The 72,089-nt window shown below is 44.4% G+C and overlaps 1 protein-coding gene and 1 long non-coding RNA gene across 3 annotated transcripts; both read left to right on the top strand.

The window, feature by feature from the left end:
- Window positions 1-20,587: 20,587 nt before the first annotated feature.
- Window positions 20,588-32,434, top strand: LOC128327694 (uncharacterized). Its single transcript, XR_008308742.1, has 3 exons — window positions 20,588-20,712; window positions 30,572-30,727; window positions 32,046-32,434. It is a non-coding gene; the product is annotated as an uncharacterized LOC128327694 (long non-coding RNA).
- Window positions 32,435-45,200: 12,766 nt separating this feature from the next.
- DDIT4L (DNA damage inducible transcript 4 like) lies at window positions 45,201-50,767 on the top strand. Of its 2 annotated transcripts, none has more exons than XM_053258002.1 (3): window positions 45,201-45,376; window positions 45,972-46,115; window positions 47,376-50,767. In XM_053258002.1, exons 2-3 carry the CDS (start codon window positions 46,028-46,030, stop codon window positions 47,858-47,860), a joined length of 573 nt encoding a protein of 190 aa, XP_053113977.1. In that variant the 5' UTR covers window positions 45,201-45,376; window positions 45,972-46,027; the 3' UTR covers window positions 47,861-50,767. The 2 variants fall into 2 exon arrangements, with proteins under 2 accessions (XP_053113977.1, XP_053113975.1); XM_053258000.1 differs by lacking the exon at window positions 45,201-45,376 and adding an exon at window positions 45,465-45,654.
- Window positions 50,768-72,089: the final 21,322 nt, after the last annotated feature.

The following is a 72,089-nucleotide window of genomic DNA, read 5'->3' as shown; positions in this document are numbered from 1 at the left end:
GTGTCCAAATGCTATTGTGGCCAGGTATGATGGAGGAGAGGTCTATCAATGGCTACTAGCCAGAGGGCTATAGGCCACCTCCAGGCTCAAAGGCAGGATGCCTCTTAATACCAATTGCGGGGGAGTAACAGCAGGAGAGAGGGCATGCCCTCAACTCCTGCCTATAGGCTTCCAGTGGCATCTGGTGGACCACTGTGTGAAACAGGATGCTGGACTAGATGGGCCTCCTTGCCCAGATCACACAATGAGTCTACGGTGTTTAACATCTGGCCATGAGGCCAAAAGGCTCTCATTATTATTCAATGTGGCTGGATTGATTTTCAACCTGTAAAGAGATGGTGTAACAGTCAGCCTTCTGCTTCAGATTGTAGCCCACAACAAGAAACCTAGAACAATATAACATGTAGGTCTGCCTTCAGTCTGATCTATCTCATAGTGCTTCTGTGTAGATAAAATGGACATTGAGCTCCTTAGGAGAGGGTGGATACGGCTGAGATCAACAAGGTATCTTGGATTTTACATACAGATCAGTCTTGGTTATTCAGGATCAGGTCTTTGAAAACCATTTTTGCAAAAAATAAATATATTGTATAATCAAAACTTACAACCATAATAGTCCTAAAATCAAGGATATAGTCACTAATGTATATAGAATAAAGCATTTGAACTCATTTAAACTGCGCCTTCCCTCAGTGTTTTTTAAAAGCAATTAAAACACATTTTTCAAAGAGGCCTTTTAATGTTCTGTCTACTGCTTATATCTGGTAGGTTTTTCAGTTTTTTAGTTCTTAGTTTTTAGCATTCTATTAATAACTTTTAATCTGAAACTTTTAAATTTTGTCATTTTAGTCTGGTCTTTTAACTTGTTTAACTTTATTAATGCTTTCTTCTACATCGTATCCATTTTGTTGGTGTTGTGAATCGCCCCAAGCAGTAGTGTACTGGAGGGGCAGGGTATAAATATTTCTAAAATAAAATAAAATAATTTTCCTAGAGGGTGAGCATGTCTAAAACTCTTAATTTATACAGCATTCGGTTTTTCATTGTTATACTTCACTAAATTTTCTTTTTCATGCTGTTTGTTTTTCCCATTCTGAGGATGCAAAATTCATGTACTTCTCTTGAGGCAAGACCTCCAATGACATTTCTGTTTTCTCTCTCATTTGTGTTCATTTTTCACACTGTTAGAATGCCCATTACTGCAGGTCTGCTGGCCTTCTGCCTATTTCTAATAGCAAATGTCCCTAAAATCCAAAATGCAATAGTTGGAAAGCATTGAGATAAATGACCCATTACTCAGAGATTACTTGAAGTAATTAAGGGAGTTATTAAAGTGAGACATTCAGAACCAAAGCGGTACACATTCTACAAATGTTTCTGCCTTCAGCGCAGGCAAGAATAACCCTCTTCAAATATTGATTTCTGATTTCTACAGGAGGAAAATAATCAGTAGCGGACCAAGACCTTTGAGTGTTGGAAGTGGGGTATCAATTGCCACCCCACCCCCACTGCACCTGCTGTCCCCCTCACCCTCAATGTTCATGCCTCTTCCCTCCACAGTGACCCACTCTGACACCATCTTTTTTCTTTGGCATGTACACCATTGTTTTACTCTGTCTAGTAGTCTTTTATGTGGTGTTGATCTGTGAAAGAAAGTTCACAACTCGCTACTATGCAACGACAACCCTGGAAAGAGGCAATTCGTGAAACTCTATTTGCTTATCACACAGCTCCTCGTTCCACTACAGGAAAATCACCTTTTGAACTGCTGAGAGGACGCAAAGCTACCATCAAATTTACCTAATGGCATCAACCAATAGGACTTTCCATGCCATCTCACCCTGAGGATGCAGAAATTCATGACTGGGTAAGGGAGAAGCAATGAAAGTATATGTTGTATGTAGATCAGATATGGGGTACAAAACAGAAAACATTTTAGGTGGGGGGCTTTGTTTGAGTACAGCGGCCTTATAAAGTGAGAAAAGGATGTTCCTGATGTTCTGGACGAAAATGAATAATTGAAATCTGAGGGGATTCTGTCCTATTGAATGATGGAAAGAAATGGAACAGTTCTATACTTTCCAGAATGCATAGTATGAAACAAGAAGGAAGGGAGCCTGATATCAAGAGAGGAACCGAAGAGAAATTTGATATTGCCTCCAGTTTTGACCTTGCAAATGAGGCTGATGAAAGTGATGGGTGATCCTTGGTACCAAAGATCAAACAGCTCCTGTGCTCCTGTGCTCCTGTGCCTCCCAGGACTTAGGAGAAATGTGCATGACAGGAGACCACCTAAAAGACATCAACAGTTTGTCACTCGATTTTAAATCAATTCAATTTGGGGTTGTTATAAAGGGGAGGGATGTGTTGTATTCTATGTAGTAATCTTTTATGTTGTGTTGTTGAGAAGTTTGTCCATTGGGGATCCAGTGATCCAGGATCCAGTGGGGATCCTGTAGAGAGTTTGTGAGGAGGGGTGGAGTCAGAAAGGGAAAGGGAGGGAAATGAGAAGGAGAAAATGGAGTAGTTGCTGAATAAATCTTTAGTTAAATCTACTTAGGTTTTTTTAAACAGCTAAAAAACAACCATATTGAAAGAAATGGATAGAACCAAAGAGGAAGTGTGGAGAAGGGGACTGGTAGTGTAGCACACTGAAGAATGACAAAGTTAAAGTGGCTCACTATGTGGTGATGGGGGAGGGAGAGAGGGCAATGACATGGAGGAGGAGCAGGAGGAGGAGGAGGGAGCAGGAAGAGGAGAGGAGCAGCTTTTGACACTCCACCTCAAACACCCAATGGTCCTGGGCTGCTGCTGCTTATTGTCTTTCAAGAAGGTAACTAGACACTGATCTGGCTTAAGACATTTTGGTGTGTGGGACTGAAACGTCCAAATCACGTCCCCTCCTTAAGGTGATAGATGGATGGATAGATAGATAGATAGATAGATAGATAGATAGATAGATAGATAGATAGATAGATAGATAGATATAAACTTTGGACTGCAACACCTAGTGATCAATTAGATCAATTAAAACATAGTCCTCCCCATGACTGTTTCAATACAAGTTTTTATGAAAACTGCAAGTGGCAAATGTCATCCTAAAAGAAGAATTCTTTCCTGTGTGAGAGCAAGAATCAGGAATGCCTGTTCTAAAACTATGTCTGCTGCAATCAATGGGTGCATCATCTAATCCGAAAAGGGTCCCTTTCCCCCCTTAGAACTAAAACTTGCCTGGTCTACTGCTATGCCTTTGACAGAAACTTGAACTGCAGGAATCAGCAGGTGAAGCTATTCACAGCATGAAGATAAAGCTTCTCACCTGCTACTGGCTAACATTCCAAGGAAGTGCTCACACACTGGGAAGATGTGTCTGCACTGTAGAGAGCTTTCTTACCTGCACAGCATGGGGGGAATTTTCTCCTATATCTGCTTCATCCAGAAATGCACTGCACCACCCTAAAATATGTCCCTGATGGTGGCACAACTCCCAGGGACATATTTTGGATGGCATGGGGCATTTCTTGAGGAAGCAGAGATTGGAGAAGATCACTCTTCCCTCTCTCCACACTGCAATCCTTTGGAAGCCCTCCACAGCACAGATGCATCTTTCCAGCTTGTGGACACTACCTTAGGATGCCAGCTACTGACTACAAATCAAGCTGCTGTTAAATGCACAGCAACAGAGGTCAGATAAAACATTGGCAACTCTAGGCCTTCCTTACTTTCTGGTTGTTCCTCCAAGAAGGTTGTCCTTAGCTTTTTCTCCCAATATTTTCCTCACTTCCTGTCCTTGGTCTATGAACAGGATCAGAAGAGGTTTCTCAAAAATCATGGCAGAGAGTTGTTGTCAAAAGTTGTGATTCCCCTCGCCAGCTAGAAGTGATATGCTGTCAACCATGGATTCAGCCAACAGTCAGCCTGCTACTAGCAGAAAGGAGAAAAACCAGCCATGTCAGCCTTTCTCCCTGCTCCCTTCAGAGTACTGTTCTGCAGAAGCACCAGAAAGGCTGAAAAATCAAAGCGGACAGACCGAAAGACAAGTGTGACTTGTTAAATATTTTCCAAGGACAATGTTCTCAAAAGTGGGGAGCCATCACCCATTTATTTTCTTTTGCTCTGGCAGCTATTCTATTTTGGATTACATTGGGCAAGAGTGGAAAGGTTAAATGTCATGAGTTCAACACAGTTGATTAGAGCTCCACTATTTATTTATAGGAACTTGTATCCTAGGAGAGCAGATAGAAACACCTCACGCAATCACAGTGTATCATGTTGACCATGCAGCAGCAGCAAAAGGCATTCGTATCTGATAAGTGCTAGGCATCTACTTCTGAGCATTTGGTAGACTGAGTATGAAACTGATACAGACATTTCTTGTCTGATTGGTCAATAAATGGTACTGTTTCCATGCATCCCTTTGTTCTATGTACAATAACTGATGATGCTAAGAAGTGTTGTATCATTATTACTGCCCATAGTAGAGGTCCTTTTTTGTGCATGTGTCCTGACAGGGTCTACTGTCAAACCAATTTTTCAGATTTATTTATTTTTTTAATAGCACACCAAGTTGTGCCTTGGGAAATCTGAAACAAGCCCCCAGGAATGTAACCTCCACTGTTTTGCTGCACATTTTGATTGAACTGTTTTGGGCAACTGTTTTATAGTGCCTGTGATGAATAATACAGTTCCCATATTTCTGCAAGGCCTGGTTTGTAATGGTTTTGAATTACATTTTCATTAGTATGTGAAAGAAGGAATGCATATTTACATATGAAGTCATGTCAGGAAGGAAAGAAGGAAAGAAGGATCTATCTCAGGAGTGAAATTAACCAGACCACAAGGTCCCCATAATCTGGTCTTGACAATTCCATCACCCCATTTCCTTCTATGGGTAAACTCTTGAGCCCTATTTGAACATTACCAAAATAAGGTGCTGAACATGCTTACAGCACCAAAAGTGGATCAGAAGTCCTACCCCGGCACAACTAACTCTCTCTCACTCTCTCTCCGCATTCTGACATAAGGCGAAACTGGAGTTAATGGGGCAGAGTTTGGAATTCCATTATGTCTGAATTCATGCAACCATGGTTTTGAGGCAAAAGAGACCTGCTTTCGGTTTGCCTCAACAAATTCCAGTTTGAACCTTCAGTTTGCAGTTAGGTCTACCACTGAAACCTGAGGTTTGGCCACTGCAGTGTTATGTCTGAACGCAGACGGTGCCCTAATCACAGTCAGAAGCAGCGTTGGCATGGCATGTAAAGGGATTTAAATGCCCTTTCCATGCCGAAGCCAGGTAGACCGTTTCAAAAAGGCATGATCACACTCAGCACACCCCCTTTATGATTGTGGCCCATGGCAGCCACGCTAGTGATGTATTGATGCCTTGCCCACAGTCTGGCGATGCAAGTGCTACAGAGCTTGCTGGGATGCAGCCTTGGCAGACCAGGAAGAGGAAGGGTCTCCCCAGTACTTAAACGGGAGGTTGCCAGTCTACAGTTGGATGAACGTCTGTGATTCACAGTTTCAAACTGAAACCGCAGGTGGCAACCTCTGGTGCAAATGCGGCCTCCCCCCCCACTCTCTCTCTCTCACACACACACACACAGAGCTACTTATGGTAGCATTCATCTGAAGAGGGAAACACCGTAACCATGATGGTGGGCGCTTGCATGATTGACAGATGATGAACTACCATCATGGATATGGTGTTTCCCTCTTCAGACAAATGCCACCACAACTGTGAGCAGCAGGGCAGTGGGTGTGTGTGTGAAGGATATGCTGTGGTGAGCCTACTGAACCACTTCTGGAGCTATAACTGTGTTCAGCACCCCCCCCTTCCTTTTTTGCAATGTCTGAATAGGACTCTGGTGTTAGAAAATCTCAATACGTTGGGGATTCTGCCTTGCAGTTGCAATATATTCCTGCCCACCTGGTTATTCCCTTCCCCTGGTGGTCTGTTAAATGCCCTCTCAGAGTCCACAAACATTTCACCCCATTGAGTTACGTTGGGGAAGTCTGGGGTGGTTGCCCCCTAAGTGTGTTTTCCCTTCTTCAGATTTTTGTGAAACAAAAGTATCTGTAGGTTATCCCGAATCAGCTGGTCCCTCCAGTTGCTCTAGCTATGCATCCTTAATTATCCTAACATTTCCAGCTCTTTCCGAAATATATATCAGATTTGTGATCTAATAGCAACTTCAGAAAAGGGCAATTTGAATTGGGGCGGGGGGATGGCCCAGTGGAAAGGGGCAATATATCCCACTGCCATTTTATGGATCCAGCTCCCTCCTCACAACCAAAGCTGCTTTTAAAAGAAGGTGCAAGGATGTCCTATCATAAATCTCACATGTCACATCATGTAGTTTGGCCCTGCAAAGCAAACATTGTAGGGAGAGAGAACATAGCAAAGCAATGAGAGAGATTAGGTTAGATTTGTTCTCTACTCCATGTATTATTTATTTGGTTGAGATTAATTGTGCCCAGGCATAGAGCAGGGTCTTGTGCTGGCTGCCTGGAAATAATGTACGACCTCATATAAGATCAGCTTAAGAAGCTTGCAAAGGAAACGAGGATGGCTGAATAGCACAACCACCTCATGTCCCTGAAAGAAGCAACTTGGTCCATTTTTAATGCAGACCAATACCCTCAGGATTGCTCTGCCTATATAATAATAATAATGAAGTCAGGCTTCTGCCCTTATTTGGGACACTGACCCTTGTATTAAACTGTGATGGAACACGCAAAGTTGCCTCCAAATAGCAACTCATTCTTACTGAATTATTGAAGATTCTTAAAAGTAGACAACTCTGTCTCTGCATACAAGATCCTGGCTGGCCTGGTGAGCAAAATGCAAAGCAAGCATAGATTCCTGTGGAGGCAAAAGAAAAATGTTGAAAACTATTGTGCAAGAGGAACCCATGAAGAATTCCATAAGTTACTGTGAAGATGCTCTGGTGGCCGAGAGTGCCCTTGGGAATCTGGGATACCCCAGAAGAGCCTCAGAACAAGACGGGGAGGGAGATCCACTCACTCTTGTCTCCACCCTCAGTACACTTGTCAGTCATTACACCCAGCCTAGGGGACCTAGGCTCCACCTAGACCAGGCTCAACCTAGGCCCTCCCAGCTGTTTTTGGACTACAGCTCCCATAATCCCCAGCCACACTGGCCAATAGCCCGGGATTATGGGATTTGTAGGCCAACATCTGCAGGAAGGCCAAAGTTGAGCAGCCCTGATCTAGACTGTTCTCCTCATCATTGGCTGCTCCCGTCTTAAATACTGAGGAGCAACCCCCACATCTTGGTCTCCCCTTCCCCTTGAGCCTTTATTTGCCCTTGCTCCTTGATTCCCATCACCTGTGGCTTCCCCAGCCTCCAATCCAACCCATTGTCTCCTCCGGCTGCTCATCCCCAGGTAGGTGAGGTTGCTTCCTCCCAGCTGCCTGCACTGCTGTCTTAATCTTGGCTGCATTCCCAGCCCAACATTATGGGCCTGTGATGCCAGACTCTGCCCCAGAGCCACAGAGGCTTTGGCTGGCCAGCAGCTTTTCTATCCAATCTGGGCCTTGCCTGCAGCAGCCTGATGGGCCCAGTTTTGATTGCTGGGTCAGCCCCTGGACAGCCAGGAACATCTGACATCATCGCCCCAACTCCTGTGGCTGGCTTGGTAAGCAGGGTGGATGCAGCAATGCCTGGACAGTTACAATAATTTCTCACAACAGAATTTAAGTTATAAGTAAGAATCGGTTAAAGTGTTCTTGATGTTCTTGGTTGGTATAGAAGTTGCCACAGGGGCCATTTTGCAAGTTCCCTTATTGCAGGACTGCACAAATTTAGCCCTCCAACCGTTTCTGAACTACAGCTTCCATCATTCCCAAGCACAGTGGCCAATAGTCAGGGATTATGGGAGTTGTAGTTAAACATCTGCAGGAGGGCCAAAGTTGTGCAACCCAGCCTTACTTGTATCCAAGTATGATGAACTGCCTGCTTGCTCTAAACCATGACTGTCAAAAGCTTATTTCAAGCTGGAAGTGTTGGTAAGTATAAATTGGAGGCTTTCAATCAGGAAACAAGAGAGATTGACTTTCCCCTGATATCTCATCTCCAAACCTAGAAAGGATCGGGTATGCAAGCCAGCCAGTGGGACACAGGATCCTGAGACTCCATTTCTATTCCAATGTCATCAATCAGGGGGAGAAAATCCAAGTCACCCAAATTGGATCAAAATGCAAACCAATGCATTAAAAGAGCCCCTACCAACACCTAGGGAACCAAAAATTGCATTCACCACCCCCACAGCATGGCAGAACTGCTCATAAGCTTGGCATTGCTTCAAGCATTCTCATGAAGACAGCTCAGCTCTGTTTTTCTCTCAGAGCCTTTTCACATGACTGAGAAACGAATAATCTTAACTCTCTTTCCAAATACTGAGATACAGCAATGTGAGACATACATGTCTTGAACTGTTGCCTGTTATGCATCTGTTCAAGGTACAATGTTTCTATTTAGAAAAAGGTGCCAATCACTGTGTAATACGCACCTATTGGACTGGATAGATGGGGCTGCCTTTCAAATGCATTCACAACAACAAATATTTATATACCGTTTTTCAACAAAAGTTTCCAAAGCTTACATAGAGAAATAATTAATAAATAAGATGGCTCCCTGTCCCCAAAGGGCTCGCAATCTAAAAAATAAATAAATTATAAGACAGTCACTGGAGGTACTGTGCTGGGAGTGGATAGGGCCAGATACTCTCCCCTTGCTAAATAGAGAATCACCACGTTAAAAATGTGCCTCTTTGCCCAGTTAGCAGGGGTCAGACACTTGAATTGGTCCAATATGGTCTCTAGACTGCTAATTGAAATTTGCAGTGGTGAACGCATTTCATTGTGACTTAAAAGACCTTCACTGGCTTGCAGTGTATGTAAAAGATTTTCTTCTCCATTATGAATCTGCCCAGCAGCTGAGATAGTAATCTGAGACTCTTTGTTGTGTGTCCTCATCTTCAGTATGAAGGTGGGTGACTACTGGAGACAGAGCCTTCTGTGTGGTGGCACCTCTAATCAAGCAACTCCATCCCTGAGACAGTGTCAAAAGCCAGAAGGGATGCCAGTCACCCCCACCCCCACCCAAGTAGATGGTGGCAGGGGAGGGAAGCAGCTGGGGGAGTGACAAGGGGCACCCAGCAGCAGGATGGAGGGACTTCCTGTGATCCTGACCCAAACTTCCTATGCTGCTGACCCATAAGTTGATAAAGCTGTAGCCTTAGGCTCTCAGATTTTTAGGTCCTACTATAGGCTCTCCATTCTAGAAATTTAGACCCTCCATTCCAGCCCTTCTCTCCCATGAGCCTTAGGCTCCTCATAACCTTAATCTACTCCTACCAGTGTTCTTGTTTAAAAAAAAAAAAAATTAAAAGAGCAATATCCCCTCTTCTTCTGTGCAATTATGGATTGCCTCTGTGCAGCAAGAGTAGAATATGAGGTCTTTCATACAACCTCACTGAGGTTGGGAGGGTGGCCTGCAGGGAAGGCAGAAGTTTGCCTGCCTTCCCCAGCAGACAAGCAGCCGCTGTCCATGCACCCACACGAGCAGTGGTGCGGCGAAAGGAGAGACTGCGAGTGGGAGGATTTACCCCCCTCCCATATCCCAGGGTGCCCCGGAGCAAGAGCATGGTGGCAGCTCTCATTACAGCAGCCACCGCGCTCAGCACGGCCATTCCTCCCCCCATTTAACCCAGTGGCAATAGCCCAGACGATCACCGGACGGGATTCAGTGAACCACAGTTTTGCTTCACCTCGGCTAAACACTGGGTTTAAAAGTGGGGCTTGCCCACTTGCCCTAGCCAGGTTTAGGGTGTGTATGTTTATACCTTTTATATCTAAGATGAAACGGAGCATGTGTGGGAACATTATTTTAGTAAGATGGCCTTGAGGCATATGCATTGATTGATCACCTGCAAAGACACTAAAACCATTCCTTTTGCATGTAATTTTCATGCCAGCAATATTGGCTTTGCTGTGTTTGGGGACTGTAGTTCTGAACTTGCCAAAATTAATGACTTCCATGGAGAAAACAAACATAAAATAAATATCTTCATTATACCATTGCTCTCTAGTTGCATGCAACGTTGCCCAGGCAACAGGTTAATCCTGACTCAACTGAGCAATGGAAACTACTCCCCACCCCCACCCCGAGTCTCTCTTTCAAATGTGTCAAGTTTGATGGCATGGCTCCACATCTCTGTTGCCTGAAAAGGTTTCATTTTTGATTGCAAAAACAAAACCCTCAAGTGGGTCCTTAAAATGGCTTGAAGTGTATATGTACCAAGGAAGCATAGATTCCCCCAGTTCCTCTCTGTTAATCTTCTGCTGTTCCATCATACCTTTTTGTGATGTCTGAATGTGCGGTTCACACTGGCCTTCTATAGTTTTGAAGTGGGTTTCTGATTCTGGTTCAGATAGAATACACTCCCATGGTTTGCCAGTTTATTTTTATTTTTCACATTTATGTCCTGCTCTCCCTTTGAGGAACCCAGAGCATTGTACGTGGTTGTGTTTATCATCACAACAACCATGAGGTGGGTTAGGCTGAAAGATAAGTGACTGGCCCAGAGTCACCCAGTGAGTTTCATGGGTTTGAACTTGGATCTCCCTAGTCCTAGTCCAACACAAACCATTACAATACACTTTCTCAAATTTGAACTTCATGGGTGGGTTCAGATATCCTGTGGACCACGGGCCACAGCCAAACTAAATTACTCCTGAGCAGTCCTACTGAAATTAAGTAGTCCTATAGATCAGGGATTCTCAACGTTGGGTCCCCAGATGTTATTGGACTTCAACTCCCATAACCCCCAGCCACAGTGGCCTTTGGTTGGGCATTATGGGAATTGAAGTCCAATAACATCCAATAACATCTGGGGACCCAACATTGAGAATCCCTGCTATAGAGTAACTCCTGAGTGCTACTATTGAGTAAATTCGTATGCTACTCATGGTTTCTTTTAATTAAAATATTTTTAACAAACCTGGATTGGTGCCACAGACAAAACAAATATTGGTTTATTTTACCATATCATGGTTTGTTTGGTTCTCATCGCTTCTTCTTAACTACCATGATTTAGGCTTGACTCTCTCTAGAGCCCTGCAATGGTGGAACTAGTGAAACAGAGATTAAACCACAATTGTGTGTTGAGACAGCACACAAGACCATTATTAGTTCTTCCTTCCAACTTCAAACCATAGGTTCAGTTTGTGGTTTGAGTGCCAGAAATAAACCATCGTATTTGACTTGCACAGATTCACATAGTGGGCTAGTTCAGACATCACATGAAATTTTGGTTAGAGCCGGTCTCTGGACAACGTCCCTGAGATTCTGAAGCACGTGTTAACCCCTCCCATCCCCATGCACACATCTACTTCCTATCTTGGTTGAAATAAACTGAGATGAGTCATGATGTCCAAACCAACCAATCTTGGCTTATACTACTACCACCACTACGAATATTTTATAACACTTTTCAACAAAGTGTGCAACGCTGTTTACATAGAAAAACAAACAAGATGCTTTCCTGTCCCAAAAGGGCTCACAATCTAAAAACCAAAGAACTGTACCCAAGGTTTGAAATGAATTACAGAACCTAGGTTATCGGAAACAAATAGGGTACTATAAGCCAAGATTGGTCAATTCAGACATCATGACCAGTCTTGGCTTATTTTAACCTAAAGTAGATGTTTATGTGGGAATGGGAAGGCTCAGGAGCGTCATGCAGAGCCCGGCTCTAACTGAGGTTCCACATGAGGTTGCCTGCACAGCTCATCTTCTAGTCTGTCCGTCGCTGTCTCTGCTGCCTCAGACTGCTGTGCCTGCTCTGAAACATCCGCCGGACCTTCCTCAGCCGTCTCTTGGGAACTGACAGCCGGGCTCTGCCCCTCAGGCACCCCTGCATCGGCTGAAAGGCTGTCAGCTTCCCCTTCCTCCTCACTATCTGAGATCGAGAGCGTGACAGGTGACTCCTCCCCTGATCAGCGGCTCTCCAAGGTTTCAGGCAGGGGTCTTTCCCAGCCCTACATGGAGAGGCCAGGGACTGAACCTGAGACCTTCTGCATGCAGGCATACAAATGATCATCCACTGAGCTCTGACTGCATTCACTAGAAGGATTATCTTACATGACTCACATGTAGAGGCTGTTCACATGCACAGCCTAGTCCAGGCTAGGGCAGCCCAGCCTGGGCTAGGTTGTGCGTGTGAAGCACAGGGATCAAGCCCAATCCTGGCACAGCCACCACCCCAAGACTGAGTTTTTAACCGGGTGTTTTGCTGAGGTTAAGCAAATCTATGGTTCACTTAACCTCGGCCAGCAATCATCTGGGCAATCACCACCGGGTAAAATGGCTCCCGGCAGCCTGCCGCCGTTTCCAGCAGCAAATCAGGGGGAAGGAGCACCACTGGGATGTGGGTGTGCAGCTCAGCGGAGTGGAGGGCAGCCACTGCTCTCTGGGTGCTCTCTGGGTGTTCTGGGAGGGCAGCCACTGCTCTCTGCTCTCTAAAATTCCTGCCTTCCCCACAGTGCACCCAGCAGCAGCCGTGAGGTAGGGATGTGCAAACAGGTTTGAATTCAAACTGGTTCGGTCCAAAGGTTCAAATTCGAACCAAACAGGGCATTCAATTGGCAATGCCGGTGCAAGTTAGAACCAAACAGAGCCTGGTTCTATTTGAACTGGTTCTAACTGCTTTGAGCCTCCAAAACTGGGTTGGGTGGTAGGCACCCATGGGTGCCAACGACCACCCAAACCCCAAAGCAATCGGACACTTTTTCTCATAGGGTATAATGGGGACTCAAACCAGCCCATTATTCCCTATGTGGAGTACCTAGGGGCACAAAACTGGGGTGTGTGGTAGGCACCCAGGGGTGCCTACCATCCACCGAACACCAAAGCAATTGGACACTCCTGTGATTATCAATGATTTTCTGAAGATTTTTTCAATCTTTGCATTTCTCCCATCTGGAATAATGGGGATTTGAGGATGCCCCATTCCCCACCTTTGGGGGGGGGGGTTGCCAGGGCACCCTAAAGTGGGTCTGGTGGCACAGCAGGTGTAACCTCAACTCCACACAGGCAGCCCCAAGTTTGTAGGTGCCTACACCTACCCCAGTTTTGTGCCCCTAGGTACTCCACATAGGGAATAATGGGCTGGTTCAAGTCCCCATTATACCCTATTTAGAACCTTTTAGAGCCAGTTCGAATTCAAACCTGTTTGAGCCAGTTTGAAGATTCTAGAGGCCATTTTAGGTCCTATCCATTTTCTGTCACTTGTTTTGCTTGATTTTCCTTTGCTAAGCTCATGCTTTCCTGATTGGCCAGATGAGTCTGGCTCTCTGGTAGGCTCTGGAGTGATGCCAGTCCTTGAGAACTGGCACCCTATTGACCAGGGAGGAGGGCAAAGGTGGGGGCTCCAAAAGGAGGGAGTTTCAAATCCTCTTTAAAGCCAAGCCTCTGACCTAGCAAAATCACTGTGGTTGCAGTCTTCCTTGGCTTCCTTCTTGCCTGGTGGTTGTGGTGAGAGTGCTTGGCAGACCTGGTTGTATTTTTGCAAAATGCATGCCCAAAGAGAAGAGCAGAAGAAAAGGATTGTGTGTGTTACTTTAAGTTTTCCTCCTTCACCGTGGTGTGTTTTTGCCTTGCCCCTCTTTCTTTGAAGTCTGCGTGATGCCGGGTTGGTTTTACTGCCTTATGCTGCCTTCTTGATTGGTCTCTTGTTGGTTTGTGTGGCTATTGTGTAGTCTGTGCTGTTTGATTTTGTTCCCGGCTTTGCAGTTGTGCAGGCACAGAAGCAGGTCAGTTTCTGTGGTGGTTTTTTGGTTCTTAACTGAGTGTCTTTTTAGTTGTACCACTGTGTGTTGGTAGTGTGGCCTGCTAAGGGGGCAAACCTGGGGTGGGTAGTAGGCACCCATGGGTGCCCACCACCCACCAAACCCCCAAGCAATGGGCACTCCTGTGATTGTATGTGATTTTTTAAAATGGCATTTTCCCCATTTCTCCCATAGGGAACAATAGGGGATTGAGGTGGCCCATCCGGCCTATTTCCCCACTTTCAGGAATGCCTAAACACCTCAAAGTGGGTCTGGTGGCACAGCAGGTTATGCCAGAACTCCCCCCAGGCAGCCCTTCTGAAAAGCTTTTCATAATATTATATACAAACCATAGAATCCACTCTGAGATTGACTGTTAAGAGAGGCTAGAACTATGGGAGAAATGCAAAAACTGGAAAAAAAATCTTCAAAAATTCATTAACAATCACAGCAGTGTCCGATTGCTTTGGTGTTTGGTGGGTAGTAGGCACCACTGGATGCCAACCACTCACCCCAGTTTTGTACCCCTAGGTGCTCCACATAGGGAATAATGGGTTGGTTCAAGTTCCCATTATACCCTATGTGGAACCTTTTAGAACTGGTTTGTATTTGAACTGAATCGGGGGTGGTGAGCAAAACCAATCCTACCCACCATGGTTCAAAGCTGGTTCAAATTTGAACCAAACAGGCCAAGCCAGTTTTGTGCATATCCCTACCATGAGGTTGTGTGAAAGACACTGTAATCACCTATCGAAATGCAAACCAAGATGGACCTGCTTAACCAAGGGGACAAGCCATGCTCACTGCTACATGATCAGCTCTCATCCCTTCTACAAACCAGAGAAAAGCAAACAAGATTCTAACTCTAGTGAGAAACCAGAGAGTTTACTCTCACCTAAAGTATTTCAGGGGCTTTCACCGTCTGACTATTCCTCCTTTCTCTCCTGTTAATTGTACTGCTGTGTGTTTTGTTTTAAGTTGCTTCAGGGAGCCAGTTAATCAAGTTGTTCTCCCATTGCCATCTTGCTCCTCCCTCTCCCTGCCCACTGCCCCTGCCCCCAAACAGAATAAAACTACAAGGATGAATCCTCATTGCAGCAGCATTCAAAGAAAATGAAGCAGACAGTTCCTGTTGGAGACGCAAAAGATGCAAGCAAGAAAAGCTTTCCCAGATCACACTGCTTTGCCCCTATGCAGCATAAGACCAGGCTGAATGTACTGATTTAATTGATAATAAGAATACCTGAAGTCAAGATAAAAAGCTATACTCCAGGAAATCAACAACCACAAATCTAATAATAATAATAGACTACAAAAAAAGAATGTTCCAATCACAAAATGCAGTGCTGTCAGAGCAAGAGCATGGCTGACATAACTTGACAGGGAAAAATAAAGAAAAACTCTTGTTTATGAAGGTGAAATCCTTGACACAACTGGAGCACTGAAAGAATTTCTGATGTCAGTGTAAGGACACCTAGCAATATACAGTTTCTTGTTTCCCTGTAATCTCATTTTGTGGCTGTCCTCATAAAACAAGACTTGCTTACAGCTTATCCACCCAGGCAGGGACTTGAACAATTTCAGAGGTAGCAACAGCAGCAAAGACACCTTAGAATGGCTCTTTCTGTCAGTAGCACAGTGATCTTACCCGGGCAGGGAGAAGAAAGAAGAATTGTTCTGCTTCAATGTTATAAATCTAGATGCTTTTCAAGCTGGATTTATTTATTACCCATTTATATTGGTTCTTAAATGGAGCTCCCAAGGGTCTTCCATCCAAAAGACTGCCCAGGGTCACACCTGCTTAGCTTCAGTAATGTTAATCATCCACTATGACTGAAATGGGATTTATTTTTAGACTACTTTTGCATCCAGCGGGATAGGAGTGTGCGAGGTGGCTCAGCCGGTCTGAGGTCGAACCAGACTGGGCCCCCACAGGGAAAGCAGCCAATCGGGGTTCAAACCGGACCGGCCTCGGTTCTAAGCAGTGGCGGATTTAAGCAGAGGCAGAGTAGGCACTTTCCTATGGCGTCAAACTTGAGGAGCAGCAAATTTCGCCACTCCTCTCTGGGGACAAGGGGAAAGGCACGTCCTTTTCTCCTTAAAAACCACCGCTGTGCGTGGTCGGATAAGGTCAGAGAAGGCTGTACAGCGGCGGCTGCAGGGGGGAAGGGGAAAGTCCCCCCACCTTTACCTTTAAAATGCCGCACAGGCAACAGGGCTGCAGCCAGGAGGGTGGTAGTGGGCCAAGGGGGAAGGTTCCCCCAATGCCACTGCATGGGTGGTGAGGGCAGCGAGGGCAAGCTCCTTCCATCTCCCCTCCTCCCTCCCAAATGACTGCACACCCCATCTGCAGTCGGTTATGGGCCTTTCTCCTCATGTGGAGTCAATTGTTGCAGTCAAGTGGGAGGGAAGAGGGGAGATGGAAGGAGCTCTTGCTGCCACTTCTGCCATCCCCAGAATGACAGGTGACTGGGGCCTTCACTGACTTTGTCCCGCCGCACACAGTGGCGGTTTTTAAGGAGAAAAAGGGGGGCTTTCTCCCTCCACCCCTACCCTCGCTGCAGTGGCAGGGGCAGCAAATCCTTGGCCGCCTACAGGCAACAAAAGGCTTAATTCACTCCTGGTTCTAAGAACCAATTTGCAGGCTGGTTCAGGGATACTTATAAAGGGGAATCCTTGTGGATTCCATTATACAAGTAAAAGGAGCATTTCCTAATCCCAAAGGGGGGGGCTAGTGAAAGGGCACTTATTTACCTTCTATTTTCAGGCGGGGGGGTATTCCTCCAAGCCCCCCGCCAGCCTCCTGAATTGCGGCCCGGTCCAGCTGTGTTGGGGCCTCTGCACATGCATGGAGGCCATTTGCATCACCATGTTACTTGTGTGGTAGAGCATCTGCTCAGTGGTAGAGCACCTGCTTTGCATGCAGAAGGTCCCAGGTTCAGTCCCTAGCATCTCCAAGTAGGCCTTAGAGACTTGGAATAGGGTATATTGTCAGACTTGGAATAAGGCAGCTTCAGGGAGAAACCATAGCTCAGTAGGGCAGCATCTGCCTGAATGCAAAAGGTTCCAGGTTCAATCCCTGGCCTCTCCAGGTAGGGCAGGGAAAGACTTCTGCCTGAAACCTTGGAAAGTTGCTGCCAGTCTGTGTTGACAATACTGAGCTAGATGGACCAATGGCCTGACTCGGTATAAGGCATGGAAGAGGAGTTGCTGGATGGGCTACTTTGCCACCTGGAGAACTGGCCCACATTCTGACGCCTGAAGGGGCTGCCACTCTTCTCCATGGCACAGGCAGTCCAGATTGCAAGTGGGATGAATAGGTTCTCTTCCCTTCCTGGAAATATAAGACCAGGGATTTCAAACTAGTGCCTTTTATATGGCTCTTGGCACTGCAGTGCTGCTGAACTCAGTCACCTATCATTTCAGACATCTCTGCCAAGGATAAAGGGGAACTGTTCAAGATCAACCCCATGACTGCCAAGTCTGCAGACACAGTGCAGACACCTTATGACCAACAGTATCAAAAGCCTATTAGAAGATCTAATAGAATCATGGACATACAAATTGCAGCTAGTAAAATGGCATTTTCGGTACCCGGAGAAAGACCATGAGGCTATTCTCACAACCAGCCAAAACAGGGCTTGAAGTCTGAAGGCGGGGTTATCACTCCCGTGTGAAACCTCGACAAGCTTTCAAACAGGGTTCTGTCAAAAGAGAGTCACCCAGTTCCTAGCCCCTCCTCTAAAACCAGGTTTAGCAAGCAGGGGAGGTTGCCTCCCCCCTCCCAGGGCTCATGTGGAGCCATGGGATGCTGTGGGACGCTGTTTGAGACTCCCTCCCCTCCTCTTTACTGGGATACCATAGAGCTTGGATACCAGAGTGCCCTGCAAAGCAAGATGAATGTTTGAGAAAAGACTGCCCAGCTACAGCACTCAGCAGCACTCACTCCAACTTTCTTAAAGTGACAGGCACCTTGCAAATGAGCCCAAGGGAAAAGAGGAACATGCCATCCACCCCATGCCAGCATCATGAGAGAGCAGCAGCCCCATCACCTGTGCAGACTCTGAAGCTACCTTCCAGTGCCTTCCTCACACTGCTGCCCCAGAGGTGATACACCCCCAACCCCCAAGGCAAGGGGAACATCCCCCTCCCTAGGTTGAAACTGCACAAGTAATGGGGCTCTTGCTCCCCCCTGCCTGGCGCCAGTTGGGGGGTGGGGTGGGAGAGGAGGGAGGGAGTGCATGCTTGTCCACTATATGGTAAGAAGAAGCCCGCAACAGGGAGGCATCATTAAGGAAGAGAGCTGCTGCCATGGGGAGAAGGGCTTCCATTGGCCGGGACCCACCAGTGCTCGCTTCCCAGAGGCAGCAGGGACAGTGTACACAGCGAAGAGTGTTCCTTGCCAGCAGGTGACATCATGGCACAAAACAGCACAGGAGCTCAAGGCAGCAGCCTTGCAGATGCTTGGCCTCGGGCAGTGCTCCCTGCACACGCTCTGAAGCACTGCAATCCTAGTGAGCTTCCCACTTGAGGAAAGATGCTGGGGCCAACGCCTCGAAACACAGCCCCCCTTGTTTGTGCTAGCCTGCCCAATGGCCACCCTCACCTGAGAGGAGAGAGTAGGTGGGGTGTCCTGACAGTGAAGCCTGGGGGCCTTTGCTTGGCGGATAGGCATGCAGGGTGTCGCAGGACAGAATGGCAGGGTGAGCTTTGTGGGGAGATAAGAAGGCTGCCTCTCCTCAAGGGAGGAGGGCAGTCCCGGTGCGAGATCCCTGGGATGAAAGGGAATCCTCAGTCAGGCCCCTAAATAGATGGGCAGGGTGCAGAAGGATGGGTGGCAAGAGGCACCGTTGATAGGATGTCGTGAGTGTGGAAGAACTGCTCGCCCACTCGCTCACTTGCCCATCTGCTTGCTCGCTCCCTCCTCGCCACTTGCATGTTTCCTCGCCCCTCCCCGCCCACCTGTTCTCTTGCCATCTGCAGGAGGATGTAGAATGAGCTGAGCAGTGTTTGTGTGTCTGCGTGTGCGCGCACACACATGTCATTTTTCCTTTGTACAGCTGTCACAGGGGCAGGCGCCCAGCTTCACTTGGGTCCCTGGGCCCACTCCAACCTGCCTATATACCTCTGCAGGGCCAGCAACCTCCCTTTTCTGTTCGCAGGGGGTGGTGGGAGTGGCCAGGGAGTGCTGCTGGGGGCCAGTTCAAAAGGAATCGGGCTAGAGATGCGCTCAGCAAAGGCGCTGAAGGATCAGCCCAAGAATCAAGCCCCTGCCCCACTCAGAATCCAGGGAAAGGCGGGGCAGGGAGCAGCAGCAGTCTTGCCAGCGCTCTCCTCCTTCCCAAGCAGGCGGCGATGGCGGCTGCTCCGGGTGGGTCCGATAAGGTCTCCAACAGGCAGGAAGTGGGTGGGATGGCCGGCTGACCTTCCCGCAGGCAGGGGAACCACTTCCTGAAGTCCAAAGGGACCCGCCGCGCATCCCACCTCCAGAGGCTCCCAGCAGTTCAGCTAGCTTTCATGCTTGCTTCCAGGCCAGCAAAGTGCCCAGAGCCACTCCCAAGCAACAGACACGCTGGAGGGGCCAGTGGGTGCGGGGCTGCTACCAAAGAAGCCCCAGGGCTCTGCCTGGCTCACGGGGGGGGGGGGGGCAGCAAGCTGGGGCCCCTCTCCAAGGCTTGTAGACTGTGGCGGTGGTGACAAAACTGGCTGCTGCTGACCAGGGCCGCTTGGTGCCGCCCTCAGTGGAGGCCTTTGTACCCTGCAAGGGGATGTGGGGATGCATCCTCAAAAATGTGGGGCCCGTAGCATATGGCCAGTGGGTGGGGTGGGTGGGTGAGTGGGCAGATGTTCAGCATCACCCACCTGACCAGAGGTGCTCTTACCCCCGGACCATGGGGCCCTTGCCCATGGCCCCCAAGGTGTGGGGGAGGCGTTGAACGGCTGCTGTGGGGTTGCCTGCTGCCCCCGCGAGGCCAAATTGCTGATCGTTACAAGTATTCTAGCCACCATGTGTGCGGCCAGGGGTGGAGTTGGGGCAGGACCCCATGGTGGCGGCAGGTGGAGTGGGAGCGACTGCTGGACTGACTGTCCGTGCAAGCATCGCTGGTTCGGCCTCATGGCGGCAATGGCAGCTGCGGGGGGGGGGCTCTCGGTGGCAGCAGGGGCTCACAGGAGCGGGGGGGCCTCACGGCAGGGGTGGTCCAGGTGTCCAATTTGCCTGGGTGTGCCAATGAACCCACCCACCCTCTGTGCCATCATCAAGATGCAGAGGGTAGCAGTGCCAATGAGGGAGAGCAGGTGTGGGCGACACTTTGCCACTCACTCTCCCACCCTGCTGGCACTGCAACAGTGGCAAGTGGCAGCATCAGGGCAGGTGCCCCCAGATGCAGCATCAGGGCAGGTGCCCCCACATGCCCACCCTCCTATGTTCATGCTGGGTCTCTTTGTTTGGATCTCATCCTTTGTCCCTCCTGGATCTGGGGTGTTCGTTGGATGTGTGTGTGTGTGGCTCTTCCTTTGGGGCTGGCTGGCAGCTGCTCTCTTCTCTCTCCTTCTGTCCCTGCCTTGTTGTGGACTGGGAGATTTGGGCATTGGGATGGAGTTCAGTGCCTTTGACAGTGCTGCAGTTGCCAGGAAAGGGTTAACTGAGTCTACCAATCAGGAAGCAGCAAAGAGGGGCTGCAGCTTGTAGCCCTCTGAGTGGTCTCCTTGGGTCACATGATCGCCCTGTCCACTCAGGGAGCTGCTACCGCCAGGGGCGGAGTTGGAGGACCAGCAATGCTACTGTGTTTCCCCGAAAATAAGACAGTGTCTTATATTAATTTTAGGCCCAAAAAATGCACTAGGGCTTATTTTCGGGTAGGTCTTATTTTTATTGAAGTTCAAAAAAGTTCTAGTTTGAATAGTTGGCTGCTACCCTTCTACTCAGTGTCCTTTCAGTCCATCAACTGTTACTCAGACATGACACCTCAGTTTGCTGTGTTCTTGACCTTAATCAAAAGTTATTTGTGTTTCCCCGAAAATAAGACAGTGTCTTATATTAATTTTAGGCCCCAAAAATGCACTAGGTCTTATTTTCGGGTAGGTCTTATTTTCGGGGGAGGGCTTATATTAGCGGTACATCAGAAATTACTGCTAGGTCTTACTTTCAGGGTAGGTCTTACTTTTGGGGAAACACGGTAGCTGTGGCTGGGAAACCCTGAAATGTTAATCATATGTCGCTCATGCTCCCTGCCAAGTCTGCACAATATGCTAGTCTGTTTGCTATGAGATAAAAATAGGTTTCCAGCTGCATTCAGGAGGTCACCCTGTTTTCTGCTCGTGTAAATAGCTCCCATGTATAGGGAGGTTTAAGAACATAAGAATTTTCTAGATAGCCCAAGGCCTATCTAGTCCAGCATCCTGTTTCACACAGTGGCCAACCAGGTTTAAAAAACTAAAGTTGTTGTGCCGTTGAGTTGGTGTCGACTCCTGGCAATCACAGAGTCATGTGGTTGTCTTTGGTAGAATACAGGAGAGGTTTATCATTGCCATCTCCCACGCAGTATTAGATGATGCCTTCCAGCATCTTCCTGTATCACTGCTGCCCAATACAGGTGTTTGCCATAGTCTGGGAAACATACCAGCGGGGATTTGAACCAGCAACCTCTTGCTCCCTAGGCAAGTTACTTCCCCACTGCACTATTAGGTAGTAGCAAAAGCTACTTAGCACAAATATCGCTTCTCGGCCTTTGGCTAAGATCAGTACGCGGCCGTGTTTTATCGGGAAATCCTATTCACTGTTGCTTTTGTAAACCATATGCTAAACATTCTCAAATAAAAGTCAATCTGTTCTTAGCACAAATTTGTAATTTCTAACTAGTGCTTAATTTCAAAAATGAGAATTTTCCAGTACTCCAGTACATTTAACTCAAGGGCACAGAGGTTATTTGGCTTGGAGAATATATGCTTGCAACACAGATGTCCACTGGCATGTAAAGATGGGACTCTGTTTGAAATGCAAACAATCTTGAGTGCCCTGTTGGGTAAAGAGAAACCTGTATCTTCAGCTCCCTTGACCTCCAGTTATCAAAAGTTGGGTAAATCTGATTATGTAATCCTCGGAAAGGCTGACTAAAAACAAATAGTGGTTATGTAACAGTGAGTGTCAGGCAGAGGGCTAACTAAGGGATACGTGCAGAAGGGTTGATACCCACCATTGTCACAAGCCAGAATATGGCATACAAATTCCACTGTGGGATCTACAAGCTCTCTTGTATTTAGCAGGGGAGAGCAACTGGTCCTATTCAGCCCCAGCACAGTGGCCTTACAGTGACTGTTGCTGGTGCCTACCTTTTGTTCCTTTTTAGACTGTGAGTCCTTTGGGGGCAAGGAACCATCTTATTATTTTTTTCTGTGTAAACTGCTTTGAGAACTTCTTTGTTGAAAAGTGGTATATAAATAAAATACAGTAATAATATGTTGGGAGGGTAAGGCAAGCCAATGTATTTATTATTTTATTATTATTTCTTGTTTACACAGTCAGACAGGTGTTATTGACTGGTCTGTTTTATCCAGACATCGGGTCCTTCCCGCTGCTGCTGTTGCTGCTGCTGCTGCTGCTTTTGGTCCACTGTATTATTTTGAATGCTAAATTATGGAAATGTGTATTTAATAAATTGTTAGTAACAAAACATATATATAAATGCCAGTAATATTAACGGAATAATCAACTGAGGAGCCACATGCTGTGGTCAAGATGCAGAATAAAGAATGCATAAAAATGTGTGGGAGATGTGAGCTCTCCAGATATGAATAAATAGGACCAGCAAACATGCTCTGCAGATCAGGTTTTTGCATGTTCCAAAGTTCAAGCATCCTTACGTATAAAGTTACCAAGTACTTCTTGCCCAAAATCTTGACTCATATGCCCTTTGAAGTATTTCTCATATGTGACACCTGATCCTGAAAGAAAACTGACAGGCTTAACAAATTACCATAAATTACATACATAACTCTGGGAAAATCTGGAGTTATTTTATTTTACTAGTGAACGCAGTCAACTGTGGACTTGATCTATAGCTCTAGGGAAGGGGGCAGGATGCTCAAGAGGATGTGGGGTGCGGGGGGGGGGGATATAATAGAATTATAACTTCATGAGAGCCAACTTCATGAGAGCCAGTGACCAGCCTGGGTGGATTTTGACCAAGCAAAGGAAATACCTTTTCACACAGCACATAATTAATCTATGGAATTCTCTGCCACAGGATGTAGTGATGGCCATTAGCTTGGATGGCTTTAAAAGGGACTTATTCATGGAGGACAAGTCAATCAATGGCTACTAGTCTGGTGGCTATAGGCCTCCTACAGCCTCAGAGGCAAGATGCCTCCAAATACCAGTTGCAGGGGAGCAACAGCGAGGGCATGCTCTCGCCTCTTGTCTGTGGGCTTTTCGGAGGCAGCCAGTGGGCCATTGTGTGAAACAGGATGCTGAACTAGATAGGCCTTGGGCCTGATCCAGCAGGGATGTTAATACTGTTGTATTCTGTCTAGTAATCTTTTATGTTTTGCTGTTGAGAAGTTTGTCCCAGTGGGGATCCTGTAGAGAGTATGGGGAGTGGAATCAGAAAGAAAAAAGGGAGCAAAAGGAGAAGGAAAAATTGATTTGTTTCTGAATAAATCTTTAGTTGAATCTACATAAGATTTCTTGGTGTCTATGAAGGAAGCAGCTATAAAACAAATCCCTATGAAATTCTTTAATATCAAGGGCAGTAATCTTCAGTATTTTTCAAGTGGGGGCCACTTGGGGGGGGAATCTCCCATAAGAGCCATTTCCCACTGCACTGACCCATGTGCTTTAAGAGAAACAGAATTACTTATTAAGCCCGATCCTATCAAGGCACATACAGAGTACTGGGAAGTATAGTCCTTCTCAGCATTTTCCACATACAACTCAGAAGAGTGTAGTCCTTCTCAGTGCCTTCTCCACAGAGCTCTACAGGGAGAGGACGGGAAGAACCACAATTTCCAAAGTTCCAAGCATGCCTTCCAAGATGGTGCTGGGGCTTGACTGGGCTCTGTTTGTTAAAGGAGCCCCACCAGCACTGGGCAAAGTGCAGCAATGCACAATGTGGGAACAGTCTGTGCAGTGCCAATGGGGCTGTGTGGAGTATTTGATTTTAGCCAAAGCTTCACACAGGTCTAACAAACAGTTAGAGAGAGAGAAAATGATAGAATATCTTAGAAACCTACTGCTAATGCTAAACCGCTTTGAGAACTTTGGTTGATGAGCAGTATATAAATATTAGAGGAGGAGGAGGAGGAGGAGGAGGAGGAGGAGTTGGAGGAGGAGTGCACTAAATAGCTGCTGGGTCAAAAATGCAGGGTTTTTTGACAGGCTTTCCAAGGTCTCCCCCGCTCCGTTCCTATCCTTGAATGTTTCCCTTCTCCCATCCCCACCACTCATTTCTCAGTCACTGGCTTAAGGAGAGCTGGTCTTGTGGTAGCAATGAATTTTCCCCTTTGCTAAGCAGGGTCTGCCCTGGTTTGCATTTGAATGGGACAGCACATGTGAGCACTGTAAGATGTTCCTCTTAGGGGTTGGGGCCCCTCTGCAAAGAGCACCTGCATGCTTCCATGCAAGTTCCCTCCCTGGCATCTCCAGATACGGCTGGGAGAGACTCCTGCCTGTGATCTTGGAGAAGTCACTTCCAGTCTGTGTAGACAATACTGAGCTAGATGGACTCTTGGATTAGCTCTAGTAATCTTTCAAGTTTTGTTGTTGTTGGTTGGTCCCAGTGGGGATCCTGTAGAGAGTGTGTGGGGTGTGGGGGGGGCGGGGTGGAGTAAGAAAGAAAAAGGGAGGGAAAGGAGGAGAAAATTGAGTTCCTTCTGAATAAAGTGTTGTATTCTATTCAGTAATCTTTTGCAGTTTGTTGTTTGTTTGGACATTTGTCCCAAGGAGGATCCTGATAACTTCATGTTTACAAGGGAAGCCGTTATAAAACATGGATCAATGGCCTGACTCAGTATAAGTCAGCATCCTATATTCCTATGTCCCCACTGTTGGGGTTGTGATTAGAGTGCTGGACTAGGACCGGAGAGACCCGAGTTCAAATCCCCATTCAGCCATGAAACTAGCTGGGTTACTCTGGGGCAGTCACTTCGGTCTGAGCCTAACCTACTTCACAGGGTTGTTGTGAAAGAGAAACCCAAGTATGTAGTACACCGTTCTGGGCTCCTTGGAGGAAGAGCGGGATATAAATGTAATAATAATAATAATAATAATAATAATAATAATAATAATAATAATAATAATAATTATTATTATTATTATTATTATTATTATTTAGCAAAGCATCAAAAAAGTTATCCACTCCAGTTACAGGGTAGAGTGCAGAGTTTAGTTGTTGCAGTTCTTTAAAGAACATGCATGGAGATTGTTGTACAATCTAAACTAAATAGATTTATTGGTGAAGTACATTTGAGACAGGAAAGATCTATCCTATCTTGCAGCTACATAATGAATAGGTAGGAGGAGAGAGATGTTTCCATGTGCCCTCTGAGAGGAAAGGAAGACTATGACTCACTACAAGAAGTATCTGAGGAATCATAGTAGGAGTCATAGAGTAAAGGCAGGACAGAAAAGGAAACCCTCACTGAATACCTCTATTTCCATTGCCCCTAGGAGAGTCAATGCAAAAGGTCGATGCACTAGAACTGCATCTCCAACACCCCTTTTCATCGCCTGTTGCACCAGCTCACGACTCCCATCTTCTCATGAAGCATCTGGAATCTGTCTCTGGGCAGTGGCTTAGTCAATCCATCTGCCACCATCTCTTCTATTGGGCAGTACTCCAACTGGACTACGCCTTTTTCTTGCATGTCTCAAACACAGTGATATTTTATGGGAATGTGCTTAGTTCGGGACTTCATCTTCTCCATCTGGGAGTTCTGGATACAACTTTGGTTATCCTCAAACATGACTGTGGGCTTTAGTTCCTCAATCCCAAAATCCAGTAGTAGCTGGTGTATCTACACCACTTATTTGAATGCTTCAACTACGGAAATGTATTCTGCTTCTCTGGATGAAAGTGCAAGAAGTGACTGCTTGTGGCTAGCTCAACTTATGGCTCCATCGCCATATAAGAACAGGTGTCCACTTGTGGACTTGCAGTCTGTTCTGCCTTTGTTCCAGTCTGCATCTATGTATCCCACTAGTCTGGGATTGCTGCTGCATCTATGTATCCCACTAGTCTGGGATTGCTACTCGCTGGAATCTCCAATGTGCAGTGCCCTTTAGATATCTTCCCAGTCTTTTGACTGCAATCCAAACGCTGTTGGTTGGTGCACTTACTTTTCTGCTCAGGATTCCCACTGCTGAAGCAATATCTGGCCTTGTTACTGTGGCTGTATACAGAAGCTTTCCAATTGCCTTTCTGTATTGATTGTTGGCTGGTAAAGGCTCACTGTCTCCACTTACTTCCAGAAATGTGCATACATTGGCATACTGACTTCACTGGCATCTGTCAGTCCCAGGCATTCTAGAAGATCCTTTATCTACTGCTTCTGGTTGAGAAGGAATGTCCCATCCCCTTATCTTTCTATTTGGATGCCAAGGTAATAGGAGATGCTTCTGAGTTCCTCCACCTCTATTTCCTTGTTCAAGTGCTGTACAATCTCATGGCTGTCTTGTTTTTCTTCATATGCAAAGATCAAGTCATCTACATATGTCAGGATGCAAGTCCATTTATTGTCTCTGAATCTTGAAAATAGGCAGGGGTCCACTTTTTGAACCCCTCTTTGTAGCAGTTGATTCAGCTTCCCATTCCATGCTCTGACTTCATGTTTTAAGCCATAGATGCTCTTTTGTAGTTTGCACACAAGCTCCTTCTTTCCAGGTACCTCAAAGCCTGGTGGCTGATGCATGTAGATGTCTTCCTTGATTTCCCCATGAAGGACGCAGTCTTTACATCCAAGTGGCTAATCTGCATCTTTCTGGCTATTGCCACGCTGAACAGTGTCCTAATTGAAGTGTGTTTCACAACTGGTGCAAAGGTCTCATCATAGTCCTCACCATAGATTTGGGGGTATCCTTTGGCTACTAGTCTGGCTTTGTAGCACTGTACATCACCTTCTGCACCTTGCTTGACTTTGAAGACCCACTTGCACCCCACAGTCTTTCTTCCAGTGCGTAGTTCTACAAGTATCCAGGTCTCATTTTTGTGCAGGGGATCAATTTCTTCTAATCCTGCTTTTCTTCATTTCTCAGCTTCATCAGCTGGCATCTTTTCTACATCTCACCATGCGATGGGTTCTTGTATCTCTCCTCTTTTAGTCATGAGTGAGAGTCTTGGGTGGAACCCCTCTGTTGGACCTATGTGAGCATCTCAGTTCTGGCTCAGGCTGTGCAGCCCCTTCTGAATCTGTATCTCCTTCTGAACCTGCTTCTGGTTCTGGCACAGATTCTCTGGGTTCAGTGGGGTTCCAGTCACATGGTTCCTCTTTCACCTGGATCTCTGGCACAAGTCCTGGTACATCATCTCTAGTTGGCCCTTGTCTCCCATCAAAATATACCACATTGTGAATTCTGACCTCTCCATTTGTAGGATTGAGGATTCTGTATCCCTTTTGGCCAGGCACATATCCAACCAACACTCCCAGTTTGCTTCTGAAATTGAGTTTGTTTTGTTTGGCCTTTGGGACATATGAGGAACATTTAGCTAAAAGCATCAAGGGGGATAACAAAAACTTCTTTAAATACATCAGAAGCAGCAAACCTGCCAGGGAGGCAGTTGGACCATTAGACAATGAGGGAGTGAAAGGGATTATTAAGGAGAATATGGAGGTTGCAGAGAAGCTAAATGAGTTCTTTGTGTCCATCTTCACAGCAGAGGATACTGAGCATATACCTGTTCCTGAACCAGGCTTTTCGGGGATGGAGGCTATAGAACTGAGCCAGATAGAAGTGACGAGAGATGATGTTCTAAACTGTCTGGAAAAACTGAAAACTAACAAATCACCAGGGCCGGATGGCATCCATCCAAGAGTCCTCAAAGAACTCAAATGTTAAATTGTTGACCTCCTTGCTAAAATATATAACTTATCCCTGCTATCAGGTTCTGTACCAGAGGACTGGAGAGTAGCAAATGTAACATCGATTTTCAAGAAAGGATCCAGGGGTGAGCCGGGAAATTACAGGCTGGTTAGCTTAACATCCATTCCAGGCAAATTGATAGAAAGCATCCTCAAGGATAAAATTGTAAAGCACATAGAAGAACAGGCCCTGCTGGGAGTGAACCAGCATGGGTTCCGCAAAAGTAACTCTTGCCTGACCAACCTTTTGGAGTTCTTTGAGAGTGTCAACAAGTGTGTGGATCAAGGTGATCCAGTTGACATAGTATACCTGGATTTCCAAAAAGCTTTTGACAAAGTTCCTCATCAACGACTCCTGAGGAAATATAGCGATCATGGGATAAGGGGACAAGTACATGTGTGGATTGCTAACTGGTTAAAAGACAGGAAACAGAGGATAGGTATAAATGGAGAGTTTCGCAATGGAGGGAAGTAAGAAGTGTGGTCCCCCAGGGATCTGTACTGGGACCGGTGCTTTTTAATTTATTCATAAATGATCTAGAAGCAGGGGTAAGCAGCGAGGTGGCCAAATTTGCAGATGATACCAAACTCTTTCGGGTAGTGAAATCCATAACTGATTGTGAAGAGCTCCAAAAGGATCTCTCCAAACTGGATGAGTGGGCAACAAAGTGGCAAATGTGGTTCAGTATTGGCAAGTGTAAACTGATGCACATTGGGATGAAGAACCCCAACTTCAAGTATATGCTGATGGGATCTGAACTGTCGGTGACTGACCAGGAGAGGGATCTTGGGGTCGTCGTGGACAGCTCGTTGAAAGTGTCGACTCAATGTGCAGCAGCTGTAAAAAAGGCCAATTCCATGCTAGGGATCATTAGGAAGGGGATTGAAAACAAAACTGCTAATATTATAATGCCCTTATACAAAACTATGGTGTGGCCACACCTGGAGTACTGTGTACAATTCTGGTCACCACATCTAAAAAAGGACATTGTAGAACTGGAAACGGTTCAGAAGAGGGCAACCAAGATGATCAAGGGCCTAGAGCACCTTTCTTATGAGGCTAGGCTACAACACTTGGGGCTATTTAGTTGAGAAAAAAGACGACTGTGGGGAGACATGATAGAGGTCTATAAAATCATGCATATTGTGGAGAAAGTGGATAGAGAGAAATTCTTCTCCCCCTCCCATAACACTAGAACCAGAGGTCATTCCATGAAATTGATTGCCAGGAAATCTAGGACCAGCAAATGGAAGTACTTTTTCACACAATGCATAATCCACTTGTGGAATTCTCTGCCACGAGATGCGGTGACAGCCAACAACCTGGATGGCTTTAAGAGGGGTTTGGATAACTTCATGGAGAAGAGGTCTATTGATGGCTACTAGTCGGAGGGCTGTAGGCCACCTCCAGCCTCGGGAGCAGGGTGCCTCTGGGTACCAGTTGCAGAGGAGTAACAGCAGGAGAGAGGGCATGCCCTCAACTCCTGCCTGTGGCTTCCAGCAGCATCCGGTGGGCCACTGTGCGAAACGGGATGCTGGACTAGATGGGCATTGGGCCTGATCCAGCAGGGCAAGACCAGTTTCATGTGACCAGTTTCATGTGAAACTGGTCACATGAATGCAAGACCAGTTTCTGAAACTGGTCACATGAATGCAAGACCACATGAATGCAAGACCAGTTTCATGTGAAACTCCATTTTCCTTTAGGGATGTTTTCATGTCATTTGATATGTATTCCCCTCCATTATCTGACCTTAAATGCTGGGGCTTTCTTCCAAATTTACTATGGACAAGTGCAACATACTCTTTAAATTTCTCAAACGCTTGACTTTTATCTCTCAGTGGATATACATAAGTAAATATTATACGGTAAATATAAATAAGTAAACATTGAAAAATCATCAATAAATGTATGTAGTGATTGCCACCCATACTGTGTTCAAGTGGACCACAGACATCAGAATGTATTAGTTCCAAAATACTCTGTGATTCTCTTTGTGTCTTTCCAGCAAAGCTGGGTTTCACTCCTTTATTAATTAAGCAACATTGATATCTATTGGCAGTTTCTTTGCATAACTCCACTTTAAAATCCTTAATCGGTACATTTTTCTCAAGTTCATTTATCACATTTATTTGCCTATGCACTAGTCTTTTAATGCCATATGGTAGAACAGTTCTTGTGTTTGCATGAAGCTGCAATCCTTGCCTGTTCAGTTACACAGTCTAATTGGAAAAAGTCCATCTCCACGCATATGATCAGTCATTGTTAAATTATTAGTTTTGGTAATGTAATAAGTTTTGTCCTCAAAAGTCAGTTTGTAGCCTTTATTAACTACATGCCTTACTGAAATCAAATTAGTCTCCCTATCAGGAACAAAGAGAGCATCTTTAATTAAAATCTCTTGAGCCTGCCCATTAGGCATTCTGCAAATCACTTTTGCATCTCCTTTTCCTTGATAACAAACTGTGTCCCCATTAGCAGTAAAAACAGAAACTTTGTGATCCGTGTCTAAATCAACAAACAGTTCAGGAGAATTCAGGATACTGGTAGCACCTGAATCAAGAATAAAATCATTTCTTTCATTTGTGATCATTCCCACATTTTAGCTTTTGTTCTTTTGGCTGTCCTTTCATTTGTTCTCAGAGTGACTGCAATGTCTGCTGGCAAAGCTCGTTCCCCTCCCTATTGCATTCTTGAAGCCTTTTTCAACCAAGCGAGGAAGGGGCAGCAGGGAGGTATCCTGCCGCCCCAATTACTGATGGAAATACGTGCACAGGAGGGGGAAAAGCAGCCGAAGGGGTAAGTAAACCCTCTTCCCTCCCTTAAAGGAACCCCCACCCCAGTGCCGGACCTCAGCTCCGCGGGTCCGTGCACACCACTACCCTGTTGAGGTTTGTGATTATTTAGCAAAGCGCCAAAAGAAGCTACTGACTCCAGTTACAGAGTAGAGTGCAGAGTTTAGTTGTTGCAGTTCTTTAAAGAACACACATGGAGATTGTTGTACAATCTAAACTAAATAGATTTATTGATAAAGTACATTTTAGATAGGAAAGACCTATCCTATCTATCAGCTACGTAATGAAAAGGGAGGGAGGGAGAGATGTTTCCATCTGCTCTCTAAGAGGAAAGGAAGAGGACTGACTCACTACAGGAAGTATCTGAGGAGTCAAGGAAGGGGTCATAGAGTAGAGGCAAGCAGGAACAGGAAAGGAGACCCTCACTAAATACTTCTACTCCCAATGCCCCTAATGGTCATTAAGTTCGATGCACTAGTATTTAATACAGAATGAAAGTTTTTTCAGTAATTACATTACTTCTGTCAAGGCACCATACAAAGAACACCAAACCTTAGCTGAGCACTCCAAAGAGCACTCTGACAAGTCCATGATCTGGGAGAGGCAAGTTCAGCCATTGTCATTAACTGGAACATTCCCAGATGGGGCTTTTAGCTCGCTTCTCTGCCAGAATGGAGTGTGTGCATTTGCAGATTGGCTGGATTTGCACCAAAGTCTGTGTGAGATATGGGGGAGCACTTCACACACGATTCAGGTTTTCCATTGCACATTGGAGCAGAGCCCGATTTAGGTCTGGAGTAAAATTTAAAAAATCCACTTTTTGCATCAGATTTTTGGGCAAATTCAAACTCGCAGTAAAGCCTCACAGTAAACCCACGGTAAAACCTGCTGTTTGGGAAAGCTCCAGGTCAATGTGCAGCTTGCATAGAGAATGGAGTTAGAAGCAATCTAAGTGTCAAACTAGATGTTGCAAGAAGTGTCCACTTAGTGCTTTCACGTTTGCTTGTTGTTTTTACAGTAAATAGCTGGATTCCCCCTACCCCCACACAATGGATCAGGGCACCAGTGAAACATTTGGTTGTGGGTTTTTTGGGGGTTTTTTGTTTGTTTTTTAAGTTTGTTTGTTTTTTCTCTTGGCAAATAGCAGCCATGAGAAAAGCCCAATCTAGATGAGAACTATGATGGTAGGTAAAAACTTGGCTTGCAAACTTTTGAACCAGCCACTCTACTTCTGTCTATAACAACAAAGTGATGTGCAGATACTTGTAGGTGATAATGTTTCTTTCCATACTATGAAAAGATTCACTGGATTGCTTTTGCAGCTCAAGCAGAAGGACACAGGACCAAGCCAGGTGTTTTTCTTGATCAGTTGGCAACCCTAGTAAAAACCAATCCCTGTACCAAGGTCCAGATCTGTGGAGGGCCTGATCTGACTGCTATTTACGCTTTAAACACCCAGCATAGAAGTGCCAAGCAGCAATTAGAAAAGGTAGGATTTGGAAGCTGAAAAGCAGAGCAGAGAGACTTGGCATCAAATGAGGTCTGGAAGTATAGAGAGAAGCCAGTGCTGGTAACGTCAAGGAAAGGTGGAAAGAGGAGGTGAAGCAGTTAACACAGAACGAGAGCACTGTCTATGAAGCAACCTCTTAGCCAGTATATTCACCAATAACACATTGCGCAAGGACACACAACTGAGCACATGGGTGTAATAAAAAAGTATAATATTGGACCTAATACAGTAGTATGTGTGAACACTTTGTCAGTTGTTGGTAGTGAAAATGATTGATCTCTTATGGCTGCTTTGCACATAAGTCATCACTTGATACAGCTGCTGAATGCTCAGCATGCATATGTCAAGTCACCATTACTCAAGCTCTAACTGCATTTATAGCAGTTATGGGGCAGCAGGATCCAGTAACCAGGCAAATCCTGCAACTCTGGAGTTAGAACAGAGCCTCCACAAGCGAAGGCTGAGGTGGATGATTGTAACAGGGCACAAAGTGCTGGTTTAAGTTCAGGTTTTATATGGATTACAACTGACATCAACCCCAAAGCACCCATATTTCTGAAACGAATGGGACATATATGAAAGTAATGAACCAAACTGAATAATCTTCAGCTCAAAACGGTCAGAAAATCTCAGATAACAATTTTGGATGTTGTTTGAGATTGGATCTAATCTCAGATAACAATTTTGAATTTTAAAACCTGAAATTTTGGGAGGCTTTCTATATGTGTATCATAGCTATCAAATGAGCACACCTTGCAATTTCCAGATTTTTATTCAAAATTCACTGCACTAATGGTATTGCATTAAGAATCTGAAACAACTCCCATACTACATCTGTGTCTTGAGACAGTATTTTTAAAAGATTTTTCAAACAAGCTTCAAATGGGGAAAATCCCAAATTTGGCTTTATTTTCTTCTGCAAGTTGAGATATACAAGGTGGGTGGGTGGGGTAATCAAAAGATGCATCCCTGCCTATGCTGAAAGGCTGACACTTTCTATACAGAACGTTATTAAAATTCAGCATTCCATCCAGATTCAACCATTCCGTGCCTTGGCTGGGAACAGAAAAATAATGATATATTCTGCCCAGAATGTATTCGTAAGGACATCACTTTTGCAGACTCAGAAGCTTCCTTTCCTGAATCCAGCACTGTTTAAATTAAGTATTACACACCAAGCCATTTCTCATTCCCGGGTATTTGTCTTTTGCACTCAAGTGTGATTGTTGAAGAGCTCTGCTACAAGACATTGTGCTATTTTTGGTGCCTAGTGTGTAACTACAACTTGTCTACTCTGTTATTTTTTAATGTGTGTTATTTTTCTGGGAAGCAGAATCTGCCACATATGAATGTAAGAACAAATATTTTTGGTTTTAATTCCGAGCTGTTTGTCCTTTTGGGACAAGGAACCACCTTGGAATTATTCTTTTTCTACGTAAACCATTTTGAGAACTTTGTTGAAAAGCAGGATATAAATAGTAGTAGTAGTATGTTTAGGAGCCTGCATGACCACCCCATGTTTGTGGAAGCCAGGGAAACTTTTCCACCATCAGTAGAGGATTTCCTGAAAACTTGCCATGTCACCCAGAATGAACACAAAGTTAAAAAAAATAAGCCCGGAAGCTTTTCACAAGGGGCTTTTGAAGCCCTTCAAATCGCATCCCCTTCAGAATGGAGAGGGTGCATTCACATATCAGCTAGATTTACCCCGAAATCCCTGCGAGTTATCAGGGAGCTGTTCATAAACAATTTGGAGTTTTCACTATTAGAGTGTATTAATTATTATTATTTTATTTATTCGATTTCTATACCACTCTTCCAAAAGGCAGTATATAAATTTAACCATAAATAAATAATAAGTCCCACTTTATATCAAATATATATATCTCCCTCTCTCTCACACACACATATACAGAGAGAGAGAGAGAGCCAGTGTGGTGTAGTGGTTAGAGTGCTGGACTAGGACCGGGGAGACCCGACTTCAAATCCTCATTCAGCCATGATACTGCTGGGTGACTCTGGGCCAGTCACTTCTCTCTCAGCCTAACCTACTTCACAGGGTTGTTGTGAGGAGAAACTTAAGTATGTAGTACACCGCTCTGGGCTCCTTAGTGGAGGAGCGGGATATAAAATGTTAATTAATAATAATAATAATAATAATAATATCATCAATATGTGTGCCCGCACTCATACAGTTATGCATATTCTATATGAATCCTAAAAGGCAGACACATCTGGATGTGCCCAGAAAAATTAGAATTACCTTCTCACATTAAGCACATGGTTCTGGACTAGTCTCGGACAAATTATTATGTTTCAAAACTGTTCCCAAACTGTTCTGTTAAATCCATCATGACAGCCATTTTCACTTATACTTTTTCTGTTATTTTTGGTCACTTCCATATCTGCCTGTGTTCCCAAAGTTTGGAATTGTCAGTACATACTGTACATACATACAGCTGTTTGCCTGCAGACAATTGCCTCCGGTAAAGGCAGGGCTGCAAGCAGCTTCACAATGAGGCTTTGATGGGATGGAGGAACAATTTGAATGAACCAGCATGTCCACAAAGGTGTTGGGCATTTGACTGCTATGATTTGTATATTAACAAGCATAAACCAGATTAGATGGATAGCCTGAGAAAATGCAGATGCCTATAATAATTCCCCATAGAAGCCAACATTGTTATAACATGATGCTGAGTTCAGAAATTGTATTTCACAGGACAGGATCACTATGGCAACCATTTCCCAGCTCAGAACCAAAATGCAGGTGGGATTGTGATCAAAGGCCCACACAATCAGCGTACTAGGATCTGGAGCATCCAATGTGAATGACAGCAAGCAGATCCAGCAACCATAAACACAAAACCACACATGAGAAATGAAGAATAATATGAAAAACTGTACTTAGATCAATGACTCATATTAAAATAGTAATGATGAATATATATAGATATGTGTGTGTATACATATATATATATATATAGAGAGAGAGAGAGAGAGAGAGAGAGAGAGAGAGAGAGAGAGAGATATGTAAAATACAATAAATAATGTCTAACCTAGTAAAACACTATCTATCTACATAATTTTCTAAGGTGTACCCGTGGCTAATCCCGTGCATGGCAGCTCTTGCAAGAGTTCATGAGCAGAAGCACTGTGGTGATTGGGCAGTGGGGATTCCATATGCAGATAGGGAGCAGGAGCCTGTGAGAGCAGAAGCACCATGGTGATTGGGCAGTGGGGATTCCATATGCAGACAGAAAGGAGGAGCCTGAGTACTGTGGTGATTGGGCAGTGGGGATTCCATATGGAGATAGAGAGGAGGAATCTGTGATGGTTAAGGTCAATTGGAATGCAATTGTTACTGGTCAGAAGATGCTCTTGATTGTAGAGAGGAATCTATATATATAAATGGATAGTGGGTGCGAGTCTAAGAAGAGAGGGGTTGTGAAGGAGGAAAGAGCCCTTTCAGGAGAAGGAGGCTGCCATTGTGTGAATTAGATGAGGAAACATGATGAACAAGATTTGTTAACTCAGGAAGGGAGAGAGAGGGGAGGAAAGCGAGGGATGGAGAGAGGGAGGGAGGGGAAGAAAGACAGAGGGGAAGAGCAAGTGGAAGAGAGAGCAAGAGAGAAAAAGAAAGGAGGGGAAGAGAGAAAGAAGGAAGGGCGAGGTATGGGCTCGAGCCTGTCAGTGGCCTGAGGGGAACAAGCAGCCATGTTGGCAGTGGCAGCAAGGAAGGGCCCAGCCCACCACTGCTACTGATTGGGGATACCATTGGCGGAGGGAGGGAGGCAGGCAAGGGATGGGCCCAGGCCTGTCAGCAGCCTGAGGGGAATGAGTGGTGATGGCAGTGGTAGCAGCGAGGAAGGCCACGGTCAACCACTGCTGCTGCTCCTATGGGGAGGAGCAGGAGCGGGGCTCGGGTGAGGCTGGGGAGGTCTCTGGAGATAGGGGGCTGCAGCTTGGCCAACAGACACCAGCAATGCTGCAGCTGCGACCAAGAGGGGTGAGTTGGATGAAGTAAAGGGATGGAAGAGTGACCAAGAGGGGTGAAGGGGACGGAAGCAACAGGATGGAGAAGGAGCAGGAGTGCAGCTCAGGTGAGGGTGGAGAGATCTCTGAGGTGAGGGGTGCTGTGGCAGGGACTGAGGGGCATGATCAAGTACTAGCACACAGATGCTCTGAGCAGGTTAAGCTAGTATGATCTAATTCACAATATGTACATCATTATAACACACTCCACTGTAACATACACATAATATACACAACAGAAACTCGGTGAATATCTGTTTCGAGAACCTTTATCCAGTGTCCAAGTACAGATCCTAAACTATTTCTTATAAAAGCAAGTAGTATCTTCACAGTGAATAAAAACCATAGTGAAGAACTTTGGAAACATGGAATAAATCCTTTTCAAAGAGAACCTCCAAATCTTTTTTCTTCTGTAGGTAGTTGACATTTATTACACAGTCATTTAATTCACATACAGGGGCATAACTATAATAGGGCAAGGGGAGACAGTTGTCTGGGGGCCCACTGCCTTGGGGGGGGACCCCAGAGGCAAGTCACATGACTGACTCCCCCAGCTGCGCCCCCCAGGCTTCCTTCAGTTGTATTCATCCTCCGAAATTGATGTGAGTGTTAAGACCTGGAGCTACCAGAACAACGTGTCTTTCTCTAGTACCATTAAATGACTTGCATCATCCACAATTTACAAAACCTTTAAAAAAAATTTAGGATAGTGTTCTACGCTGAGCTTCAGTGTGGGGGGTGTGCATTTTAAAATCTTGTCTCTGGGCCCACTCCAACCTTGCTACGCACCTGTTCATATATTGCCAAACTCTTTTGCACAGATTTCCAAGTCTTTTATTCTACAAGCAGGTGACTTCTAATGCATAGTCATATAATTCATAATTACCTAAGAGACATGTCATAAATCAATATTCCAAAAGAGTTATAGAATTATTTAAGATAATCTTATCATTTGAACACACAACCAATCAATTTCATACCAGGAGCTAAAGCACTACTTTAGTGCTTTATCTACCAAGGTATTGGTCCGCTGTGAGTAACCACAAACTCCTTAAACAATAGTCAATGTCTACACACTCCTCAATAAATACATATCTCATAAATAAAGTCCATCTGAATAAATCTTCTCAAAAACATAAAATACTAAATCCCAAACTTATATAATCATTTCATCAACTATAAAGAAAATATCTCACCTAAACTCTTTTGCAAACTGACCAGATCTTAGTATGCTGATTGTGTGCAGCTTGTCAATATGGCAACTTGGAAGAATTTATTTGCCTATAATGATAATGATGCTGATAGATAGGATTGTGGGTAAAGGTAAAGTGTACCGTCAAGTCGGTGTCGACTCCTAGCAACCACAGAACCCTGTGGTTGTCTTTGGCAGAATACAGGAGGGGATTACCACTGCCATCTCCCGTGCAGTGTGAGATGATGCCTTTCAGCATCTTCCTGTATCGCAGCTGGTAACCTCTGGCTTGCTAGTCAACTCATTTCCCCACTGCGCCATTAGGTGGCATAAGATTGTGGGTACTAGATTATTTAATAATAATTCTTTAGACAATATTGTGGATTGGCAACAATGACATTTCTTAACAAGAAATCTATTAGATTATATCTACATGCAACAACTTTCTCGGAATATTGTAAGAATTCGATCATTCCTAGGGATCTGAGGATCAAGAAGAGTCCTGGTTTATTTGTCAAAGATTTGACATTCAAAAATCAATGGGCCTCCATTTTGAATAAATGTTCCATGGATTTTATGTTGTTGATTATAGATTTAATTCTGAAATTGAAACAGTGAAAACAGTATTGTTAAAATAGAAAAAAATATCATTTTGCAGTCTTTTCAGAAAACTGAAAGCATTAGGAGAGATTGGATAACTATTTTATGGATTTTAAAAAATACAAACATTTAAAAAATTAAACAAGATGAAATGGGTTACAATAATGAATCTATATATCCATGGTTGCATCAGACCTTTTGGTTGCAGGAAGATATCCTTTCAGACTTCTTCTAGTTATTCTTCTGACATGGACAATACAGATGAACAAACCGACTTAGCTGAGTCACTTGATAAAGTTTCTCAAAACAGTTATTCACAGTTATTCACAAGAGCCCCTGGTGGCGCAGTTATTCACAAGAGCCCCTGGTGGCGCAGTGGTAAAACAGTTATTCACAAGAGATGTTTTATTCACAATAAAACAGTTATTTTATTGTTTACTGTTTATTGTTTTATTGTTATTTTATTGTTTATTGTTTACTGTTTTATTCACAATAAAACAGTTATTCACAAGAGCCCCTGGTGGCGCAGTGGTAAAACTGCTGCCCTGTAACCAGAAGGTTACAAGTTCGATCCTGACCAGGGGCTCAAGGTTGACTCAGCCTTCCATTCTTCCGAGGTCGGTAAAATGAGTACCCAGAATGTTGGGGGCAATATGCTAAATCATTGTAAACCGCTTAGAGAGCTCCGGCTATAAAGCGGTATATAAATGTAAGTGCTATTGCTATTGCTATTTCTCTTGTGTATGTTACGTGTCTGTTACTGTGTTATAATGATGTACATATTATGAATTAGATCATACAGTATTTTACTAGGTTAGACGTTACTTATTGTATCTTACATATTTATTTATATTCTTATATTATTATTCATCATTACTATTTGTATCTTATTCATTTACCCAAGTACAGTTTTTCATATTATACTTCATTTCTCATGTGCTGTTGGATCTGTTTGCTGTGGTTCACATTGTGATCAAAGGTGCATGTTTCCTAGCAAGATTTGTTAACAGATGGCAATTCACCCAGTTTCCTGTCTTGACAATACATTGCAATGAAGAGAAAAGAAAGACACATCTTGAATACATGCTGATAGTCAATGCAACATCCAAGGAAATATCATCCAAGCAAAAACCTGGAGTGCTTGAGAAATGACTATAATAGAGAGCACAATCAGACTTACTTTTACAACATTTACAACCCATTGATTTCAGTGGTGGACATTTTTGTTAAGATTTCAATTCAATTTCCTATTAAAATGCATTAGTCCTTTAGAGTAACTCCTGCATAGTACTATTGAGATTGTAGTCAGGATGTCAGCCAGAGAAATAAGAGAGATTGATGATGCAAACCTATAAACTCTTACTTGGAAATAAGTCTCATTAACTCAATGGGATTTGTTTCTGAATAAACCTGCATAGCATTGTGCTGCACGTGCATTTAAATACCCAAAGTATTTAAGAGAATGGCTTATTCGTTATGAACCCCGCCGCCTATTAAGATTGTCAAGAGTGGTTCGTCTAAGGGTGCCACCAGCTCGTCTGGAGGCGACTCAAACGCGTGCTTCTCTGTGGTTGCCCCAGGACTGTGGAACGCACTTCCTGCTGAGATTAGAGCTGCTCCATCCCTGATGACTTTTAGGAAACAACTGAAGACACACCTCTTCAGCCAAGCTTTTTAGTTAGTTGGTGTTTTAATGGATATTTTAATCTGGTTTCATGTTTTAACTGTTAAATTCTTGGTTTGTTTTATTCCTGGTCTGTTTTATACTGTAAATCACCTAGAGTCTTCAATAGAGGGCAGTATACAGATTTATTAAATGTAATAGTGCCATCACTACAAACAAGCACTAAAGGTCTCCCTGGAATGTACTACTTCAGGCTGAAGTGTGCAATGGCATGTTTGACTACTTTCTAATTGTAAAGGGGCTGGGGGAAGTAAGCTTTTCTGCAGAGAGAAAAAATAGCATGTTGGTCCAAGACTTTTCCCTCCTGACATGCTGTTTTTCTGTTTGATGAGTGTGTCCCCTGCCCCCACATGGGAGAGCATTCAAACATAGTACAGTCCAGAAAAGGCTTTACCACCTCTTTCTGATGATTGTATGTAAGAAAAGCATTGCAGGGTTAGTCCAAAGGCCCCTCTTAAACAGCATCCTGCTTCATATAGTCACCAACCTGGTGCATCTGAGAATCCCACAAGAAGTGGGATTCATCAAAGAACATCATTTTGTTCTTTTAGATGCCAAGTAAAGGTCCTTTAAATTTTGATTTTTAGATTTGATTTTTAACTGATTTTTAAAGAGATTTTAAATTGCTTTGTATTGTATTTTGTATTTTCTCCCCCACCCTTTTGGTATGTTATGATTTAATGTGTTGTGTGTTTTATTTCATGTTTTAATGTTGTGTTGTGAACCGCCCAGAGAACAATTTGTTATGGGGCAGCTAACAAATAAAGTTCATATTATTATTATTGGAAAGGGGCAACTGCCTCTGCCCATTGGTGTTCCCTAGCACTTGGTGTTCAGGGGCATACCCTCCTCTGTTCCTGATGGAAATATACAGCTATCAAGGCTAGTAGCCATTGATAGCCCTATCCTCCATTAATTTAATCCAGGCCTGCTCAATTTATCCCCCCCCCCAGCCAGAGGTGCTCTTACCCCTGGACTTTGGGCCAAAGTCCAGGGCCTCCACAGCTCTTGGGAGCCCCCAAATCCTCTTTAGTATGTCCAGGATGGTGTGGTCAGCCGGTGGGGCATGATGATGCTTAATTTGCAAGGGAGGGGGTCCTCCAAAGGCCTTTAGGTCCAGGCTCCAAAATTTCCTCGGTGCTACTCTGCCCCCAGCTATCTCTGGTATACAACTCCCATAATTCACAGATGCAGTGGCCAATAGCCTGGGATGATGATGATGATGATTAATTCAATTTCTATACCACCCTTCCAAAAATGGCTCAGGGCGGTTTACACAGAGAAATAATAAATAAATAAGATGGCTCCCTGTCCCCAAAGGGCTCACAGTCTAAAAGAAACATAAGATAGACACTAGCAATAGTCACTGGAGGTACTGTGCTGGGGTCAGTTGTAGGCCAGTTGTAGGCCAACATCTGCAAGAGGGCCGAAGTTGAGCAGCCCTGATTTTAAAAATCTTCTAGACTGGTGGCCATCACCACATCTGACAGCAGCAAATTCCATAGTTTAACTACATACTGTGTAAAGAAGTACTCCTTTTAGTCGGTTCTGGATCTCCCAACATTTGGCTTCAACGGATGGCCTTCCTATATTATGAGAGAGGGAGAAAAACTTATCTTTGTCCACTTTATCCTCCATGTATGTTTTATGCCTCAGTCATGTCCCCTCTTACCCAGATTCTTTCTAAACTAAAAAGACCCAAACATTGTAGTCTTTCCTCATAGGAGAGTTGCTCCAACTCCCTGGTAATTTTGGTTGCCCTTTTCTGCACCTCTTCTAGCACGACATCTTTTTTAAGGTGCAGTGAGTATTGCATAAACTGGCCCTTCAAAGTGCTCAGCTTTGGCTGGATCAAAGTGAACGTGGGACAAATCAGTAATTGTCTGAATATCCTTCATCCAGAGAAAAGGGTCCAATAACATTGCTTTCTTGTAGCAGGCTTAATGTCAGGGGAATCTGTTCAGATTTATTTGTACCAGTTATTAATTTCTCATACGGAGCTTTGTTTCTCCTGAGTCTTGCAAGGGCTTTCATAAACAGGCTGAGTCTTTCCAATGAGGTTCCCTGCAAAACCCCATTGGGCTTAATGAAGGTGGCTTCACGACTTGACGAACGGCTTCCCTATTCTCCATATTGCAGAGTCTTCTGCACAGTGGCTGCTAGATGAACATGAAGGCAACTGCACCGGACTAATGAGCTAGAAACACATCATTCTCACTCTTCTGGAGCTGTTCCAGTCAGCAATCAAACTGGTGGAGAAGTTTTAATTAAGGAACCACTGAGCTGACCAATAAATATAACTACTGTGAATAGAGAAAAGGGCATAAAATACCAAGTTCTGCTTTGCCTCTTAACTGAGGGTGGTTTAAAAAAAAAATTACTTCCTCATTTCAACAACATAATCAGGGGTGGGTTAGAGATGTGAGCTACCAGACAATCTCCTGGTGAGCTCCGTGCTTGAGATCTGCCGGGTGCAGGCTTTAATTGGAGCTGCTTGGACATTTGCCTGATAATAATTGCACATTAACACATACCTCCTTCCTCTCCTAATAACCCTCTCTGGTCTCTCAACAAGCTCACCTGCGCCTGATGCATCCACCATTTGGCAGCAGGCACAGCCTCCTTGATTTATCAAGCCATTTTACTTTCTTCTTTCATGCCTTCTCAGAACAACTCAGAAAACACCAATTCATCAACACCCCCCCCCGCCCCGCCCCAGGAAGCAAGTCATAGTGCCGGCCAACTGAACTCTTACTTACCGACTTTTTATGGCCAATCCAAATGTTATTCACATGTTACTCACACACCCTGTGAAAAGGTGCTAGATCTAGATCCTCTGTGCTTTACCTGATGCAGGGGCGTATCTAGGGGTAGGGCAGGCAGGGCACATGCCCCGGGCGCCACTTGAAGGGGGCGCCATTTTGTAAAATTGATTTTAAAAAAAGGCTGCCAGAAACAAAATGGCCACCGTGCATGCTCAAATGGCCTCTGTGAGGCTCTAGGTCATGCCAGGCTTTGCAGAGGCCATTTGAGCATGCGCAGTGGCCATTTTGTTTTCAGTGGCCTTTTTTTAAAAAAAAAAAGATTATTTTTAAAAATGGCCACTGCACATGCTCAAATGGTCCCTGCAAGGCCCTAGAGGCCAGCGGGGTGAGGGGGAATCTTTGCAAACCCCCCCCCCGGCCTTTAGGAACCCCCCAAAGGGGCTACGGGTAAAAATAATAATAATAAAAATATAAAATAAGACACTGTACACATATTCAGATTGGCACTATGTACAGAGAATCAGGGCTTGTGAATACTGAGCTGACGCTTAAGAGATAGGATTGTATTCATTTGCTCTTACTTTGCTTCTTGTGATAAGTGAGTTAAATGTGATGTCTTGCTAATATGGCTATTAATGGTGAGTTTGTCTTTGAATCAGTGTGAAACCCTTAATATTAAGGCCAACTGGGAGTTTCTTACTCTCTTTCTCTCATTTTAACTGTCTTTCTGAAAGACTAGAATATATTCCAAGCAGTGACGCAGTTTACTCTGCATATCCTTTAATTATTTACAGAGTATCTGGGAAAAGTCAAATTCTCCATTGATTTTTAAAACTTATATAATGGTGATGCTACAATGCATAGTAGAGAATTAGACAGGCACTTCTGTTTAGTTTTCTAAGTACATCTCCACATAGTATTTGGGTATTTCATGAGCACCCACATACTGAAATTTGTAGTTTTCCAGCATTTTTTGGTCTGGCTAAGTCCACTGCTAAATAGTTTTTGAAATATTAAAAGATTAACGAGCTTGACTTGTATTTTTCAGCTGATATTATGGTAAAGTTATCTGAAAGATGGGTGTCAGATGCTTGGACAGGGGGTGCAATTTCAGTGTTTGCCCTAGGTGCTATTTTCCCTAGATACGCCTCTGACCTGATGCAACATTTCTGTTTGCACTGGGCCCAGGGGTGTAGCTATAACTGAGCGGATGGGTTCAAAGAGCCCGGGGGCCCCAGTTCCTGAAGGCCCCCCCCAGCTCCACCCCTACATATTTTCTTCATTATCTCCCTCACTCCAAGGGGCCACCAGTGAGGGCGTGAACACAGGCCCCCTCTCCCCTAGCCAAGCCCCTAACTGGGCCCTCTCTATGGGTCAGCCCATATTTCCACACCACCAGTGTGGAAAACAAACAAGCCAACTACAAACCTTGGTTTCAAAGCCTGTGTTGTTTGGCCCAATTGAACCTTGGGTGAATTTGAGAGGCACATTTGGATGGGAAAGCACAGTGCAGATTCTCAAATTCAACTGAGGATCCCCATTGTGTCTAAAACAGCCCCTGGCACTGGTGGTGTGGAAATATGGGTTGACCCCATACATAAGGCCCAACCAGGGGCGTAGCTAAGGGAGAGGGGACCTGTGTTCGCCCCCTCCCTGGTGGCCTCTGGGAGTGGGGGAGATACTGAAGAAAATGTGCGAATGGAGAAAAACTTCACCTGTCGAATTTTTACCCATCATGTAGCTCTTACCCTTCCAGGAGTGTAGCTGTTAGCCTGTTACAGAAACCCACCTCCCGCCACCACAGAGTCCTGGGTGCACAGCATTTTACAAAGTGTACATTCGTGTACATAGCATTTTACGAAGTTCAAGAAGATAAGTCCTTGCCCTGGCAAAAAGAGGTGGGTATTTTTTATCCCAGACACAAACTGGGCTAGGTTCCAATACAGAAGGGAAAACCCAAATTGTGTGTGAAGTGCTCTCTGCAATGTCACACGAACTTCGGAGTAAATCTGGCCACTAGGTGAATGAATGCACACCCACCCTCCTAAAGTAAAGTTGCCGTAAAGTCGCCATCTGAAAAAGCTCCTGGCATCTTTCCCTGGGACTTTTACACTCAGCCGGCTTTGCCACGAGTTTATTGGGAGGCTTTACTGTGAACTTGAAGCTGTCCCCCAAAACTGACACAAATAGTGGATTTTTTTTAACCCCAGATATAAATTGAGCTACACTCTAATGTGCTGTGAAAAACCAGAATTGTGTGTGAACTGCTCCCCGATAACCCGCAGGGTTATCATTTAAAGAATACATTGATCTTTATAAAATTGTTCCAGGATGGTGTGACCCGAAGAAAGGGGTGGTTTTTCTCTGGGGTGGGGGAGGAATGATTTCAGGATGAGCCTGTCCCCAGACAGAAATCAGCCCTGCTAAGGAGGGGGCGCAATAAACACTGGAGAGATCGGTGGAAGGAGAGGAAAACTTGCTGCTCTCAGGAAATCAGCAATTTAAACATACTCACGGATGACGCGCTGGACGGTGGGGGGGGGGGCAAGTATCTGACCGAAGTGGGGACAGAGCCAGCGCTCCTGCAAAGTTTGCAAAGCAGCTGCGCAAGGTGTGAAATTGAAGGTGGAGCAGCAGAGTGTGGGACACGGGTCACGTGGCAACGTTTCGCTGGCCCCGACGACCTCTTAGTGTTCTGACATTCGCGCGGACCAATCAACAATTAAGCACGCCTCCCTCCCCCGCCCCCCTCCAAAGTCTCTTCTTTCGCGGCGGGGACGGGGGGGGGATGAGAGAGGTTGACTCCTCTTCGTCTCACACGTAGCCCACCTTCAGAGCAGCCAATGGGAAGAGATTATCTGCAAAGTGTAAGGTTGCCCGAGGGGGCGGGGGGAAATGAGAGAGCATCGGGGTGGGGGAGAAGACCCAAGCGGGGCGTGTGTGCCTATATAAGCCAGCCGCTGTGCCATAGGAGAGGGTGGGGCTGGGAATCGGAAGGGAGGTGGGGAGGAATTACTGGTGTGGAAGTGGTGGTGTTTTATTTCTATTTAGGAGAGGTCCTCCCGCCCCTCTCGCTGTTTAAATGTGCTCCCTAATGAAGCAAAGGTCACTTTTCTAAAAGTTTGTGCACTTTACACTTTAGCAGGTAAGATGTCTTAGAGGTTGAATTCGTGGTGTTTGGGAGTTGAAAATGCGTGTGTGTTTTGCTTCTTAATTTGCATGTAAAGAATACTTACTTTTAAACTGAAGGGAGGTCTTTTAAGCAAGGTGGCTATTTTAGGTTAACTCTCTTTAAATTGAAAATCCATGTATTATTGAACCTTTAGCTCTTCTCTGGGCTGTAGGAAATGACTTTAAGTGTGATGCACTTTGTCAGGACTCTTTGCCCTCCCTCACCCTGCTCCTTTTTCTGTTTGTGTCTTCTGATGGCCTGCCAATAAACTGCACTTTGCTTTCTTGCAGTAAACCGAGAAAGGTGAACTGACCTATTTGGTCGTGAGAACTACAGTTCATTCAGAATGGTTGCAACCAGCAGCTTAAACAATAAAAACTCCGTGGGTCACGCTGAACAAATACAGCAAGGCTTTTGGCATACAACTTTAACTGGTGAGTGGATCTGTGAGCATCATGGCTCTTGCCACCTAACTAGTTGAAAATGACCATGATTGTACAAAGGGCAGCCCTGGTAATATGAAGGTCAGATTGTGTTGACTTAAATAAGAACTTTTTTAAAAAAAAATGTTTTTAGTAGTTGTGTTGGCTGATCAGTCTCTAGATGACCAATATCTGCATTTTAATGCAGATATTGGTCTATTGCATGCTACTAAGCCTCAGTATTGGAGATTTTTAATGGACATGACCTTAAACTGTAAAAGATCACTCACAAAGATGGACTTGTATTTTTGCTTTCATCCCTATTATAGTTAATACACTAGAAGCCAAATAAACAAGTGTGTCCTTAACTTGGAGTCTGCTGATGAAAAACTTTCCAATTAAAATTGACTCCTACTGATTTTGTTGAAGGATCTATTGGTTAAAGCTTGCAGTCTTAAATTTTAATATAAATACTAGTGGTATGTTACCAAAAATTTCTAGGAACCCTGAAGATTGCTTGTAGGTGGGAAGAAACTTAAAAGGTAGCAAGGCCTATGAAAAATGAGATCTAGTGGTTGTTTGTATTATACTGCAGCTCTGTCTGGTCTTGCTTGCAGTTCTCATCTGCGTATACAAGATGTGCAAACTGCTCATTTCCCCACATCACCTTAATCTTGTTGTAAACATATACCTAAGCCTTGGTTAACTTTAGCTAGACTTCTGTATGCTCTTAGCTGTGTTTAGTCCCATTGACCGTGCTTCTGGGTAAACATGCATAGGAATAGACTGTTGAAGTAAACAAATTGCTTCTCTTTGTGTATGTGAAGCAACTTGGCTCAGTATTTGACAACCTGCCAAATTTAATCTTGTAGGCACATGGTTTGGGTCACCTGTTGCTTAGGCGTCTACTCTGCCATCTTCATGTGTATTTCTGCTGACATCTGTGTTTTGTAACAATCAAATGTTACTTGTGGCCCAAAAGGCCCTATTCTAAATGGTTGTCATTAAGATTTCTCTTACAACCAGCTGTATCAAAGAAAAGGCCACTGAATAAACTATATTTCCACATAAATACAACTTGGACTGTTGGTTGGCAGCAGATAAAATACAGCTTGCAACTTCATATTTTTCTAATGCTCCACTCTGAACAGATGTTGCTGAACATTTGGTCTGGTATTTTATTATTTGATCCTCCAAAAAAAGCTAAAGGTAGCATTTTGGCTTCTTGCCTTTTACTGATAATCTGTTTTGTCTTTCTCATATCCCCTACAGACTTTGACTACTGGGATTATGTAGTGCCTGATCCCAACTTTAATGAGATGGTGTTTGAGGAACAGACCTGTCAGAGTCTAGTTAGAATGCTGGAGAGCTGCCTGTCTAAATCAAAGCAGACCAGACTGCACTGCTCAAAGGTTCTAGTCCCTGAGAAATTAACCAGGAGGATAGTCCAAGATGTCTTGCGTCTCTCTTCTACTGAGCCTTGTGGCTTAAGAGGCTGCATTATTCATGTCAACCTGGAAACAGGAAATGTATGTAAAAAGCTGGATAAGATTGTCTATGACCCTACTGTTGTTCCTACTTTTGAACTGACCCTGGTGTTCAAGCAGGACAGTTGTTCATGGCCAAGTTTCAGAGATTTCTTCCCTAGAGCTTGCTTTACATCAAGCAGTAAACGTACTCTGATCTTGAGTCCTGGATTTCGGCTAATCAAAAAGAAATTATACTCTCTGATTGGGACAATTGTTGAAGAATGCTAGAAATAGCTTTTTAAAAAGAAAATAAAACAAAAAACCCAACTGAGCTTACAGTCCTTTAGAAATATGAAGCTCAATGCCTTGATTTTTAAGATACCTTCATTATGACTTGCCTTTTTTTGCACAACATATATAAGTCTTTCTAGGCTGGCAAAATCTCCATACAGCTAGTCTTGTACTGGGTGGAAGGAGCAAATCTACTGATATACTTGAAGCATTCCTTGACTAGAATTGGCTTGGCAAGTCCATAAGCCAGCTTGGCAGCTACTGATTGCTAGCTATTGTAGTAAATGCTGCCTGTAGCCCTTACTGTTTGGTGTGCTTGCTGGTGGGTGGTGGTTCTCACATGCAGCCTAACCCAGGCTAGGGAAGCCCGGCCTGGATTAGGCTAAGCATGAGAACCGCCAGGATCAGGCTTGATCCCAGCAGGGCAGCGCCACCTTGTCCCATTTAAAAACCCAGCTCTTAGCAAGGGTTAAGGGCTCAAGCGAGCCCTTAGCCCGGGCTCTGGGATCTTGCGTTCGCTCGGGCTATGTTTCGCCCCAGTGGACACAGAGACAGGCACCTATAGCACCCATCTACTGGGGGAATCCCCCACTGAATCATATGTTGCGCAGTGCATTTTGGGATCCCCAGAGGCCAGAACGCATTGTCCCGGCCTTTGGAACTGCGTGCTGCAGGTATGCAGCGCTACACCTCTGGGAGTGTGGTCCAAGCTCCCAGAAACTAGTCATCGCTTGTCTGGGGAGAAGGTAAGCTTAACCAGCCTCCCCTGCCGCCCTGCCTGCCCAGTCATGTAAACAATCTCTAACTTTTTCTAAGTTCCTTGTAAGGTGTTTGGCTGTCTTTAAAAAGAACTACTACTGGACGATAACCTTAAACCTTTTGGGGGAAACTGTTGGCAGTATTCTTTAATGTGCATAAGACACTTTATATACCAAGCTACTGGGAGGATGCTTTCCAGATGTTGCTTCTGGCAGTGATGATGGCATCAAAGAATCACAACATCTTCTTCAAAGGAGATGCTGAACTAGTGTAAGGATTGGGAGCCACTGCTGTTTTTCTTCCCAGGCTGATCCTGTCTAGGCTAGACTAGATCCTGTCTGGTCTAGCAATAATTGACATCGCTTCTGTATGGACTGCAGGTGCCTGGCATGCTGCTGGGATGTCATTCACACAATGGGACTTGCAGTAGATTGGCTTGCCCAGAGTGCCTTGAACAATCTGTCTTTCTTTAAACTTCTGGAAACATCTTTTGTGTTAAATCCGTAGAATTCCTAACATGTCTTTGGGCACTAAATGTTGAGTTACTTTGTATTTTGTAGTGGGATATTGGTCACACTCATAGAAACACCTGACTACCTCAAGTCCAGCTCCATAAATGAGGGTCTACTCCGTTCCCTCCCACTTTGGTCTAAGGAACAATGCACACACGACGACTTGTCAGGCTTCTCTTCTTCCATGGTTGTGGTCTGCAAACTGATCAATGGTGAGCATTCAAACACTGCTAATCCAGTTGGCTTGTCACAGACCGGCAAATAGGTCAGAAATACAATGGGTTCACTGCCGAAGCACTTTTAGGAAGAATCCCAGACTGGCCCCTGAAAAAGTGAATGAATCCAATATTTTCTGTCTATTCCCTGAGCGGAGTGAAGATGGAAATCGGTGAGATCAAGAGGTTGGGGAATTCAGCGGAACATCCAACCCTTTACTGAGTTTCTTCCGCACCCATTTGCAGTGCATTCATGGTTCAGCTCAGATGAGAACCATCATGATCCAATACTATTGATAGTTCCTTTAGCAGATCTTACCCCTACTACTTTCTTAGGGTTACTTTCAAGTGTTCTTGCTTCAGCTCTGAAGTGAGAGAGTAGGGAAGCTTCTTTTGGATGCATCTCTAGAAAAGGTTTATTCTATATGAGGATTGGGAGGGGGCCCTTCTTGAGGTTGGGCACTCCAGTTCTCCAGGTGGCCCTCAATTTAGTTGCCTTTTGTTGGCTTGTGGAAAAAAACTGAACCACCAACTTGTTCTATGGACTTGCTGCTTTCTAAACCGCCAGCAAGTTGGCAAGGGTAGCCAGTGTCCCAGATGCTATGCTGAATGTTCCTAAGGGCATTCTACATTCTGTATTTCAGGTCTTGAAGTGCTGTAAGCTTTGCCTGGTTCATATATTAGTGCAGCTGAGAAATGTTCATAAACTCCTCTTCTGAAAGAACAGAAGTTAAAATAAATGTGCTCTCTCTAGAAGCACCTAATGGGGGACCAGAACCTAAATAATGTGAAATGGTGGGGACTTGGAGAAGAGACTGCTGTAGTAGAACGTAATGCTACAGGCATTGTTGCATGTGTATGTGCAATTCTTGCAAAAATAAAAATGGGGTCCTGAAGCTTCTGCCGGTGACAATTCTGAGTTCCTTCAAACGGTGAACACTGCTGATATTTCAACTCTGAACTCTGCTGCATGTGTTTTGGGTTACCCCAGTTATGTTATATATAACAAAAAATGCACAGTGTTGCCCAGGGCACTTCAGTTCATAGAGATGGATATCTGTATTGCCCACGAAGCTGTAGAAGAGTGAATTATATGGCAGACTCCAGCTTACAAACTGGAGCACTTTCACATGCCCAGCTCTTGAGCCTCTGCCTTGTTGGTATAATAGGACCATTTGTAAACTGGTGTTGCACTTATTGTTTTTAGTCTTCTGCTGTTTAAAAGGTCACCTTTTTATATGGGTGTGTTTGTATGTTTTTTGGATTTGCACTAAGAAGACACTTTTTACATTGTGAAACTTGGTGGTTCTTGCTTTGCCTTGTTGCTATCCCTGCATTAATCTTAAAATGTTGATTGTTATTAAAGGAAATGTAAGTCTTTATTAATAAAAGTATATTTTTAATTCTTGCATCTTGAACTGCTTACCTTGAACTATTGATTTTTTTCTTCATTCTGAAACGGGATTCATGTTTGCAGCCCCATTTATGCAGGAAGAGTTTACCTTCCGTAGTGGTCGAAGTCAAGAGCTTTTCCACCAGCTAGTGGCTGTCTTCCATGTCCTGGAACAATACTGCATCCAGGCCACTGTAGGGGGAAATCAAAATGGAGGCCAGCAGGAAGCAGCTGTGCAAAAATCTGCCAGTGCTAGTGAACCTTTTTTGAAGGAGGAGGAAAAAACTTTAAAAGAATAGCTAAATGAATGAGGCCTTCCCAGCCACCCCACACACTTTAAGGCAAATGTATAATGTCTGAATCTTGTATTTCAAACCTCCACTCAATTCTTCCTTGGAGAAGCCAAAATTATAAGCTCAATGTTAGGGCTGTAAAATAAAAACTGGTAGTTTTTGTTGTTGTTGTTTAACCACTGGAAGTGATAAAAACCAACGTTCTAGGAAACAAATGGGTCTTCCTAAAGAACTTCAGTAGAAAGGTGCTGAACGGACTACCATATCATTAGGTACATGATTCCTGAAGTCTAGAAAGGATGGTGAGAGAAGTTACATCTTGAAGGAGTGACTCTTGCATCTAACGGAACATTTAAAACTAAAGAAGCCCAAGTTACATTGACAGAGTCCAGAAGTATAGACTCAAAACAGAACTGTGAAAGTAGTTTGGAGTGCTTTTCCATTTCAGATAGCAAATCACTTTTGACACAGGTAAGCCTTTCAAAAGCCGTGTGTGATATGGTCTTGGGGTGTTGAGTAACTCTCATGTTCAAAGTCGGGGGTGGGTAGGATTCAGCTGGACTATGCCATGAAGTTCACTAGGTAACAAGTCCACTGAGGCTGTTCTCACGAGCAGCCAAAGCACTCATGCCCGGGCTTGACTACTTGTGAGAACCACGTGGCAAACTGCCTACATAGCCTGCCAGTTAACCAAGGTTAACTGCTTGTGTGCAAGTGCTGGCTGCTCCCAGCCGGTGCTGGCACAGAAGTAGGCTCCTGGCTGTTGCATGGTGCATTGTGGGATTTCTGGGGACCAGGATGATGTGTCCCTTCTGCGCTGCCTGAGTCAGCAGCAGGATCCTGCAGCCTTCCCCACCACCCGTCCTCCAGCCTTCTCACAGGATTGTGAGAAAGATCTCTGTAGTCATCAGCCACCTCTCTTCTAAAGAGTTAACTGGAAGCGAGCCCTGCTCTGACAGGCTGGTGAACTCCAGGGCTCAGCCAATCAGCACACCAGGTGGGTAGGAGCTAAGGAGCTGTTGGGAGGAAGGCGAGTTCTTTGTTAGAAGAAGCTGGACTCGGTGCAGGAGAACACATGCGGACATGGAGGATGGCAGCAGGAAGATGACTACAGCTCTTGAAAGACAAAACTGCAAGGGCTTGAATTCTCAACCAGGGTTTGGGTGAGTTTAGAAAAAAAAAAGGCAGCCTGGACTTTGGCCTCGGAAAGTATAGCCAAGGAAAGTTCGTTTAGTCAGATTTTGCATTAGACTTTCTGTTCCTTTGGTATGTGTTTTTGTATATCCCTGATACTGGTCTATTATTGTTTACCTATAACATAGCTAAACTAAGAAACATTAGCCTTCGCCCATCCAGCCAGGGTGTTGCAAAAGACTCCATAAGCTTTTAAAGGTGCTTTTGTATTTTCCTACATACCTGTTCCTTGCAATTGGGTAACCATGACTTTTTAAGTGTGCCACCCCAACATCTTCTGGGGTGCTTTTGAAGTATTCTTATAACCTACTGAGTATTTTTACCTGTAACTAAAAACTGAGAAAGCCTCAGATGGAAGCAGTCTGTAGGAGTTGAACAAAACTGATTTTCTTTTCTCTTACAAGCCTCTCTAAGTGAGGTTTTTAACTCAGGAGAAATTGGGGGCTGGAAAGAGGTCTTACTCTGGTGCAAGAATGTCCTCAGATGTTCAGCAACTACCAGTTTTTTCACCACATGGAAGATTTTCATACTTTTCCAATAGCAAAATAAAGAGTTTTCCCTGGGAATTCCACCCCAAGCTCTGTAATAGAGAGGAATTGTGGTGGAATAGAGGAATAGAGAGGAATTTTTGAACCTACCAGAAATGCAGAAGAGTTTTAGGAGTAGCCTTTGCCAGAAAGCTGAGCAGGAATAATTCAGCTTTTCTTTCCCTCACGTGAGCTTGCTCCGAGACAAAGAAGCTATTCCCACGATCAGTAGAAAGCGGGCTAAGGGAACTGACCCCACTTTCTACTGATTGTTGGAACTACAGGCTCGAGGGCAAGCCTGGTGCTTCCAAGGCGGCTAGCCTGCCTAATTCCCTCTCTCCTTTAAACAAGATAAATAGAGTGAGTGTACTGTTAACCTCAATTGTTTGCTCGTGTGCTGCCATAGCGTGCAGTGACACATGAGCAGACCCCCCGACAGGAGGATGCAGCCAGCCTCTCGGCCTCGGGGGTCTGTCCAGAATGCCCCACAAACTTATGTGGGCATCCTGGAACTTCTGGGGGCCGCATGGCCCCCAATCCCCACAGCCTCCACTGGCTCCATGTCAGAGGCAGCAGTCATGTGGGTGGCAAATCCGGCCACTCGGGGCTTGGAGGCTGCTCATCTGCAGGGAAAGCGGGCTAAGCCTTGCAGACCTGCCAGAAACTCTTCTCACTGCCCATGAAAAGAGCTTCAAAGGCTATAAATCTGCTACAAGCTCACTCTCTCAGGCTTAACCTCCCTCACAGACTTGTTATGAGGATAAAAGGTGATCTAGAGAAATCGTATGTGCTATCCTGAACTTGAACAAAGGGTAGTATAAAAAATAAAACAGTGAGGGAGGTGTATAGGTTAATGGTTGCACACACGGCTTTGTATGCAGAAGGTCCTAGGTTCCATCTCATAGCAAGTGATGGGAAAGACCTCAGCTCTGACCCAGGAGAGCTGCTGTCAGTCAGATGATACTGCATTAGCACAGGGGGTCTCCACCTTGGTTTTCCAGGTGTTGTTGGATTACTGTCCCATAACCTCTAGCTATTGTGACTGGGGATTGTGGGAGTTGTAGTGTGGCCACAGCCAGGGCCCAGGGGTTCCTAGCCTTGGTTCTAGAATTCAGAGGTAAATAATGTGGGGCTCTCCAGGCATTGCTGAACTACAACTCCCATCACCCACAGCCACAATGTATTACAGCTGAGGATGTTGCGACTTGTAGTTCAGCAACATCTGGAGAGCCACACAGTTTGATTCCGTACAAGGCTGCTTCCTGTGTTCACATGACTCCTTTGAGCCTGAACCATGCCAAGGCTTAGCCAGGGATTTTTTGTTTGGATTGTAAAATGTGGATTGAATCCACATGTCATCCAATTTTATGACTAACCAGTTGTGATCCACACATGCTCTTGGAGTGGCTTAAGCCCCTCCAACTTCTATGGATAGTTTGACAGAAATTCAGAGAAGAACTGCATATTTGTAGGTACAAACAAGGTACTGCAGTGTGTGTGTACTACGTAAATGTGGCACTGCTATAATGGCAGCAATATGTGGGAAAGAGCTGGATCCAGAACAACTACTACTTTGGTTTTTATGCAAGTTGTTAGCTATCTTGGAGGCTTCATGGTACAGCTGAAAGGTAGAACAGAAATATTCCTTACAGTTCTGTTTCATAAACAGGTTACAGTCTTGAACTGCACTATCTATACACATAATTTGTCCTTTTGATGCTTGTTCTTAAATATGTTTGGCTAATAACATCCCAAGCAATAGATATCGGGAATACAAAGAGGATCTACGCACGATCCATGTGTAGAGCCTAGCAGGGAGCTCTCCCTAGGTGGCCACACAATTACCGGCTCTGTCATGGAGCCAGTAGGAGCGGCAGGTATTGGGGGCTGCCTGGGCCCCGGAAATCCCAGAATGCCCCACATGAATGTACGAGGCATCCTGGGGAGACCCCCATGGCTGGAAGGTTTGTTGTAGCCTCCAGGTTGGAGGTCTACTTGTGTGTTGCTGTGGCACGGAGCCACACCGTTGCGGCACACAACCAACTGAACAGAGTTAGCAGAGCGCTTGCTCTGCTAACCTTGTTTAAGGGGAGGGGTATTTTGTGGGGTTTGCTGCCGGGAGCCACGTGGCTCCCATGGCACACATGACCGGGAGGAACCGGGCTAGGCTCCCTTAGCCCGGTTTCTCCTGGTTGTGAGAATAGCCTCAAAATCTTTCTGGGACTAGTGCCACTTAAGGCATATAATGTAGGGGTGTGCAAACTGATTTGGGTACAAATCAATTTGTACCCAAATCTAGCTGATCTGGATGATTTGGAGACAAAATAAATCACCCCTGTGGTCCATTGGCTAGATTTGGGTACAAATCGAATTGCACCATATTTGATTTGAATTGATTCAAGGTTTGGATCCCTCCTATTAATTCCCCCAGATTCCCAGCTTTCATGGGGGGGGGGAGCTAAGCTGTAGCCCTTGTAGAAGTGGAGTTATGGAGCAAAATGTGTGGTCACTATTTTCCAAGTGCTTGGATTCTTTGGTGTATAATAACTTTTCCTCAATGATTCCCTATGCGGATTCATTACACACCTTCATTTCTTCTTTTCATTTTGACTGTCTTTTTGACAGTGTCAACTGTCATGTGCCTACTACACCCCACTTCCACCCGCAAGGCAGTGGGGTACTACTCAGTTTATGTTCTAAGATTATTTTCAAGTGTTTAGGATCTTTGGTGTCTAATAACCTTTCATCACAATGAATCCCGATGAGGATTCATTACACACCAAAGAATCTAAACACCTCAAAAATTGAGGTGTGTGTGTAGTTGACATATGGCAGTTGACAGTTGGCACTGTCCAATGATAGTCAAAATGAACAGAAGAAACAAAGGTGTATAATGAATCCTCATAGGGATTCATTATGAGGAAAACTTATTAGACACCAAAGAATATAAACATTTCAATATTCCTAAAAATTAAAATGAGTACCCCACTGCCTTGCAGGTGGTGGTGGGAGGTATAGTTGGCACACGGCAGTTGACAGTTGACACTGTCCAGTGACAGTCAAAATGAACAGAAGAAATGAAAGTGTGTAATGAATCCTCATAGGGATTCATTATGAGGAAAGTTTTAGACACCAAAGAATCCAGACACTTGAAAAATGACTGCACATTTTGCTCCATAACTCCACTTCTTCAGGGGCTAGAGCTTAGCCTTAAAAACATGAAATCTGGGGATCCGTGTTAGGGTTAAGATATGGCAACTTTGAATCCCCATTGTTTCCTATAGTGGAAATGTTCAAAATCAGTAAAAACTAAAAAAAAAAATCAACCAATTGTCCCACTGCCTTGAAATTTGGATGGTAGGTGGCACCCATCAGGACCTACCCACCACCCAAATGTGGTGCCCCTAGGACCTTGTTAAGTTGTCCAAATCAGTCTGAATACAAATTGAATCAAAGCAAATACAAATTGAATCTGGGGTGATCTGGAGGGGGTAGATTTGGATACAAAACAAATCAGGAGTGATTTGTTTTGCGCACAAATTGAATTTTTAAAAATTGATTTGTGCACATCCCTAATATAATGTTCTGGACCAGGATCCTCCTATTTATATCAGCACATACTTGAACATCCTGGTTCTCATGTAAGACACACTCTGGCTTGCTACAAAATTAGAATTTAGCCTTATAGTCTGTCCGTTATCCAGTGTTATTACTTAGGCTTTTATGTATGTTTGTCTTTTCATGTCTTTTAATCTTTTTACGTCCATTTTATGCCCTCCCATCCCTCTTTATGACTTTTATTACTTTTATTCCTTTTCAAGCTTTTTTATGTCCTCATGCTTCTTGTGTACTTTTTACTATTTTATTATTTTTTCACCCTGTGTACTTTTTATCTACTTCTATTTTTAACATGTAATCACCCTTTATGCTTTATGCTGGTCTATGACTGTAATAAAGATTAATTTTATTACTGTTAATTTTATTGGAATTGAAAGATCTGTAAGAGCTGTTTGTGTTCCCACACCAGAAGAAGAGTCCCGTGAAACCCAAAAAGATACAGTTACCAGAAGGTGCTGCTCCAAGCAAAGCATCATCAAGGGCTTAATTTATAGAAAGATTAAGGTTGCCTCTTACTCTTCCTGACAGAGGCTCATGTGTCTTTGTGACACATTGACTGGACATTGTGCTCTCTAGATGTGCTTGTGAGTCCCCAAGATGTGAATGGGTTCATTCCCCTGCTCCCTGGTTAATCTTCAACAGAAAGGGTTTTGCAGCCTGCAAAATGCCACATAGCTAATCCCCAGGTTCCATGATTTTAGGGACAAAAGGCAGGGTGCTAAGTAATATGCTCACATGTTAGGGTTACAAATGTTTCAGTAAGGAGTTCTGTCATGTGAGATAAAGGCCACAATCTCCTACAGCAGAGATTTCCAACCTGTGGTACACCAGATGTTGCTGAACTACAACTCCCATCATCCATAGCTATAATTTATTGTGGCTGGGGATGATGGGAATTGTAGTTCAGCAACATCTGGAGTGCCACAGGTTGGGAACCTATAGCTTGCTCCCACTGAAAGGTATCTACTGTGTTAGGAAGAGTGCATGGTCAAATCTAGAAACTCTTGCTTGACTATATCCCCTTTATCTTTTCCATTTTCCCCTATCCTTAAGAAATATCTTCCACAGGAACATAGCCAGACCATTGGTCCATCTAGCTCAGTATTCTCTAAACAGACTAGCAGTGGCTTCTCCAAGGTTGTGCATAAATCAATTTTTTTGATTCAATTTGTGTCCTAATTGAATCACCCCTGATTTGTTTTGTGTCCAAATCTGTCCCCATGAATCACCCCAGATTAGATTTGGATTTGATTTTATTCAATTTGGATTCAGATCAATTTAAACCACTTATAAAAGTCCTAGGGACACCAAATTTGGGTGGTGGGTAGGTCCCAAAGCAGCCAATACAACCCAAATTTCAAAGAAGTGGGGCACTTGGTTGATTTTTAATGAATTCCTTTAGTTTTTACTGATTTTGTATATTTCTGAAATAGGGAATAATGGAGATTTGAAGTTGCGCTATCCTAACCCTAACATGGAGCCCCAGGTTTAATTTTTTTTTTTTTAAGCTAAGCTCTAGCCCATGTAGAAGTGGAGTTATGGAGCAAAATGTGTGGTCACTATTTTTCAAGTGTTTGGATTCTTTGGTGTATAATAACTTTTCCTCATAACGAATCCCTATGAGGATTCATTGCACACCTTCGGTGTCTTCATTACACACCTTCATTTCTTCTGTTCATTTTGATCCTACAGCTTTGCGGGGGGGGGGGCAGGAATTAGTGGCATCCCATTTGCCAACTACCCCCCCCCAAAGTTGCAAGTCACTGGGTACTCAGTTTATATTTTAGAAATTTTTGAGGTGTTTAGACCCTTTGGTGTGTAATGAATCCTCATAGGGACACATTATGCGGAAAGGTTATTAGACACCAAAGACTCTAAACACCTGAAAAGATTCCTAGAACATAAACTGATTAGTGCCCCACTGTCTTGCATATGGGAGGGGAGTGTCGTTGGCACATGGCTGTTGACAGTTGGCACTGTCGAAAGACAGTCAAAATGAATAGACGAAATGAAGCTGTGTAATGAATCCTCATAGGGATTCATTGAGAAAAGTTATTTTACACCAAAGAATCCAAATACTTGAAATATAGTGACCACATATTTTGCTTCATAACTCCACTTTTACAAGGGCTAGAGCTTATCTTTAAAAAAAGAGACAAGAAAGCTGGGAATCGGTGGAAATTAATAAGAGGATTTTGAATCTTGAAATGATTTGAATCTGGTGTGATTCGATTTGGACCCGAATCTAGCCAATGGGCCACAGGGGCAATTTGTTCTGTCTCCAAATCACCTGAATCAGCTAGATTCAGGTACAAATCGATTTGTACCCAAATTGATGTGCACGTCCCTAGTTGCAGGCAGGCGTTACTCTCAGCCCTATCTTGGAGATGTTAAGGAGGAAACTTGGAATCTTTGCATGCAAGCATGCAGATGATCTTCCCAGAACAGCCCTGTCCACTAAGGGGAATATCTTACAGTGCTCACATATGTAGTCTCCCATTCAAACACAAACCAGGGCAGACCCTACTTAGCGAAGGGGACAATTCATGCTTGCTACCACAAGATCAGCCTCTTCCCATGACTTACTACAACTGAAAACAAAGTCTTGTATGGTAGCAAGCTAAGTCGGACAAGAGGATCACACTCCAGCAACACAGAGCAGAAAATCAAGGTAGTGAGTGAATGTGAAAGGAACTTGAAAGCAGTTGTAACCAAGGGCTACAAGAGAAGCCAATATAATGTTAGCCCTGACCAGCATTAAGGGTCAGCAAGTATTGTTGGGGTCCGAGCCTTTGTGTGGTGTTGGGGGTTGGAACAACTCTCTCAACCATGGAAATTGCTCTGTTGTAACCTCCTCTCCACCAAGGTAAGCCTCGCCAAGAACCTTGTGGAGAGGGCAGCAGCAGGTACAAGGGAACTCATGGAGGGCATTATGCCACGGGCTCACTGGTGATGCATCCGTATTTCAGTGGTAGAGTATCTGCTTTGCATGCAGAAGGCCCTATTTTTATTCTTTGGGATCTCCAGATAGGACTGGAAAATATCTGTCTGAACCCCTGGAGAACTGCCAGTCAGTATAGACAATACTGAGCTAGATGGACCAATGGTCTGACTTAGTATAAGGCATCTCCCTATGTTTCTGTGCTAACTCCATCCATGCTCCCTCCACAGTTGCTTTTCTCCTTGTAGAGTTCCATAGCAGCTTGACAGGGAAGAGTTTCATGGAGAAATCAGGGCGGCTGGGCATTCTCATCTCTTCTCCATTCGAAACAGCTGTCCTCTGGGAATGCTCTGAAAGGGAGATCTATTTGTTCATTCATTAGACCTCTCACTCAAAATAGCTTTAGGCAATTTACAAAAATGAATAAAATCCGCAGTTAAAAAACAAAAGGGAAGCATCTAAAGCAATTAAAGCACCAAATACCTGATTTGAAAGGTCTGTCTTTTGAAGCCCTTTAAAAAACTAGCACAGAGGCAAAACCTCACATCTCCATACATAGCCATGGCCCTACTGTGACACAAGGCTCCATTGTAAGTTTAGCTTGTTCTTGAATTCTTTCAAATGTCTTTGCTCTTGGAATTCAGAACATGGGCTTTTTCATCAAAATTCTTTCACCTGTTTTAATGCAGAGCCTTTGTCGGCAAATGAATGGTCTCCTAACGAAGAGGTGGTTGTAGTTCAGTGCATTCTGACCCTTTGAACATCACTTGCTATGATAAGTTGCTTGTGCATGTGGGTGTTAGAGTTTATAATCTCTGAGATCAGTTTTGGGTACTCAACAGAGCAGCAATCATTTTCTAATTCTCAAGCAAAGGACTTCAAGGTCCTTATTCATTATTTCTCTGTGTGAACCACCCTGAGCCATTTTTGGAAGGGCGGTATAGAAATCAATGAAATTAAATAAATAAATAAATAAATAAGAACAATGCAACAAAAGAAGATTTTTATTGGTTTAAAAGATTTGTCATTAATCCTGGCACAATTATATTGTAACTAGCTGACCTGCACAGAGCATCTGTGCCCCTAGTTCTCTCTGTTGCTCCCCCCTTCAGCCCCATTTCATTCTCCCCCCACCGTTCTTTCCCCCTCGGTGGCCGGCCTGGCCTCTAGTTTGCTGTCGCCGCCATCACCATCTTCTTCCCTGCCCGCCTCCCCTGCCATTTCCCCACCAGCCTCCACTGCTGCCCTCCCCTGTTTTGCCCACCTGCCCTCTTCTCCCCACTCTCTTCACCCCAACCAGCCGGCTGCCGCCACCATTCTCCTCCCCCTCCTGGCCGTCCTGTCACTATCCCAAACTCTCGCAAGAGCTGCCACACATGGGATTAGCAACAGGTACACCCAGGAGAAATATATATAAAGAAGATTGCAAAGAGAAAAGCACTCAGTCATTGATACATTTAAAAAAAGTCTACTAAAAATTATATATAATTGAAAGTAGATTAATGATTCTGGCAAGATGACATAGCCTATTAATGTGCTGTGATTCCCTCCACCCAGTGCAGCATTGATGGTTTTTATTTATTTTGTTTTAAGTTATTTCCTTTCCACATCCGAAGCTGGCGGATGCTGCTGACCTGCATGGTACCTAATTCTGCCAACCTAGAACAATATTGTCCCATGACCAGCTGACTGACAAGCTCTCTCTCTTGTGCGTGCAGGCAGCTAGCTGCACAGGGGAGAGCTCCCCACCAATCTGCTGGTGCAATAAGAGAACTAGCCACAGGACAGAAGAGTGTGTGTGAGAGAGTGACCTCAAGCAATAAAGCTCAACAAAAGTATGCCCTTTGCAATATTCAGATAACAGAAGGAATATGTAATTGATCTACAAAATGTTCTAGCTGCCATTTTTATGCACCTAGAATATTAGAGAGAGAGAGAAAATTCACTTCTGTCTAATTTGGTGCTCGCTAAAGCTTGGCATTCTAGATAACTGCTTAGTTCACCTCTATGGTTGGGCTGGCCCACAGCTTAGACCTATTTGTGTCTCAACCAACACAGTTCACACTAGGAAGAAATGAAAATGGCTGTGTGTAAGAGGCCTGGAGGCAAGGAGTCAAAAATGAATGCAAAAAGGTGGTTATACACCTCACCAGAATTTGGTAGGAATTGTACTAGTGTACAATAATGAGAGCTTGTTTTTTTCCTTTTGTGTAATAAAAGGATGCGGTTAAAATGATTTCTGTTTGGTCCTGTCACAGGTCAGGAAATCATTCAACTTTTGTTAGAAGACTCACCCCCATTCACCCCATCTGTATTGGTGTAATGAGATTAGCATCATTGTGGTTTATTTAATTGCACAAATAATAGAGCTGTATAAACAGGCAGTTGTGGAAGGGAAGCAATATTTTGGTTTTTAAGGACTATTTATAACTCTCTTTAAATACCCTATTAGCATGGTTTGTACCCACAAAATGATGTTTAATAAACGCTGGTTCAGCATCAGTTTTGTGTTCACTTAACAGAAATAAATTTGTTTGAGGAGCTGATTAAAATCCAAAATATATATAAAGGTTACAGTAATGTAAACAGAATTTGGACTCCTCTGTGGTGTGCGTGTGTGTGTGTGCGCGCGTGTGCGCACGCGCGCACACACACACACACACACACACACACACACACACACACACACACAGAGGGATTTAGCCAAATCCTGCTGAAATGCTGGCAGAAAGCCCACTCAGTATCTCCCTTGAGACGAAAGGGGAAAGTAGTAAACAATCCCATTCATCACTGGGTGCTGTGAAGTGCTGAAAGGTATGAGATTCAGCAAGTGGTATATGATAAATTGTCATAACCCCCCCCCCCTCTTTTTTAAAGTCCCTGCTGAGACTCTCATTTAGCTGTGCAACACGGAAGAGCTCTAGCAGAGTTCTCTGATTCCTTTTTGGACTTATTTTTGAGACATGCTGCTGCTGAGGCTGCAATTTGAAGCAGGAGGCCAGTGCAGTGGGAGAGTCTCTTAATCTTCACCGCCCTCCTTGTGCCTTTTCCCCACAGAAAATTCCCCCCAGTCGCATTTCCCCTATTGGGGAAAATATTTATCAGTGTTCTTCACTGTAACACTTTGGAGCAAGTGGTAGCTCCCATTAACTCTATGTATGACTTCCTGGGGCTATCCCCACAATCTGCAAAAATCGGGCTAGGAGAGCCTAGCCCGATTTTTGCAGGTCATAAGAACCACCGGGCTCGGTTGCGAGCCCGGTGGTTTTAGAGTGGGTAACCCACTTAAGAAACCCTGCCACAAAACCAGGTTTGCTGAGCGAGTGCGCCACAAACCTGGTTTTCCACATCGTGAGTAGCCACAGCATGGCTTCACACCACGCCTACTCATGAGGAGACCCCCAGAGGGAAGGTGAAAAGCTGCCTCCCAGCTCCGGGGGTCTCGCCAGCATGCCCTGCGCTTAACAAATCAGAATACTGAATTACCCTGTTTCCAATGGAGCCTGACACAAGAAACTATGGCTGCATTTGCATGTAACACAAAACCACAATTAAATGGGGCAGAGGTTGGAATCTGTGTATGTCCGAAGGTGTGAAACTGCAGTTTCAGGGCAAAACCAGATCCCAAACTCTCTCTGGTTTCTCAGGTTGAGGCAGTGGCCAGGAGCGCTTTTTATCAGCTTTGGCTGATACGCCAGCTACACCCATTTCTGGAGCTAAATAACCTTAAAACAGTGGTGCATAAGTTGGTAACTTCCAGGCTCGACTACTGTAATGAACTCTACGTGGGGCTGCCTTTGTACATAGTCCAGAAACTATAATTGGTAGAGAATGCAGCAGCCAAGTTGGTCTCTGGGGCAACCTGAAGGGATCATATAATACCGATTTTAAAAGAATTGTACTGGCTGCCAATATTTTTCCAAGCAAAATACAAAGTGCTGGTTATTGCCCATAAAGCCCTCAATGGCTTGGGTCCAGGGTACTTAAGAGAGCACCTCCTTTGTCATGAACCCAGTTGCCTATTAAGATCATCTGGGAGTTATTCACACACAGCTTCATGCTGCGGGGTAAATGCTGAGCAAAGCCACTTTGAATTACACTCGCAGCATTGAGGGAAGCAGCCCCTCCCCTATAAGGGACCTTATAACACTAATTTTGAAAGAATTGCACTGGCTACTGATATGTTTCTGAATGAAATAGAAAGTGCTGGTTATTACCAATGAAGACATCAATGGCTTGGGTCCAGGATACTTAAGAGATCACCTTCATTGTCATGAACCTGCTCGCCTATTAAGATCATCTGGAGAGGTCCTGTTACAGTTGCCTCCAGCTCGTCTGGTTGCAACCCAAGACGAAGCCCTCACTGTGACTACTCTGGAATATGCTCCCTGTTGAAATAAGAACACCTCCTTTTCTGTTTGCTTGTAGGAATATCCTCAAGACGTACCTGTTTTCCCAGGCTTTTCACTGAAATTTTAAATTCTTAATATGTTTTATCTTCTGAGATTGTTTTTCTATTGTTTTACATTCTCTATGTTTTTAACTTTGTACACCACCTAGAGGTGTCTATATCAGGTGGTACAGAAATACGATAATAAATAAATAAATAAATAAATAAATAAATAAATAAATAAATAAATAAATAAAAGTGACCTGCATCTTCCCTCACCAAACTCCAATTTGAACCTTCAGTTTGTAGTAAGTTTCGCTGCCCCAACCTAAGGTTTTGTGGTGGCAGCATTACACCCAAATGCAGACAGCACCATAATTGCTGTTCCATGCTGTTTCTGGGACTGTAATCATAGAGAGTGGCATACCAGACCTGCCCAGGATTACGCCCGCTCCATGCCTGCAGCACTTCTTGCTGACCGCCTCTCCATTCACTTGCCTTGCCCCCGTCTCTGATCTAATAAAGCAGTTGCCCGGCAAAGCTATGCTGCCACATCCTATCCCAAACATGTAAGCCTGTCAAATGGCAAAGTCACATGGGAGCTTGCCCCCTTCCCACTCCGTCCCTTGTTCCCCCCTCTTGGCAATCAAGAGAGAAAGGGAACAGGATGGGAAAATGGAGATTATTTGCTTTGCTCTCCAAAAATGAAGTGTTAAAGATTCATTTATCCCACCACATGAGTCCACCACAACTGCATGTGTTCCAAAGCACATGAGGTCATGGTGGCAACATAAATAGGGCAACCTCATTAGATTGCTAAGATGGTAACACATGGCAGCATAGTGATACCGGTGGATGGGTTTAAAAGGCGGACCCATGCAAGATTTCTTGAATGGCTCAGGTCTGTTTTTTGCACGATAATGTTAGGGAAGTGAGGGGCAGCATCTTCTCCTTTGATTAAAGCATGTGGTCCCTAGGCTTACTCGTGAGAAGTGCTGAGCAGCAGGATCAGCACTGCCTCAAGTGAAAGGAACAATTCTACACGTGTTATGATGAAGGATGCTGGTTCTGAGCAGACCACTCTCTCATGAGAGTGGAAAGCCATGGCGATACCCCTTCACAACTCATGAGAAGAACCATCTGGGGGAACAGGGGGATCGGGCAGAATCACTAATAATGTGTGAGGAATGCCCTTTTTCCATTGACCACTCGCTCACGAGAGTATTAGGCCATGGAGAAATGCATGCAGACCAGAGGGAAGATGCTGCCCAGCCTGATTGCTAGACACAAGCAAGCCATGGGGAGAGGTATCCCAGCAACACCTCTCCCTGGCTTGATGACTACAATTAAGAAGCAGTCAAGCGTAGAGAAATGAAATTTTTAACGATGATACTGCAAGAGAGAGAGATTAAATACAGATGGGCGGTACCATTTTGTTTAGCAGTCTGTTTGGATAGATGGAAGGCCTTTGTTTATATAGTGGATGATGCAAAGGCTTTGTTGGAGTCTGTAAAAGTGACATGAGGAACAGTGAAGGAAGAGAGGAAGAAGATGACAAGGCGGATGAAGCATCAGCTTATTAATAATTGAAGGGGAAGATGGAGCAATTAAAAGTATTTTCAACAAATATAAATGGACTAAATAGTCCATTTAAAACGAAAAAGACTTTTCTAAAATTAAAAAAAGAAGGTGCACATATTATTTGTCTTCAAGAAACTCATATAAATAATGCAAATCTGTTGGAATGTCATTGACTTGGTCAAATGTTTGCTGCATCAGGGGATAAGAAGAAAAATGGGGTTGTGATATATATTAAAAATTTGACATGGACTTTAGAGAAGCAAATTCAGGACATGGAAGGTAGATTTATTATTCTTAGGTTCCAAACACCAAGTAGCAAACTGATGATAGCCTCAATTTATGCTCCAAATGGAAATAAAACAAAGTTTTATTAGGGTTTTTTTCAACCTTTGTTGGAGATTTTAGAATGAAATATTTTGATTTTTGGAGATATGAATGTGGTCCTTCGTACAACTCAAGACTAATTGGGAAAATACAAGAATAGTATTGGCAAAGTACCTAAAAATGTAGAAGATTATATGTCATTATTATTGTTGGTTGATGCATGGAGGTATAAATAGCCATTAGAAAAAGGATATACTTTCTTCTCAGCACCACATAAGACATATTCAAGAATCAATATGTGTTGGATCTCCAAGTCAACATTACCTATACTGATAGACATGGAAGTGGCATCACTAATATATGCGGATCATAACCCAATAATTGTGAAATTGGAAAAAAAGAAGGTCCCTCTCCAAGAAGATGGAGATTAAATAATTATTTAATACTACAAGGAGAAATTAAGCAGAAATGCCAATTTGAATTGTAAAGTTTCTTTCAAACTAATATGACAGATGATATCTCATTATTCTACATTTGGGATGCAAGCAAAGCTTTTATGAGAGGCTTATTGATTTTGTTGGCTTCCAACAGAAATAAAGTTCTGCAAAAGCAGAAAGAAATCTTAGTAAAAGAGTTACAACTTGAATCAAAACATAAACAAAATCCTAGAGAGGAGATTTTGAAAAATATGAAAGAGCTTCATAAACAAGTAGACCTATTAGATGCTAAAGAGACTTATAAAAAATGAATTTTACCAAACAAATATTTCAAGAAGGGTAATAAACCAATATTGGCATACCAGCTGAGAAAAGAGCAAGAGAAAAGGGCTATTACTTCAATATAGAATGGCAAATAATTAGTTTCAACTGCAGACACGACAACAGAACAATTTGTGGAGTATTATTTTCAATTGTACAGAACTGAAGTGCCAAAAAAGGATACAATCAATCAATATTTAGACAATTCACAAATTAAAGAGTTTACAGAGCAGCAAAGAGAGATGTTAAATAAACCAATTACAGAGGCAGAGACTAGAGAGGCGATACAGGGGTTAAAAACAAATAAGTCACTAGGCCTGGAAGGATTTTCGGCACTCTATTATAAGACTTTTCAAAATATACTGGTTAAACTAATAACTCAATTAATGGATGAAATAATACATTGTCATAGTATACCTACCACAAGGTAAGAAGCTTATATTACATTGATTCATAAAATGGGACAAGATCCAACATGCCCTGAATCTTACAGACCTATTTCACTATTGATTGTGGATTATAAACTCTTTGCAGCTATTCTGGCGGCAAGACTGAAGATACTTTTAATAGATATAATACATCCTGATCAGACTGGATTTGTTCCAAAGAGATATATGAAAGATAATTTAAGTTATATTTTGAATGCTATTGAGAATATCGAGTATGCGATTTGCAGTCTTATGGCGGGAAGATAAAAAATGAAATCCTTTCAATGTTTAAGTCAAGAGTGGAAAGAAACTCCTTCGTGGTTACCATATTTACAGATTAACAGCATAATTCAGGAAGAAGTATGGGAGGGAAGGTGGGAAATTAAGAGATTTGACAGAATTTGAAATTTTAATAACAAAGAACTCAGAGCACATGCTAGGCCTTATATATAAACTTCTATTGAAGCATGTCTCAGAATCTGAATAGGTGAAGGATTGCATAGTAAAATGGATGCAGAATTTAAACAGAACAATAGAGTAGGGATGTGCAAACCAGCTTACAGATACATGACGCAGGCCTCTCAGAGGCCAATTGCACAGGTGTGGCAGCCTCCAAAATGGCCACTGCACCAAGAGGGAAGGCCCAAATGGGCCGAAGAGCCAGCCGAACAGGCTTCATTGAGGCCAGTGGGAGGAGGGGGAACCTCCGCAGACCTCACCACCACCTCCAACAACTCCCCCCAAGGGGGTAAGTGCCTTAAAAATCCTTTCTCCCCCCCCCCCAGTAAATTTTTCCCCCGCAAATCCCCCCACCCCAGACCGGACTGAACTGGTGGGGATTCGAGGGGGTGCTAGACTGAACTGGCCCAGTCAGGTTCGAGTCCAATCTGGACTCGAAACGAACCGGGCCACCCAGTTCCATGCACATCCCTACAATAGAGATGCAACAGTGGGAATTTCAGTGGAAGGTGAATATAAAATTTAAAGTGAATAGTACTTAAAGGGAAAATTGGTATAAAATGTACCTGCGTTGGTATATTATCCCAGCAATGATTTCAAAGATGGACAATAACTATCCTGGAGATTGTTGGAAATGTATGGAGCAGACAGGTACTTTTTATCATATTTGGCAGACGTAAAAAAGCTCAAAAATTTTGGGAAACAGTACATTCCAAGATGCATCAAATTTTGCATATAAACTTCCCTTTTCTTCCGGAAATTTTCATGTTAAATTTTACTAAACCACATATTCCTGCAAAACATCCTGAACTTTCTTTATATATTGATAATGGTAGCAAGAATCCTCTCTAATAAAAGCCTTGGTGTCCGTCCGTGGACGGACACCAAGGCGTGTGTTCGTGCCTCCCTGGCCTGTTCTGCGCCTGCGCAAAGCGCAGGCGCAGAACAGGGCAAGGGAGACACGACGGCCGGCACCCGGTGGCCATCTTGGGCGGCCAGAAGCGGCCGCCCCGAAAAAGCAGGGTGAGCGGCGCCGGCGAACACTGGCCGCCGCCGCCTTGCCCAGAGGACACCCGCGGCGACAAGGGAGAGGCCCCAGGGAGCGGAGGACCTGGCCAGAGCTGCGGGCGGCGGCGGGTGGCGGGCCCGCTGGAGCCGCGGGCCGCCGCGGCAGTGGGTGGCGGGCCCGCCGGAGCCCTGGGTGGCCGCCCCGGCCGGAGACACGGGCCGCGGTGGGTGGCAGGAGGGGGAATGGCGGCGGAGGCCCAGACCGCCGCAGGGAGACGGAGGCCGGGACCGGGGGCCGAGCGAAGGCCGAAGTAAACAGAAAAGCAAAAATACAGCCTCCGCCGCTGCCTCCGAAATCCCACCCTCCCTCCCTCCCAGCTTCCAAAACCACCTTACCCTGTCCCATTACAGTTGAACAAAGAAAGTCCTAAATTTAGGAGGGAGAGGGGAGCTCTCAAGCAGTGCTCCTCCCTCTTCAAAGGCTCTGCCCGAACTGGCGCTTGGGGCCGAAAGGACGCAAGAGGCGTCCTTTCAGTCCCAAGCACCAGTTCGGGCAGAGCCTTTGCAGAGGGAGGAGCACTGCTTGAGAGCTCCTTTCTCCCTCCTCAATTTTGGACTTTCTTTGCACAACTGTAACGGGACAGGGTAAGGTGGTTTTGGAAGCTGGGAGGGAGGGAGGGTGGGACTTCAGAGGCAGCGGCGGAGGCTGCATTTAAAAAAAAAACAAACAGTAAAGGGGAGAGGAAAAGGCTAGCGCCCGTTATTATAACGGGCTTCAGAACACTAGTCTTTTATACTTCCTGTTGGAAAACAAATTTGATTCTGACTTTAGATGACTGGCATCTCAGACTTTGGGAATATGCATCAATGGCCAAAATAACTGCATATATTAAAAATAAATCTGAGGATTTTTTTTCCTTTCAAGTGTGGGAACCATTTACTCAATATAATATATTGGTACCCCAATATTGGTACCCCATTTGAGATATGGCTATTCTTTGTAGAAGAAATTAATGCAGACAGCAAGAATATCATTGTTGTTTCAGTTCTGTACTCAACAATGTGTAGAATGCAGTGGGGAGAGATATGTTGGCTGCAGGAATAAAGGTCTATGTATACAGACTATGTTGAGAATCCTTGTAATACCTGGGTTTGGTTATTCTGTTTCTTGTTTCTTTTTTATTTTCTGTTTCTTATTTCTCTTTGTTTATATCTTTTTAAAACAATAAAGAAGAAGAAGAAGAAGAAGAAGAAGAAGAAGAAGAAGAAGAAGAAGAAGAAGAAGAAGTCAAAGTGTGCTCTCTGTCAGCCCGTCAGCTCATTTGAACATATCCAGCTTTATTTTTGCCCTGAATGACAACCCCACTCTCCTGGGGTCACAGACAACCAGGGCTCCCCTTTCCTGTGATTTCCCCGCAGCAGCAGATCTGCATACGCTTCATTGCCAGTCCAAACCTGGGAAATTTGAATGAGAGTAAAAATTTGTCCCCGGTCCCGATGTTTCTCTAGTCTGCCCACCTGGAAATGCCCAGACACATGGAGTGTCAAATTCTCCTTTGGGTGCATCAAAGGTTTCCCTGGAGAGGAGGGGGTCACTTTGCAAAAAGTTCTATCATTAATCAGAGAGAATGGAGAGCCCATGCAAGCAGGGTTCCTTTTTTTTTTTTTTAATAGCTCAACTCATGATCTAGTAGTACTACAGAAGACCAAAGGCTGGTGAGCCTAAGGTCCTACCCAGTAGACTGGCCCTCTCATGAGAGTGCTGATCCCCTGGTGGCAAGCCACCACAGGGGCAGGAGTGTGGTTTGGTCTCCATGGACTGCTTTGCCAGGGTGAGCCATCACAAGAGCATCCTTGGTCACCAAAGGCCATACCCCAGGATTCTTTGTCCTCCCTCACATACATATCCCCTCCTAGGAAGTCATCACGTTCCCTTCCCTTTCCTGAGTAGCAGAAAAATACTGCCCCTCAGCATCCCACCGCTGCCAGAAATTGTGTTTGTGTGAGACTGTTTTACTGTGGGGCTCTTACAAGGGTGGCGGTGCAATCACTGTCAGATGAAGGGCTTGCATGTCATTTAAAGGGATTCAAATGCCCTTTCCCTTCTGAGGGTGGACGGTGCATTCAGAAAAGGCACAATTCTGCTCTGCACTCCCCCTTGAAGATTGTGCCGAACGGCTGCCACCCTGCAGATATTCTGATGCCTTGCCCACAGTCTGACATGAGCGCTACAGAGCGTGCTGGGAAGTGGATTCAGTAGACCAAGAAATGGGAGGGGCTCCCCTGCTCTGGAAACTGAGGTTACCGGGATGCGGTTGGACGAATGTCCGTTAACCGCGGGTTCAGCAACCTCCGGTTTCACTTTACGTGTGAATGTGGCCCACAGTTTGAGCTGTGACAAATACAAACTACAGCCCACTTGACTATTAATCTATGAGAAGAGATAGAACTGAGAACAAAAACTTCAGTTTCTTTATTAAAAATAAAGGAATATTAGTAAACACAAACATACATCTAAAATCCTGATGTACAGTAGTTTTCTTCTCTCTTTCCAATAGCTACAAAAGGATTCCTGTTGGTTGCTACAGTGTTGTGCGGGTGACCCAACAAGTTGATGATTCAACAACAGCATTGTTGGTCAGTGTTGCAGACTGCCAGATCCCCTGCTCCTCACTCTGTCCCACAATGTGTAAGTCCTCTCATCCTTTGTCTCCAGCCTGTCCACTTCTTCCCTATCCTGACAATACACTGCTGCCTCCACTTACCAAAGTCTCAATCCTACTATTTCTTCCTCTTCACTCTTTTTTCATACCCTTTCTTCCTCTCCCGCCTCACTTGTCCTCACCTCCTCAACTGCCACTAGGGATGTGCATGGAACTAGTTTTGCTGGTTCAGTTCTAATCCAGACTGGAATCGAATCAACCTGGCTTGGTCTGGCTTCAAGCTCGGCTGAATTGGGTGCAGTCCGGTTTGGCCATCGAACCAGGCTGAACTGGTTGGTGGGCTGGCTCAGGTATTCTTTAAAAGGGGAATCCTTGAGGATTCCCCTTTACAAGTAAAGGAGGCATACCTAATCTAAATGGTAAAGGTGCAGAGGTGCGGTTGAGAGAAAAGGTGGCCTCTGCCGGCCTCCATAATGGTATGCAATGGAGGCATTGGAGAAGTGGTAGAGGCAGTGGCGCATGCCCTCTCTCCTGCTGTTACTCCCCTGCAACTGGTACTCAGAGGCATCCTGCCTTTGAGGCTGGAGGTGGCCTATAGCCCTCCTACTACTAGTTGTTGATAGACCTCTCTCCCCATCAGCGAGATGCTAAAGTACTTATCTTTGGCTGGATCATGTCCTAAATAAATAATATACCAGCATGATTTATTTTATTTTATTTTATTGCTGAGTCTGGTAGAGCAAGATTGGCACACAAAGCCTACAAGCAAGCAAAATAAATACTCTCCTCAACTTCTCTGCAAAGTTAATGCTGGACAATGATTACCTGTGTCAGAATGATTCTGAAGTTGCCAGTGGTGCTAATGAACAAAACATTGAATAAGAGTCTGAAATCTGTCAATGCCCTGCACTCTAATTACTCTGGGAATTCTTTTTATGATCTACCAAGAAATGCCACACATATAATACAACAGATTTATTCTTTTCTTAAACACAGCCCTGAGTACTTGGAAAACCTTTTGCATGAAACTTCTGATTGCTTTGTCTGACTGCAGGACAATTAGTAGTGATAGCCTTTCTGTTTACAGTTCCCTTTTCTTAACTTTTAATCAGATAATATAAAAAGGCGGCGGGGGGAGGGGGAGCGGATGAAAGCTTCTTTAA

The sequence above is a fragment of the Hemicordylus capensis genome, chromosome 5 (genome assembly GCF_027244095.1).
Source record: "Hemicordylus capensis ecotype Gifberg chromosome 5, rHemCap1.1.pri, whole genome shotgun sequence".
Taxonomy (NCBI): Eukaryota; Metazoa; Chordata; class Lepidosauria; order Squamata; family Cordylidae; genus Hemicordylus; species Hemicordylus capensis.
This window is presented reverse-complemented; position numbering and strand designations above follow the sequence as displayed.

Excerpts from the sequence above, each read along its gene's own strand:
- DDIT4L (XM_053258002.1), top strand. The coding sequence starts at position 46,028 with ATGGTTGCAACCAGCAGCTTAAACAATAAAAACTCCGTGGGTCACGCT. Across the intron at positions 46,116-47,375 it reads TTGGCATACAACTTTAACTG|ACTTTGACTACTGGGATTAT; the intron begins GTGAGTGGATCT and ends TATCCCCTACAG.